Here is a 71,260-nt window from a genome sequence, read left to right on the forward strand (position 1 = left end):
GCTAAAATGCTTCTGACCTTTTCTGTGCTGCATGTCACCGGAAGGCAGCGGATCGCTCTGTGAAGGTAGAACAACTCTGCAGTATCGCTGCATATCACAAAAGTGAAAATGACGCATGAACAGAGAGAGCCGATCACGAGCGTCGGCTTTAAAAGGAGGAGGGAGGAATTTCCAAAAGCAACTAATTTAATTACACAGTTTCTCCCAGTAATCTAATGGCTATACATTTTGTAATTCAATTAAATAATCTCATTACATGTAATTAATTAGTCCCCAACACTGCACCAAACCAAAGGATAATCGCTCTGGATAATCTGTTTGAGACCAATTCGGTCCACTTATCGGTATGTGTGTAATTGTAACCCACTTCAGCAAACTCCAATGGCCACACAGTCATCAACACTGGCGACATGTTCAGCTCCCTGTGCACTCGGCTCCTAACTTGTCATTCTCTTTGAATCAAGCCGTGGTTAAACACTATGAAAGTGCCTTTGTAGCGAAGCAGGTGGTGCGTAGACAACGCTGGCAACTTCATTGGAAGCGAGCTAAGCAGTTCCCCGGGGGTTTGGTGGAGACTGAAAGTGAAGGGAAATAGACTTTTTGCGCTTGAACGCATTGAAAAACTGCACCAAATGTGTCCCTGTGTTGTCTTCTTGGATAACATTAGAGAACATGCTCGCCATATAAGTGTTGAACAGACTTGGAAGCAGCACAAAGTACTAAACTAGTAATTGCATCCCAAGGGGAACTAGGTATCTGTTTGAATGTCACGTGTTAAAATCGATGTCGATTTGATGATGATGTCATATGGTGACAAATTGAATCAATATGAGGAAAAGTACTGCTCCAGGCCTTTCGTATGAATGAGTCGATGTGGTTTATTGAAATTAGATTCTTTTTTTTTTTTTTTTTTTTTCTTGTTACCAGAGGACTTTGACCCTGCAGGCACCCACTCGAGGTCAATGGCCGACAACACTAACCTCGAGGTTAATAAGAGGAAGATTTGGGAGGTTTTTTTTGTTTGTTTGTTTTTTAATAAATGGTGGTGTCGACAAATAAAAGCATATTGGAAAAATTATAACATTTCTGAAAAGTCATTACCCGGGTCTTTGATAATGAGGTATAACTTGATCTGATTTGTTCCGTTTAGAATGTTTATCTTGTTATAGTAAAAAAACTAAATCAGCTCAGCTGCTCGTAATACCCAGGTTTTACCTATCAAGATATATGATGTCCAAAAAATAAAACTTTTTCTATAGTGCTTGTCCTCATGGTAAACTGGAGCCTATCCCTGCTCATTTTCAGCGAGAGGCGGGGTATACCCTGGACTAGTTGCCAGTCAATCGCAAAGCACATAGAGAAAAACAATACACTCACATTCACACACGTGGATAATTTAGAGTTTTCAATAAACCTCCTTTTGGAGAATTTGGGAGTAAAATGGAGAACCTGGAGAAACATGAAAATTCCACACAGGAGGTCCTGAGCCAGGATTCAAACCCGGACCTCTGGACTGTGATGCAGGCATGCTAACTACGCGTCCACCGTGTTGCTTTCCAAATAACCTTAATCGTGAAAAGCAAGCGTTTTGTGCTTATGTTTAAATAAGATGGTGGAGAATTGAGATTTCCAAGCAAAAAAAAAAAAAAGTGTTTAAAAAGAAGAATTCCTATCCGCTACGGATGCAGTGCATAGTGCTCTAAAAAAGTGTTGTTGTTTTTTTTTGTCAATGTCAAAATATAAGGTCATGATGAAAAAATGACTGCAGCAAAGACATGCAATAAGGTTGGAGGTGCCTACAGCATGTGAAAAGTTACTTGGAACAAAGTGTGCAAAATAAGCTTAGGTAATGGGCTACATACTGCTTCACAAAGACTCCATTATCTGACCACATGCAGTATTTGTAATGGTAAAAAAATAATAATAATAATAATAATTTATTGGCACAATATACTGTATTTCTTTCAAGTGTGGAGGTGAAAAAAATAAAGACAAAGCCACAAGCTAAAAGACCAGGCAACATCTCGCCGGCACATATAAAACAAGGTGAGGAAATACATGCAAGGGTTTGAGGGCCCCATTAAGAAGAAAAGCACTATGTTGTGCGTCTCTATAGCGATGCAAGGCAACGTGTCCCTCCGCGGAGGAAGCGTGAGCCGACGTGATTGAGTTCAAGGGGGCCGCGTCCGAAACTACAAACATTTGTGACTTGAATGTGATTGTTGCGCTAAAGGTAAGCCAACGAGAAAGTGTAATGTGACCCGGAGCTTGACTAGAATCCGAGTGTTGCTGCTGCGCCACCGCAGAAGAGCAACACATGCTTGCAATGCGTGTTTGAAGAAGAAGAATTCCTATCCGCTACGGATGCAGTGCATAGTGCTCTAAAGAGCGAGTTTGCCATTTTGTAGTGCTGTTCGAATACATATATGTTCTTTGAAGACTCGAAATGATCCATGTGTATGAGAGTGTTCAAATATGGAGAAGTGAGGGTTTCGAACGTACGCCTCTGCGAGGTCACTCAAAGTTAAAATGAAATATTTCACTCCCAATTCAAATCGTCTGGATCATTTAATACACAAACTAGCAGTCCTGGATTTGTCACGTCAATTTACTCGCATTTTTACTGTTAACAGCACTTATTTGTAGAATTGTTTTACATTAAACGTGCCAATTTAAAATTCGTACCTTTGTTTCTGCCTGTCTTTGCTTGCTTCACTTACTGTATGGTGCATAAGACCCTTTCAAACAATAAAAATAAGTGCTCTGATTTAGTTTTGTTTTGGTTTTGACATTTCGAGATGGCAGGAATCGGTAAAGAAACGAGGGAAGGAATAAAGAGGGGGAAAACAAAGAAAAGAAAGTTTAATTATGTGGCAAGCTCTTCCCGGAGAAGTCATTTTATTTATTTATGAGTGGAATTTGAAATCAAAATCAGTTCTCAATCAGCCTTAAAGTGTTAAGCAGCCAGGACAAAAGCACTCGTACCACTTCGAGCGCCGACACTACGTCACAGGAAGTTTAACTGCTGTTCGATGGTCGTTCCTCTTGCTTTGCATCACAAACCCAAACACACTTGTACCGTAAATCCGTGTGGGGGTCTTGCAAGATTTGATGCAATCTTACGTGACTTGTGACTTCAGTGGTGAAATCTTCCAAAAAGTTTCATTTTGACTCCTAACTGTGAGCCTGCCTACTTTGTAATTTAATACTGTTGTAATTGAAGAGGGGGGGGGGGGGGGGGGGGCACGGCCTTAGTCTCGTCCCAGCTTCCCATGTGTCAGCGTTATTGCTTAAGGCCTGACGCTGCCTCGGTATTCACGTCCACACGTTAGCCAACCATCAGGAGACAATGCACTAGAACAGACTGTTCTCGTTGTCAAAAATCAGATTAAGCATTGATTAAATCCGGGTGTGGCGGTTGAAATTAAGCATCCTTAGAGAGGACATATTCTGAGAAATTAATTTTTAAAGGCTTGTATACAAATATATCGGTCGCTGGAGTGCCTGCCCACCCATCAAGTGTGAAATTAAAGTAACTTGTACGTGCCTATTTTTGAAAGCAATATCCGCGAGCGAGCCATTCTGTATTCGGCCGACGAATGACAATTTTAATTGACGTAAGGGATAAAAAGGTTCATTACATTTGTTTTGGCTCCCTATTAAGCGCTATTCTAGTTTGTACTGCTGAACAGGAGATTAGTTGTTGATTGCAGAATGCGATGTGGGTGGCAGGTAATTGGTCACGCAAAAAAAAAAAAATATGCAAAAAAATACTGACTTGAGCATTTTTTCTAGATGTAACAAGAACTGCAGCGGAGCAGAACCACCAAGCCAGTTTGCTCAACATCAGTCATTGCTCAGCTCAGCCAAGCAGCAAAAAAATACCAACAGTCTTCCCAAAAAAGAAAAGAAAATGTCAAGGGGAGGGATTAACAGGTTTTGCAAGTGGTATGACTGTTGTGTACATGAAGGTCAGGGTTGGTGTGTGTGTGTGTGTGTGTGTGTGTGCGCGCGCGCTCGCGCATGGTCACAGGAGAAGTGCTGGCTGCTCGTTAGGGACTTCTTCAGTGCACGAGCCTCCTCACAGTTGGCAAATTAGGAGGCTGCACCCTGCATGCCAACCATGTTGGCCCATGCACCGGATGGGTGCCTCTTACTTAAAGTATACACACATACACATTAATAAAAGATGTGGGGGTTTGTCATGTTTGATATTCACAAGTTAATAAACATCACGCGGTGGCAGTTTTAGTCATTGGGGCAAAAGAAAGTTTGACTTGTGCATCAACATTGCCCCCTGGTGGTGATGGCGAACCGTACACGTTACCAGAGGAATGCGCTTTATATAACGGATCATCAAATAAAAGCTACAAAACTGCTTGCCAAACACTCATTGTAGGAATACTTTTAAATGTTCAAATTAACCATCCACGCACACTTAAAAAAAAAAAAAAAAAAAAAAGTATAAAACATTTTTGGTACAGTGTTGGTCAAACTTTTTTTTTCTTCTGCATGCCAGGTTTAAAGAAATTGTTTTTCAAAAGGGCACAAATTAACATTGATGCACTATTCTTGATACTTGTAGCATATTTCACCATCTCTCCCTATCACCTTTGATTTAAAGACAATTGGGGGAAAAGAACATTTACCTCCACACAGTGGTGGTATTTTGCACGTGTGATGTGTGCAATGATGTCCACCCAATTATAAAGCCTCATTTTACACTGCAGATTTTTTTTTTTTTTTTTTTATATATATATATATATCACTCGAATATGTCAACACTTCTGTGGTGTGTCAAATTTCCATTTATTTTCACCTCACAGGCACTTTTAAATCCTCCTCTTTGGACCGGGAAGTGGCCTACTAACATATGGCCAAATACAAACAGTTCAACTTTGGCAGAGATCTGCCGAGTGTCATCATTCTTCTTAACACGAACTCAGTGGAGAGTAACCAGGTACTCTGAAATCAGGGCAGAGGGAACAAGAAAGTCCCGGAAGTTTTCAGTGGCTGTTGTGAGAAATTCTCAATATAGAATTAACTGACAAATGACTTGAATTTAACCATCGATGCAAAAAGTTCACAGACAAATGTAGAGGAACATATTTGCCATTTTATTTTTTTTCTTCACATTATTGCTTTACAGTAAAATGCATTGGTTGGAGATGTCCAGTATAGCAAGACAATACATTCATATAAGTTATACAGTATTTTTTTTATTATAGTAACTAACTTTACATTAAATAGATTTTTGTTAATCAGTTATTGTTGACAACTCCCACATCACATTGAGCTCACAGTGCATCAGGTCGCATTCAATCAAATAAATACACACGAGTCCTTGTGTTCCCGTCACCTTTCCACACCGTCTGTGCATATTTTTTGTTGTTGTTGTTTTTTTTACACAGGACTTCCATCTGGTCTGCATCAAAGAATTCTTTTTTTCCTTCTTTCTCCAGGAGAAAGAAAAAAAAAAAAAAAAAAAGACTTGCTGACAAACGCAAGCTCAACAACAAGGAGGACAAAACTCCAACCTGGCAACCAAGATAGGACCACATAGAGCAGCCTTGACAAGAAAAAGAAAATGTGCATTTGGACTCAAAACGAGTAGAGTGCTGCTTCCAGACAAAAAAAGGTGTATGTACAGATGGTCACCTCCATCCAGCAGTGAAATGGAGAAGCATGTTAAGGGTGGGTCCAACTTTGTCCCCAAGTACTCTCCACCAGGTCCTCTTAAAGTGACAGTCCCAAAAAACAAAAAACAACAAAAAAAAAACATTGGTCCACCATGTTGCTTCTTTTGGCTCTTTGTGGGGAAAAAAGGACCATACAAGTGTCCATCATTTCAACAGCAATCATAAAAAACCTTTTTGAAAAAAGAAAAAAACAAAAAGCACACCTGTGAGCTCACATTTAGTACTAGACGGACAACAACATCATGAAACCTGGCAGGGGCCTCATGTCACGCACGCACGCACGCACACAAACACACAAAGTCATGACATTGAGATTGCATATACAAGTGCCTACCACCATGTGTGGCACAGGAATATCCCACCCACACCACTTTGTCGCAATTCTCTGTAGCTCGGCTCATCGCTTGCAATTTTGCAGTGTAGCTGCCGATTTTTTAAACTTATTTTTGTGTGTGTAAAACTGGACCAGGCAGTTGCCATGGAGACGCCTGACGGGAATAAGCAGCCTTTCCGCTGTGCTTCGAGGGAGGGAGGGGACGGACACCGCATTTAACATCCCAGCATGCACTGCGGACAAGAGACGGGTGTGCTCATTGGATTCACCGGGCTCCAGTCTGTTTACACACACACACACGCACACACACACCCCAAAGGAAGCACTAGTTGATTTAGAATGAGAGGATGGCTGTTAAAGTGCAGTATCTACATACAACTCACATCAACACGACAGCCCCCCCCCCCCAAAAAAAGCTGTCCCTGATAACTGTTGGCTGTGATTGGCACCCCCTACCTGCCAGGGGGTGGTCTAGCAGACAGTCAGTATGAAGAGAGCTGTCTAGTTCCTTTGTCTCAAAAGTTAATTGCAAAAATCAAATACAAATCCATCGCACGGTTCCTCTGAAGTTGTGCGTCGGGCAGAGCGGCGAGTCGCAGCTGAGAGAACGCGGCACCCCGGCGGCGGCCGTTCAAAATCTCCATCCAGCACAAGAAGCGGTCTCGCGTACAAAGTGAAAGATAGTTGCAAACTTGGTCTCCCTCCATTTTCCACAAAAGATGGAGGGGATTTTGGGAAAAAATAAATGCAAACTGAAAAAGAAAAAGAAAAAAAAGTGCATACACTTCAACGTTCAAGATTGCAGGTGGTTTTTAGTTCCTGGTGTCAAGTTGGAGGCTGGAGGAGGGGAGCTGCCAAACATGGCCCTCCCTCCAAAGGGAGGGGGCACAAAATAAAATAAAATAAAAAGAGTGTGCTTGTCTCTTTGGGTCCTGGAGTTCTCAGTAAACCTTGTGAGGATTCTGTCAATGTGAAATAGTGATATGGTGAAAAGGGGGGTGGGGGGAGCACTATTATTCTGGGCCCTCCCCACCTCAGACAGCTAAAGGCATGCTAATGGATGGACACAGTAGACAGGTGGACAGCAGTACTGCGGCAACGCTCCAAATGAGCATCAAGGACTGGCACTGTGTGAGCGAGGACGAGAGTCAGAACGGCTCAAGTGTGCCACCTCGTGGACAGACTCGGGGATAAACAGATTCAGAGTGACGGAAAGAGAGGGGTCCGGTATTTTTGAACGGGGGAGGGACTCTGGGCCTGTGAGGATTGTTTTGGTGTCCTTGCTGCCGCACGGCGAGAGTTACTCGTCAAAGCACATGGGCAGGTTAACAAAGGTGAACACGTTGTATTCGATCATGACTGAGATGCAGAGGAAGACCGCGTACAGGACCAGAACATAGATGCCCAGCTTCAGGTCCAAACGCCACTTGTTCAGGTGGATGCCCAGGACCTGTTCAGCGTGCAAAGCAAACATGAGTCAGCGACTACAGCGGGGAAACCGTGAACTGATAACTGGGCCGAATTTGAGCAAATATCAGATGTCAAAGATTATCCTGTGAGATTATCCATTTGTGTGGGGTGTTAAAAGTGATTTTCCCTCACCAATTTGCACTAAAAAAACACAAGCGCCAACAACCAAATCTTAAACTGATTTAATATTTACAATTGCAAACACAGTGTTCTGCTTTTGCTTCCAAATTGAGGACCTAATCTAGTAGATTTGTTCCAATTTCAGTAACGTGACCACAAATGTGAATTTTAATAGAATGACTTTGAAATTATTCCAGTGGCACACTGGCTTTTAACAAGGAGAATAGTCTGCTATTGCCATGGTAACCCCAGTGCTTCATAATAAGCGAACCAGCCAGGACGCCTACTGTATACTGTGTTAGCACATTCTTTGCTTTCTCACGAAACGGCTGCAGATTAGTGTAAAGTCTAAAGAGCTCACTGTGAGGGCCACAGATCCCAGCAGAAGCACCACCGAATACACAAGTCCTCGACTGTTGATCATCACCTACAACAGACGGAGCAATCGGTTAGTGAAATCATGTTTAGTAAGAAAGTACAGTAGTCACTCAGGGGGTACCTAATAAACAAAACAAGGAAGAATCACCTCTGATCCGTAGTTAACACACATGGTTTGGAGCGCCCAGGGGACGCCCAGTCCCACTAGAATGTCAAACACGTTACTTCCAATTGTGTTGGACACGGCCATGTCTCCCAAACCTGAAATACACAACACAGGTTGGACTCAAGCGATATGAGTGACACCATCATTTCCCCCCATTAAAATGATTGACTGATATTGTCATAAATGGGCAGATGGGGAGATGTATTCTTCACGAAGATGCAGAGTGACCGAATGACCTTGGCGAGCCACAATGAGACTGGCTATGCAGTCGGGGACGCTGGTGCCCGCTGCCAGGAAGGTGATTCCCATGATGACGTCAGGGATTCCCAGAGTGTAGCCAATTATAGTCACCTGCGAGAGGAAAGGACTTTCAGAAAGCGATTCTATAAGAAAATACACAACCTACACACAAAACATACAGCGTCTGTGTATGTTTTGTTTATTTTCAGGCTATGTGACATGGATAAATATACTAATTAATAATAACACTTTTGATCCAATACAAGGGGTGTACAAGTAGTCACAATGTCGCGGGCAGTCCGTGTCACTACTTACCATCCAGACCATCAGGTAGGAGAAGATTGCGATCCAGACAGTCGAGAGGATGAAGGAGACCATGAAGCATCTCTCCCAGCGTGGCTTGCCACAGTTTGGGACGGTGAGGAACAACAAGAGCAGCAGAGGCCATGAGATCAGCCACTTGATCTTGTTGCCGCATCCCTCTGCACAACACAAACAAATCATTCCAGTCTTCATTGCATTCAGTTGTTCATTAGAGCAAACTATGCCTCAGTCATTACTGTCTGTAGTGTCCACATACTAGGAATACCAAACGGGGAGATGCCGCTTTCTTCCTCCTCCTTGTCGGTTTTGTCCTCGGGCACGTTGCCGTTCTCGATGTCCGTCTTGCCATCCATCCCTTGTGTCTCCACGCCGTTGGCCGCCTGGACCAACTTCTGGCGCTTTCAGAAAAGAGACACTAAATCCCGAGCACGCACGCACACACGACGACGGCGACGTACGCTGCTACAACTCCCATGTGTACCTCTGTGATGATGAGGCGGCTCGCCATGCGCAGGCGGGTCTTGGGTCCAAAGTGGCTGGTGACCATGACCCGAAGGCCCGCTTCGGGAAAGCGGAACTTGGACGGGCTGGCGTTCATGATCTCGTCCACCATCACCACTGAGCCACGGCTGTAAGCTTTAGTGGGCTTCACTGGAGTCACGTGGTGGAGACGGCACAAAGACAACTTCAGCTGAAGGAAGTGGACTCACCACTATACACCCTTCCCTTTCCCGCCTATAGTTTATCTAATTACAACCTCACAACCTTTTCCCTTTCAATACACACTACATGTTCTGTATCCTCCTAGACACAAAGGACAACTCCTAGTATAGATTTAGACTGTATACAAGTCAACAGGGTCCCCATCCATGACAAAAATAAGGACAGGAATTATTTATTCTAATTTATATATGTTTTGCTCTGCAATATTTTCTCTGTTTTTGTATTGTGTCAGTATTTTGGTCTGTTGCAAAAATACATTACAAACCTGCACCTTCACATGAATAATGCAATATCATTATGTGTAAGTAGCTTGCCTTACAGTGCGTCAGCAGCACATTCTGTATTTGTGGATATGAGTTTCAGCGGAGCACTTATTGATTTCTTTTCAGAGGTGATTTAAATCTTATACCGAGAGGGCATCTCTCATGTACAGACACCTTTGCGTCAGCCTACATTGAGTTGTACAATAGAATTCAGTTCTTGCCATTCCAAAACCTTTACATTATTTTTTTTATGGTGAAGCCATTTATTTATTTTAATTTTATTTCTTCCTCAACTTCAGCTTTTCATCTTGTATTTTGAATGACTTGAAATTTATTTTTCATGAATCTAAGCCCAAAAAATGAAACCACCACAACGCTTCCCTGTGGATACCGTGTACTTTTGGTGATGTGCAATGTTTCTGCAACCTTGGTTTTAAGGTTTTTTGTTTTGTTTTTTATAAAAAAGGCTTCACAGTGTACTAACATTTTCTATTCACAGCACATACTGTCAAACCCGCAATTTAAAACCATATTATAATTCATGAATCATTTGCCAACTCTTCATAATTAAAGGTTGGTGTGCTATTGCATATTGTTGCACAGTCGCTCTCTCTCACACACACACACACACACACACGACTTCAGAGAACTGAACACCATTTTACTTCCTGAAATTGATTCATGCACCTTTGACGTTTGCTTGCAGAAGGAAATATTCACTACAATTGATTTGGAGAGTCACATTTGACATGGAGGTGTGAAATAAAGAATGACTCACACTTGTACATGACTCCCCTGACAACCAATAAAGAATTTATTTTTATTTTATTTTTTTTCAACTTTGCCCTTGTTAGTGTAATTTGGATTTAGGCATGCAAGAAGGCGCATATATTAGGTGTGTAAACAAACATTTCTTAAAGTCATTACCACTTCAGTAGGGAGCACGTCAAGAGAGCAGCAGCAGAAACAGTTATGTAACACAAACACATTGGCACGCAGCAGCACAACACTGTTGACAACAAGCAAGGTCAAGTTTAGTAAGGCTAAACAGACAGGCGGTGGGTTAGATCCATCAGTCAGTAATATCATTAGTGAGGAGTTAAGAGAAGTGGCTAGAAAGAATGACAAATGTGTTATTGAGAAAGGTTCCGTTCCCCCCCAGGTAGTTGGACAAAAAGACAACGCAGTCCCATGACACTGAACTATATTACACAAATACATTTACATACAAACCAAATTGAAACGTCTCCACTTATTGAGAAGCAACATATCCAGTAGGAAACGACAGCATTTGAAATAGTCCGCTCCAGGGGAAAAATCAAGAGTTAAAAGTTCACCTGTGTATATCCATTGAGTATACTCACCATTAACTCATTCACAGCCGTGGACATTTAACAAACTTTAATGCAATCGTTTCCTGCCATCAACGTATACATTTGTCAAATACGTTTTTCAACGGTTAGGCGTGGAAGAGTGTCTCGCTCACCTCGTCTGTGAAATTCAAGCTTCTAATAACTAATGACGAATAGACGGTTAGATGGCAGCGTTGCATCATCAGTTTGGATTGGAGATCAGCAGATCATTTGGGTTGAAGGTAAAGATAAGAGCATGAATCTCAAGGGAGAGAAATGGCAACAAGTCAGAAATCAAACAAGTTTAGGCACCTGACACTAAAAGACTATAAACAGGGTTTGTGTGGCAGTAGTTTGTAGAACGTGTGTGTCGCCATCATGAGAAAAGATGACCCAGTTCATGGAGTGAATGGCGAACGTCGTGTAAAAAAAAAAATCCACACTCAAGCAATGTGGTGACTTAGCGTTGCTCACTGCCTGTTTCTTGAATATCTGTAAATCAATTATTTTGCCAACATAAACCCTTTGCCAGTCTTGTTTTTGTTTTATAGTTTGAGGTGTCAAAAAAGCAAAAAAAAAAAAATAACTGTCTGAGTCACTGTTCCGCTTGACATCCTTTTTCACAAAAAACTTGTTTTCTCCGCTTTTTGTCAGAAACCAATCCATGTTCTATTGCTGATTACTAAAGGCCGAAAAAGCAACAAACTTTGTTTTTTTTCCCCCTGGTGAAAGTAGAGTCTTCTCTTTCGTTTGGTAGGTTCTGTGTGTTTATATTGTCGCAGAAAAATATTCCGTGGGTCTTTAAAGATCAGTGAAAAGACTCAAATGGCTGACAATGTAACTGCTTTGAGGACGGCCGGCAGTGAATGAGTTAACTGATGACACTGTGACAAATTGCGATTACAGTGTGTACCTGGGAGTTGAGTCGCTTCACAAAGGGTATACAGAGCATGATTGTGCTGTGGACTGGACATTCCATTGTGTCAAATTGTCAGTGTTGCTTTTCTGCACAAAGCATCCAGTACACCTGCATATGTTCCATTTCTGCTTCTAAGGTTGCCCTCACACTATTACCCATTCACCTTCACGGCACCCTTCTGTGGTGGGCGGAATGGCAAACAACGTCAAAACAAAAAGCAAATCAGGCTTGTCAAGTTAGTATTTTAGATGCTCACTGAGCCGAATTCTAAAGTGAGACAATGCATATTTCTCTTTTCCACACTAAAGGACTTAAGGCAATCCAATTTTGAGGATCCATTATTCTTCCGAGCTCCTCAAACAAACCTTAGCATCTACTCTAATTGAATAAAGGTTTAAGCACTGAGAAGAATAAAGGCCACGGGTCATTCATACGCAGTGTATTAATAATGATAAATGTAAAGCAGTTCAATTGAGATCACAGGACTGGAAGTTTGCCAATCTTTGGACAGAATCCCCCCCCCCCCCTCCCTCCCCCGCCCCCCTCGCAGAGAGAATGTATTAGATCGAGCAATTGTGAAGCAAGTTGAGCAGAACAGGAGGAGAGATTAAAAGCCACATGACCTCAAAGGAGGTTTTCCCAAACAAAGCCATATTTTCTACGATCTACATGTCATAGGCCAGACGGGCCACTTCCTGTTCCCCCAGCCTGTCTGATTAGCCTTACCTGATCCGAGTAAGGGCGCTGACGTGTTGTCATCCCAATAATAAGGTGCATTACCGTCCTCCATCTCACTGCTGGTCGCTGCGTTACCGTTGGCCACGTTCTTCTTGGAGCTTCCCATGAAGAAAGCCTGCATGCTGGAGTTGAACCTGGCCAGAAGACGTCCAAGGAGAGGTCAGTGGACCCATTAGAGAGAACTCAAACTCATTTGCATGGAGGATTGAAACAGAGAGATGAAAGACTTGTTTGAAATCCATTAATGAGCTAAAATCGCTTGCTTACTCTGCAAACATACATAGCATGAGGTGGCCTAGTTTCCACACAAAAAAATGCATTACAATGCACACAGAGCCTGAAATTAGCTTATAAGCATTTGGTCCAAATACTTTTTTCTCCTCCCAGTATGACAATTACAAGGCAATGTGAGTGCCATTAAAATGAAGTGTCTAAGAACATGGCGGTACAAAAGCTGCTGTGTTGTTAGTCCCTTCTGACTAAACAGAACAACGTCCTCCAAAAGGTTTGCTTTGGTTTCAGAAGATGACTCTATTTGCGCCTTTCGAGGCTCATTCTAATTCATTTCTGCTGTTCTTCCCTTTCACGAAGGACGTCCCAGCTCCCTGGAAATGGGAAGACTTGGGCTGTGTTTGAAATCACTCGCTCTTCACCATATAGTGCACAACGTAGTCACTTTGCCATTTTGTAGACCGGTTTGAATGTGAAGTGAACATACAGCAAGTCATTCCTAATGTTAAATACAATGCATCTTGAAACTGGAGGAATCCATCCAAGAGTGTCGCAGACAAGGCAGGGAACGCTCAATAGACCCCTGGGGCGTTACTTTGAAGGGGAAAACTTTAGATATGAAATGTGTCGTTTCTGACACACCCCGTACAAAACATGAGTAGGGCGCTAGTGAAAATAGGAGGCAGATTTTGTCAACTCCTACTCAGTGTGTCACAAGTAGCCAAAAATAAAAATGCAAAAAAAAATAAGCTCCAAAGCATTTCTTCTCCAAATTTCATTTAAAAATTAAGTGCAAATGGTGTGAATTATTCATGTAACGTCATTAGCAACATGCCACTAGCTTAGTTTCTAATTGTATAGTGTAATAGTTCATCTTCTTTGTGTGTGTGTAAACATGTTAAGGCAAAGAATGCAGTGTGTTTATTTAGAAAATTGCAGCCCAAAACAGATTTCTCTTGGTTAGATTTTTTTGCTGTACCATTTGTCTTCGTTTTGAGTTGAGAGCAAACACCTCAAAGCACACTCCATTTTGACAGGAACAACCTAAAATGGCCAGTGGGTATTTTAGAAGGGGGTTTGGGGAGGGGGGCATAATAATGCAGCAGCGTCCCCTCAGTAAGTTGTCTTGCCTGCAGAATGAGGAAGGAGAGAGGAGTGATCCGGTTAAGCCGGTGCTCTTTAGGGGCTGCGCGGGGGAGGAAGATTAAGCCGCCGGTGGCAGCGAGAGAGCAGGCTGCTGCTGAGAGTGCAACACACACACAGATTACCAGCTGCACAGAGACAGACGCACACACCGTGGACCATGACGTGCTGCTATGCGGTCCGTGTGCTAGGACCCCACACACACACACACGGCTCAGGGTTCGTGGAGCGAGAGTCGATATTTTAACATGACTTTCAATTGGAGGTGGGGGGGGGGGGGGGGGGGGGAAAGAATAACTCTTGATGCAATCATAATAATAGCATCATGCTAAAACAATTAATAGATATCAGAATGAAAACATGAGGTAAATCATAGTATCTCTACTAAAGGAAAAACAGTTCCATTGACAAAAAACAACAAATATGCTGCCCCCCCCCCCCCCCCATTATTATTACCATAATAATATCATCAGATTAAATGGTACCATTTTATTTATTTTACACTGTGAAGAAAACTTATCCAAGGATATCAGCACTTCAGTTTTATTGTTTATTATGGCACTTGTCTCGGGAGAGCTGTGATTCGTGGCGCAATCAATAGTTTAAAACACAACAAAAAGGTTGTTTTTATTCGTCATTTAAACAAGCAGCGTTGGCACCACATGGAGACAAAATCCTCATCAAACGCACATACGACAATCAATGGCTGATGTTGGCATATGGTTACCAAAATCAGTAAGGATGAATTGCAATAGATATTAAATACGGCTTGCAGTCAAAGGTGCAAATGTCGCATGAGAGCTTGCTGACTGACAAAGCAACCGATGAGCACTTACTTCATGACCAGAATGTATCCTGCATACATGACCACCAGCACTAAACTCTCCCACCTGAAAAAAGAAAAAAACAAAACTAAGATCAATCAAGGACAGAATAGAGAGAGGTTTTTGGTCTTAGAGTTTAAGCTGAAATAGGAAATTAGTAGACCAGCAACCACTATGGTAACCAAGGGCAAACCATTTTTAAGACAACCAAAAAGCCAGTTCGGTATACAACAAATTCAGGAATATGGCTAAAAGGACATTTTAAAACCAATTTCTATATTTAGCTATGCAGTAAATGTATTTACATATATTGTATTACATTGCTGTCTGGAGGCAGCAGTAGTACAGTCTGTGAGCACTTTGCACTGGGATTCTAAAGCTGAAATAAGCAATTATTGGGTAAAAGGGGTCTAAAGCCACTACGCTAACTAATTAAATGATTGGTTTTTAAAAGGTTGGCAGTGGGAATTCAGATATATCAAATAGCGCCTTGATTTGGCGATAAGAAAACTATTTGAGGTAGCACAAACTTTCAAGACAGTAGTTCTTTTGAAAAGTGAGGCTGAAATAAGAGATTAATAGATAATGAATCTGTAGACACTGTGCTAACCTTTATTCCGTCTCAAATAATGCTTCACCATATCAAAAAGCAAACTTTTTTTTTATGGGTTAGGCTGAATTTAGCATTTAAGAGATAAAACCAACTGAAAATTCACAATAAATGTGCATAAATCAGAATGTCAGTGTTGGACCCTTCACAGTTTCATTTGAAAAGATCAAACAAGAAACTATTTCGAACCACAAAAAATGGATGGAACATTTGACTTACCACACAATCTTCTCGTCATAGATGAACTAGAACGTGTAAATAAGTGGGGGGGAATATTAAAATTTGTCATGGAACGATAACATTCCCATTACGTTGAGCCCAACTTACTGCAATAAGAGCAATGACAGACAGAATGTAATAGAAGGAATCTCGGAAAACTGCCCACCAGGTCAGCATCACCACCTACAGGATGCAAAGAACAAACGAGCAATTTGTACATTCTGTCTTGGTCAGCACTTCTGTTCTGTTCTGTGTAAACCAGCCTGAGATGTTTTCATTAACAGTAAACCATCCACGAGAAAATGACAATAAGTGGGCATTTGTCCATGAACATTGAGGATCCAGCTGCAGCAGAAAGTTTGTTATGCACACACACACACAGACGCACGCACGCACGCACCTGTCCCGCAAAGATGCCGCAGACTCCGATGATGCAAAGGATGTTGAAGACGGCTGAGCCAACAATGGTTCCCACCCCCACGTCACCATGGGTGATGAAGACACCTGCACACAAGGAGGCGTCCAATCAGAATCGCTCGGGACACTGACCATCTGCGTGTTTGTGTTTGCGTGTGCACATTTTGCTACCGATGACTGAAGCAAAAAGCTCAGGCGCAGAGCTGCCAGCTGCCATGAAGGTGGCGCCGGCGACGTCTTCGCTAAGATGTAGTTTCTGCACGAATAGAGCAAACGTGGTTACGTGAACAAAAAAAAAAGAAACAAAAAAAAACTGTCAATATTAAAAATAAAACCCTAAATTCCCCCCCCAAGGTACCTCACATATATTCTCCAGTGACGTGACAAAATATTCGTCACACGTGATGGCGAGGGCCAGGAACATGTAGAGGGCCTGTGGTCACAGTCAGTGCAATTAAAATGAAGGACATGTAATATAGTAAAGGTTTCATGGAAAAAAAAAAATTATATATATATATAGTTCAATTAATTAAAACATTTACATTATGTTCCCGGAGGCCAAATCACATTTCAATGAAAGCAGAGGGGCAGGATGAGCAAATGCGACAGGCCGTGATTGTTGTGATAAGGTTAACTAATTGATTATTATTGATGATTATGAAGACAAACAGAAAATGACTCATGACAAATGCAAGACCCCGCATATTTGTATGTCGCTTGCAATGCCACCTCAAAAATAAATGGTAAGTAGGTTGCCACTAAATTAATTTTCACTTTCATATAAGGCTGTATGAAAGTATGGTAAAATGGATTTAGACGCAGTTAATAACATTTAAGCAGAAGCATCCCTTTATTGTAATGTGGCCACTTAAATTACATGTCATCGCTGTGTGACGAAAAGCATGACGGGCGCTGTATAAAGCGAAGGTGGAGGAGCGTCATGAACATGAAATTCAAGATTTGCATCCAATTGAAAATGTGTGCCCCCTTTAAAAAGTCAGGGCCCAAAGGGAGAGTTTGCATGCTCACGCTCCCATGGGGCTCGGGGCGGGTGGGACGAAGCAGGCGGCCTATTTTAGTAGCTGAGGTATAAGTTATAAATTATAGATCAGGTGTGTGAGGCGCGCCTGGCTTCTGCTGCGGTGCTCCATGCTATCCACAGGGGGCAGCGCAGGCACAGCAGAGCTCAGCTGACAGTGCATGTCAAGGTAAACAAGTTACTTCAGTGTTGGGAAGTGGAAGAAAAGTATGACGCACTGCAGCTCCGTCTTGAAATTCATCTTTTAATAATGAACATTCAGACACACGCTAGAAAAGGATGACACAATGCATCTAAATATTACATAGCTTTGAGTTTTGCCATTTTAAAGAGGGCCGTTTGCAATTTAAAAAAAAAAAATTTTTTGTTAAAACTGTCTGTCAATATGACTGGCAGTAGTACAAATCTTTAAAACATATCTGAAGAAAAAGCTAGACTTTCTGGGCCCATGTTGTACCTTTATTTTGATTATTTTAGAAACCACAGTGCCTGAGGAAAAACAACCAATGAGAACCAGAATGTGTGACTAGGTGAGCAGGCACACACCAGAAGCCTCACGTGGTTACCTGTAACGTTAGGCTTGAGGAGCTTTGCTGAAACTACAGGGTAAATTTCCACCTTCAGTTTGCAACAAAAGATAAAAAGAAAGAATTGGACAGATCCCGAGAAAAAACCATAGGCGATGCCTTTCAGAGGTGGCGTGGCCACAGGCAGGTGAAAGGACTCAGAACCGACCAACATTTCTGCTCAACAGAAACCACCTTTTTGATGTTTTATTGTTTGTACACTCCCAAAATAAACAAATAAATAAAACTTCATACCGATAACATTTACTGTTATGGTAACACTCAGAGAAATCGGTCATCCTACCGATGTAGCAGCCGTTCGAGATGTGAGACTACGTTCAAATCTTGACTGCTGTTTGAAAACTGCAAACTGCCTTTCAGAGCAACCTGCACATCTCAACTGTTCGCTTTGATTTGAACGTCATCAGAGCCCATCTACGTTTTCACAGTGTTGAGGGGACATTACACCTCCGCTTCTGTGGTTAAGTGCTAAAGCATGCAGTAAGAGCGAGGTAGCACACAATATTACACCACCACTGTGGCTTCTTATTGTAGTCAAGGTCGAGCGTATAAAGAATGTCAAAGGATTAAAGATGCCTATACAGTGATGCTATTTCTTATAAACCAGTAATTCCCCAATTACTGTGCTGCGGCAGAGGGTGCTTAATTGGTCCCAAAATGATTTCCAACAAATATCTTTTTTCATTTATCTTTGCTAGCAATGTATAGTGAAAGGCAGAACGTTTAAATGACAAGTTACCCTTGTTCCAATTCATACAACTGAATAATAGCTTTGGGTTGTATTATTATTATTTTACACTGCCTAAGTAAATTTGTTAGTAAATTGAGATTTTTGTATCCAGTCAATTTTGAGGACTTTTTTGATGGAGTGCCATGAGATTTTTCTAAAGTAAAATATGTGCCTTGTCTAAATAAAGGTTGGCAAACACTACTATAATGATTAGTCAAACAAAAAAATTACCCCTAAGCTTTGCTTTGAATCACTATTCTGTTCATTTAAAGTCATCTACATAAATGACAATCTTCCAGCCAAAATGCAATGTCATCATGTAATCAATTATGAATAAATCTAAAAAAGTGTTGTTCTAGTGTTCAGACTCTAAACATGGCAAATGACAAGTACTAAAAAAAATAAAAATAAAAATAAATAAAAATGCTTATTTGCAATCATGCTTATTTACAAGCGTGATCGTGATTCAAGCCAAAGTTGAAATCACAACTATAGTAGGTTGAGAATTACTTCAAACACCTAATGAATATTTAAGAGAACTTCGTTTCCAACACTACGCAATGTAAAAGTAATGTACAGTAGCTCTCGCTTGCACGCTGTACATTAGCAGCGCGTCCAAATTATGACCTGCATCAGTGGATTTGTTTAATACTGCAAGTACTGGTTTGCCTAAATGATAACACCCACCCCAAAGCAATTGAACAAATACCTGAAAACCACTCAAACACATTAACGCTGGCAAAAAGACAATTTGTCAATAAACGTGCTAGACCTTTAAAAAAAGTTTTTTTCCTCATGAGCTTAAAAAAAAATAAAAATTAAAAATTAAGAACGTCTCTCTTACCGCCACAATGTGCAGCAGGATGGCGCCGTTCTTTCGCTCGTTGTTGGTGAAAAGGTCATCGGGGAACTCATGTATTGCTGGAGAGAGAGGAAATGTCACGGTCAACACACGACACATCAGCGGCGTGACAGCGAGGCACGTGTCCACCGCTGCCACCATCGCCCTCATCCTCCTCTTCCTCCCTCCCCCCGCTGCACCTCAAACTAGTAGTATGACATTATGATTGGTCAGCAAGACTACAGAAATCTAAGAATATTTACTATTGAGAGGCTGAAATTCTGAGTATATTGGATAGTTGGAAGTTAATGTCTCTAAACAAATTAGCCAGTTATCAAAATAGTTTTTAAATAATTTGAAAATTGATTAGTTGTCAATTCATTGATTGCTGCACCTCTAGTAAGGTAAACTGTCTTCATCACCTAACTGGGAACTACAGTCAAAGAAATAAACGTCGATGATCCCATACGAAGTCAATTTGAAAAAGACAGGCAGTCATTTTCCCAATGGCACCTCAAAAGTCAAATTGGTTCTGAAAAGCTGGTCCACCTGCATGTGTTTGAATTTGGAGGCCATTTTTCTTCTGTCATTACAAGTGTAAAAGTGACTGTTATTGATAAGCGATGAGAGAAAATACTCGGTTTTACGCTCCATTGCTTTACAATTTACACAAATTTAAAAAGAAGCTAACCACTGGAACAGGTGACGTGTATGGTTGACTGCACACGCATGTGGATGCTGATCTCACCGATTGTGTGTGACAAACAGGCAAAATTGCCACGCAATATTGCTACAAGCAACGGCAAATTAAATTAACTCAACACGCCAACCAAGCCAGAGGGCAATTTGTTGGCGTGAACATGCAATTTAGTGCCCGCTTTTGGTGATCTTGGTAAGTAAGGCCATTAGTGTTTTGAGGTCACCTACTTCTCATAATTGCATACAGAATATCTGATGTATAATTTTGACACATTTGTGACTACTTGTTTTGAAACGTCTTTTAAAAAGAAAACAAAAAAAGTCCAAACACGCAGCCAGACAATTGTTTGATGCTTACTAAACCGAGGTCCTACGAGGTCTCGCACAATATGGCGATGTCACACACGACTGATGATTTTAAAAAGGCATATTTTTCTACAGTATTTGTTCGAATTACATGATGTCAGTGACCGTTAGAGGCTCTGCTGTATTTGTAAGCATATGGGAGTTGAAAAAAGCTCCCAGGGTGGGGACTCATCCATCATCTGAGCTCAACAGTTCACCTGGTGGCTGACAGATGTGGGCTGCTCTCTTTTGGGACCTGAGCAGTGTGCAGCATCTGTGAGGGTATTGGCCCAACTGGACACAGTCCAGTTTGGTCCGTCATGTACGCTCACGTATACATGCATAAAGTATCATTAGGGTCAATAGGCAAACGCCAGTTTATGTGACACCAATTACCTCGGTTTACCATAGGGTCAGGATGGACACGTTGTGATTACAGTATAATAATAAATAAAGGCCCGTTTTGGGCCGCGGTCACATATGGACTCATGAAGTGGAACAGGGCTCACCTGAGACTTCACACTGCATCTGTCCTAAACTCACTGTTGCGAGTGTGTGTGTATATATTTATATTATACACTCCATGATGTTTGCACACATGAATGAACCAACGCAGCATTTGGAACGCTGCAGCAAACATAGCATGTCGTCTGATCACACTTATTCTGTATGCCTCTTCAATTCCCTTTTTCCATACTGTATAGAAGTTTATAGTTACAATTTCTGCATAAAAGCCACGCTACATATCTATGACGGGAGAAAAAGCTGTGAACTATCATATGAACAGACAAAACTAAACCACTTCTGACACTCAAGAGACTTTCTGTATGGCAGTAAATGCAGTAGAGCCAGACTGATAAAATCGGTGGACCAGTTAGAGGGTATCATCAATAAATCGTCATCCGTCAATATGTAACTGATGTATTAACTTTTTGGAATGTGCGAAGATTCTGTCACGCTGCTCCTGTGTGTTACACTCCGAGTGCCTGGCCTGCCTCGCGCTCCCTCTCGTGCACACGTCTCACCCACTCACACACACACACACACACACACACTGCGCTCAAAGCTGTCGAACTACATTTTAGTGCCTCAAGACAATCATGTCGTCGCAGGAACACGCTCTTAATGGCTCTTAGGGCATGTCAAAATGAGAGTATTTTAGATTTTCCTACGCAAGTTTTAAAGGACTTCATTACAATGTTCTAGCATTGTTTAAGTTGCATCTTTGTGAAGCTACTGTTAATTCATGTCCACCATTATCCAATACAAGACTATTACACAGCATTTTAAAGTTTTGTAACTTTTCTTGGATAAGGATTTATGCAAGTGTTACTTCACAATTACTACTACTGTGTTTTGAAGTTATGTAAAATACCTTTGTGGGAAACATTTATGCAAGTGGTAAAGCACATGTTCACCATAATCTATTCAACTCTTATACAGCACTTTAAAGTTTTGTAAATTATCTGTTAGATAAAACATTTATTAAACTGTTACTTCACGTCCACCATTCCAGACAGGTTTAGGGGCTGAATGAAGACGGAATCCCAACTCAATCAATAAGCAAAGCAAAATTATCTATAAAGCACATTTCATACACAAGGTAATGCCATGTTCTTTACATGATTAAAAGCTTTAAAATAATATCATAAACATTTAAAACAAAGAAAAGTACAAAGTGGCATACAGTGCAAGAAAGCTCATTTAAAAGTGGAAATGCTCTGCAAAGCAGGAGAAACAAAATGTTTTTAACCTGGACTTAAAAATATTCACACTTAGTGCTGATGTCACTTCTGTTGCCAACTTATTCCATGTGTGTGCAGCATAACGGCTAAACACTGCTTTAGACTCTGTGCTCCACTATTTGACCTGAGTCTGTAGTCTTCAGAGCCCTACTGGGTCTATATTCCATTAGCATTTCATTCATGTATTCAGGACCTAAACCATTGAGGAGATTTATAGACCAGTAGCAGAAACTTCAAATCAATTTTAAAGCTGACTAGGAGCCAGTGAAGAGACTTTAGATTTGGAGTGATATTGTTCTGACCTCTTTGTTCTGGTCAGAACCTGAGCTGCAGCATTCTGAATGAGCTGCAGCTGCTTAATGCCCTTTTGGGGGAGTCCAGTCAGAAGACCATTACAATAGTCAAGTCTACTTGAGATAAATGCATGGATGAGCTTCTCCTGGTCTGCTTGGCACATGCAAGCCTTCACTCTGGATATGTTACCCAAGGGTAGCATATATAGCAGACAATTGGTTCGCACGTCTCCCTCAGAATTCTGAGGACCAAGGTTCAAATCCAGCCTCGCCTGTGTAGAGTTCTCCCCATGCCAACGTGGGTTTTCTCAGTGTACTCCGGTTTCCTCCCACATCCCAAAAACATGCATGGTAGGTTAGTTGAGAGCTCCAAAATACCCATAGGTGTGAATGTGAATGGTTGTCTATATGTGCCCTGCGATTCACTGGCGATCAGTCCAGGGTGTAGCCCGCCACTCGCCCAGAGTCAGCTGGGATAGGCTGACTAGTGAGGATATGGGTAGGCTGAACAGGAGGGGTCCAAGAACTGACACTTGAGAGACCCCATAGGTCATTGCCATTTGATGAGATTGAACAGATGTCAAATAAAAGACTGACACAGTGGCCTCAACAGTGAAAACGAAAAACAAATCCTGACTGAGACTTTATGGTCATGGAGGAAAATACTTCACATTTTTCCAGCAAACAAGTACTTTGTGAATTTTCAAAAACCGCAAGATGTCGAATCAATAATTCAACAGCGGAAGCATACAGTATGTTCTTTAGTTGCATGTCCAACCCCCTCCAACTGAATACAAATGGCTCAGGTTGAGTGACTGTACACAGTGTGCGACCACAAAGGTGTTTTAAGGTTAGCTGTGGTCAGCTCCCAGTCCTCTGTGACACCTGACCAAACAGCGTGCGCCTCTCGCTCGGACAAACGCCGCATTTCTTTGCCGCCCAAGGACGGGGACGACTTAAGTGACGCGTCTCATCTGAAGCCTTTAAATAGGCTCACAGTGACATCGGCGTTCACAAAGCAAAAGTGACTTTGCAAGGGAAAATAAGTAATTGACAAGATAAATTCATATTTCGAAGTCAAGCTATGAAGTAGCTCATAGGGGAAGAACGTGTAGATGTCTACTGAATTTGGAATAATACATTGCAATATCGTAAATAAAAATATGTTGAGAACCTGAATCAAATGTTTGTTACACCAGCAACTAATAAGTCATCGGTTAAAAATGTATATAAATTCTATTCATCACTTTCAAATTTTATCCATCACCCAATTTACATGTTCATAAAGGAGTGGAAAGAAATGAAAAAATATCTAAACAATTCATACCTTGTAATAGATAGATTTTAAAAGAACTATAAAACGATTGTATAAATTGAGAAATACTCTGCACGCACACACAGACAATAGGTGTAAATTAAAAATATTTTGCTGAGCTAATTAAATATTGTTGGTTATGATAATTAACAGTAAAAAGAAAGGAGGAAGATGAGAAATTAAAGACTATCCAGACCAGCATGAGGCCAGAAGGCCAAAATATATACAAGTCCTCTTGAGAAGCTAAGCTACAAATCTAAAAACCCTCAGATTCTCAGTTTGGACATCTTTCTGGGCTGCTTATGCAAGAAAATGTTTTTTTTTGTGGTTCTGCGCAAGCCAACCATCCACCCCTCCCATCCCCATCGTCTCCTTTTATCATCTCATTAGAAGACCACACAGACTGTTCACAAGTAGTTTGAGCTTTGCAGCACAACTATCCTAAGAAGGACGTTGTTCCTCACAGCCATCTAAGTTCCTTAAAATACCTGTTTCTCCTTGGTAAATGTAAGAAGAAGAAAAATGTTTCACAGTAGGTTGGTGATGTAAAATGTCACCACAATTTCCAAATTCGATCAAAATGCCAAACTTTGCCCTTAAAGACATCTTAAATCACACACTGAAATTTAACAATATGCTGAGATCTAATGAAAGAGTGCGAAGTATCAAATGTTATGCCTTTACAAAGATCAGTTTTAATTGAGACTTTCAGAGAAGCACTCATTTAGCAATGTTTATTACTGTAAATGTAATTTGCTCTACTGTATCAGACAGAGCTAATGTTGTGATTACCTAACTACAGAGGATGGCCAAAATCTTAAAAACAGCTCTCACTGTGATGTTGCAGCATTAAAGACAAAGCATACAGCGGTGTTCAAAATCTTACTGTATTGTAGACAATGGAGGCGTTGCATAATAGAGAGCTCGGCCTCTCATGATGTCTGTTCTACCACATGACTGTGCACACTGCGGTCCAGTCTTAAAAGATACACAACACAATGATATAAATTGTGTGCAATGTCTCTGACACTACCTCTGACCTACAGGAGGCGGCTGGATAGCCATACCAGAACACAGTATCGCGTTAGACTCAAGAGAACCGAACCATGTCGATTCCTCTGGGTTATTGTTGGCCAATTAGATAATTAGCCGCTGCTAGTGCGTAGCAAAATGCAATCTACACAGTCTTGTTGTCACACAGAGGACTACAAAGCATACACTCATACACATCATTATCCTCATCTCTTGGTCAGTCAATTAATCCACATGCTCATGAACAGTGCTCACATGTTCGTTTAAGCACCAAAATACATGCCATTCCGCACTAACACACACACGCACGCACATAGTGGCATGAAGTCCTGTTAGGTGGCGTACGTGTGTGATCGGGGAACAGGGGTTAAATTATTAGACCAGAAGGTTCGCTGTTGTGAGATGACGTATTCAAATGCGGGGTTGGATAAACAACAAGGTAAAGATTTGCAACAACAAAGTTTATTCCCCCCCCCCCCCTAAATGTGTTAAATACTGAATTTCCAAGGCTCAATTATTATCTTATAGAGCAATTTTGTTCAAATGTAGACAAAATGTCAGACCAATAGGTGGGGTTCAAGTGCATGCAGAATAAGCAGAAGCAGAATAATGCTGCCGCTCGCTGAGGTCATGTTGATGTTCTTAAAGGGCCTCCGTCTCTGGCCAGTCGACTAGTTGGCGACTAGTTGGTCGTCCCGGTGAAAGCGCAAGCAATATTTCGGTCTCTTGGATCACCCGACGTCTCCGCCAGTGAGCTAGGCCCTTTAGACCACAAATTAGTGAAACCAAATCAACAGTGCCTCTGCTGGTTGCCACCAAGTAATACTCTCAATGTTGCATCCATTGCTTTGGGGGGGGGGGAAAAAACAACAAAATGTAGAAATCTCAAAATTGTCACATTTAGCTAATCTGTCCAACAGGCTCCTCAAATTGAAATATGATGAACTGCATTTGTTTGAGTAGCTTTTTTGTATTCCTCTTTTTCTCCAGTTTTGTGTGCATCACATTTGGCAGAGGCCGTCTTCAGAAACAAGGTCACAAATCTGTCTGAACACCCAAATAAATCATTTAAAGGCATGGGGGGGATACTTCCGGACTGGACTTTACTCTAGAGCTTTACACTGGAAACTAAAATAAGGTATTGCATTCAAGCAAGAACATCAATGCAAAGGCACTTAAGATAAACGTCAAATCAGCAGCAGCCCCTCTCGAGGCTTCAACCAATAACGATAAAGAAAGGCAAGTCAAGTGCTATCCATGCAGCGCAGTTAAATGGAGCCTCAGCAGTTGCGCTCGCTCAGCATATAAACACCCGCCCACAGTGGTCCTCATCCTAACGAGCCTCCATCCATTTACACCTAGTGCTTCTCTCTCCAGGGAAATCCCATTTTGTCAGCACTTGTCCACAGTGGAGTCAACACAGGTCATAATATGCTTATTTGTAGTCCACCAGGATACATTGGATTTGTAGTGTTTGGCCACCGGGTTTTTACTTAGGGATAAAAAACACTAAGTTATTATAAACAGCACTTGTAGTTATAGCGCAGGACAAAAATGGTATCCTCAATTTAGACATATGTCTGCACTTTTATAAAGGTAGTTTGTTTACTTCTTCACTAGGAAGTGTTATTAGAAAATTTGTATCTGAAAATTTCCAGTGGGATACACTGGTCACCTGCAGCCCCATTTTTGTTCAGTTTTAATGAGTTTGGTTGGAGTTTTTTTTCAGAAAAAACTCATTTGATGAGGCACCCAAGATCCATCTACACAGAATGACAAATTGCAGGAACAATCAGAGCGAATCATGTGGCCCACAATTGGTCGGACCAAAGCAAATCGGTTTTGCAACAAAGCAATGAGTGTGCCCATAACAGGATTATTTGCGAGATGATAAGAGTCAGATGACTGACTCACGCTGACAAAGCAGAGCGGTGCGAGGGTGGCGAGTTTAGAAGTTAATGAGGGTATGCAGGATGTGAAGTTCAGTCGGGTACACGAGGGGACTTTTTTTTTTTTTTTTTGGAGTAATCTTTAAGGATTACGCTTCCGTTGAAGAAAACGTCCAGGATTTTAATCCAGTCATTCAATCAGCCCCTACTGTTATGCTGCAACAAAGAAAAGCCCCATGAACCTTTTCATTTTAAGTAGTGTAAAAACGGGTTAGGTTGTGTTTAATATTTGGTTAAAACACAGCTGATTTCAATCATTCCAGTGGGGGATGTGCCTGTTGTGAGTAGAATTGAAGTAACAGCATGTTAGGCCCCGCTGGGCAGTTTGTGACACTTTAAATGACATCCAAATTGTCTGCGCCCTGCTGGCCTCCGTACTGTATGATACACAAACAAACCAAGTCCTAAAATTCACTTGCACCCCATTTGGTTAAATAATGACTTATTGTTGCTTGAAATGACTCTAAAAATGATTAAGTCTGGAAGAATCGCCACAGGCCCCAGTGAATCACTGTGATGTCTTCTAAAATAGAACATTCACCGTCACGCACAAAACAGTTGTACCACTTTGTCATTTGAATGTCTTACACAAAACATTGAAGATAGCCTAATAAAATTAATATTTATAGCCACCAATAAATCCAAATACATCCTGGCTGCACTTCAATCAATATGAGATTTAATTACCTGTTAGTGTAGATCAAGACAGTCACAACAAAAGCAAAACTGAAATCCCTAATTTTTGTAAATCTTTCATAAAATGGATGAGCTGACCAAGCAGTGAGTTGTACACAAATATACCTCATTTGGATGCTACTGCATGGGTACAGTATGTACAAAACTTTTAAATCACCAAAACAGTTCATGTGCCACTTTGGGGAAACACAGTTTGCAGTCAAGACTTCTACATCTTAAAAATCCATCCACAGTACTAGAGTACAATTTTCAGATAGTCTACCCAGCTCTGGTGGGAGGAAGCCAGAAAACCCAGAGGGGGCAGGGGTGGGGGAGAACATGTACAGGGAGCATTATCAATTTTTAACACATTTTAGTTTTATCATCATGTGAATATTCATCTAATGTATTTGTCACTTCGGTTGAATTATTGATGACACTTTAAATTTGAGTTGCTTTTTTGAAGACAAAGCCATTCAGTGATCTTTGTCAACCTCTGAATTCTTCCAAAGCTTTTCCATAACTAATAAGGAAGGGTACTGACATAACCGTACAGAGTTGTCGGCGTTTATTGTGTAGACAATGTTTTGAGTAACAATTTAATGGCTCATGCTGCTTCTGAAATACATTTTGCAAAAAACAAAACAACAAGTCAAAGAAAAAGTTGAGCCCAATATTAATTCTTTGATGCTCACTGAACTGAGGCCTTGTGAGGTCCGCTGGTAAGTAATGACATGCATTAAATTTTTTCCAACAGTTTTGCATGACTCATGCATTTGTACTGATAATTTGTCAAATCCCAAACATTATGGTCTAAAGGACTTTCAGAACGAGTCAGACATTGTAGATTCTGTCTTGTTTCCATGAATGATCTCAGCTACAGTACATATACAGTAATTTATCAGTTCAAAGTATGCCCCATTGATACTTTTGGGGCTATTTAGAGGCAGCGGAACTAGCTGTAAACATGCATTACAGCCAGTCATCAGGCGGCACCATTAGTTTTCTTTTGAAGAGTTGTGTGCCTGCTCAGGCTAGAAGCAGCAATAATACGGGACTGAGTGTATAGGCTAGCATACCTGGTGCTGAACAGTTCTTGGGTTCAGTTTCATTTTCGGCCACTGATGCCATTAGCCGCCTCCCCCAGCGCTCCGGGTCGGGATGATCCTGCATTATCATGCCGTGGCCTGCGGAGCAAACATCAAAACCGATTCAGATTCAGAACTGCTTTTCAGACAGCTTTAATCACCCACAACCCTAAAGGTGGATTGCTAACAACATGCCTGAGGTAAGAGTGAACATACAGAGGGTTTGTTTTTCAGGAAACCTCCCAATTTGACATGCTTGGTCATCATTGAGAATGGTTGTCATTCTCTATCCCCTACCACTTTTTTTTCTCCTCGCAAGAGTGCATCAAAAATGAAGCTGCTGCACACTTTTTGTCTGCTCTTAAGCCTCTGTAATGAGGACAAGCGCTGCAGTCCTAAATATCTTATGTAAAAAGCATACCAGCCAGTCCAGATGTGTTTTGAATTAGCAGTTTTTTTAATTCATTTGTTCCTGCACAAATGACACAGGGCCTCAGGCAAGATGAGAAAACGGTTTGTTGTGTGCAAAACAATGAATCGGCCAGTGTGACGCAAAGGCCTAATTATTGTTGTACAAGCGCATGCAACATGGGCAACTAGTCAGCCCGACTTCTGCTTGTGATGTCACGCAGACTGCGCTTGTGAAGGTCCACTCACATGACACGGTCATAACCGTCTCCTTAACATGTGAAGAACTCCATGATGAGTCAGCAGGCAAAGCGCTCTTCTAGCCACAGCCAAGGAAGTAACGTGTAAACAAATGACAGTAAGTGTGACCCACCTGAAAAACTGACTTGAAATAACATCTGGACTTGTGAGAGCATTTTTGGAGATTGTAGTAGTAGTTTATGCAATTTAAAAATGAGATCTTTAGAGATGGGTTTTGATTGTTTTACTCAACTTGTGTTGGAACCTACACTGAGAAGTCCTTTGAATTTAATTGAAACGTACATCAAGCGCACTTGATTAAAATGTGTTAAACATATTGTTTGATTATTTTTTATGACAAGAGGGGGAAATTACACCACTTTACTACAGTTTAATATGTGCGACCAATAAGTAAGTACTTTTATTCAGTGTATGAATAAAATATATTAAAGAAAGGCCAAACAGAACTTAAGATCACAAGTTTACATGTTGATAATTGTGTTTGAAAAGTAAAAAAAAAAAATAGGAATGTGCATTGATTACAGATCTCACCAGGCATCCTTCAATTATAAACTGTATGATAGCATTTATATGTAGAGTCAAACACCAAAACTAGTCATAGCATGGCCAAAGTTTGAGGTTAATAATAGAAAAATAACACTTCAGTGTGTTATTTCCAGCCAGAATATGCCCATTCAACAAATAAGTAAGTTAAAAAGTGACAAGAGCTGAGAAAGCGATACTATTTTTGGCTTGTGTTGAGATCAAGTACTGTTACAAAATTTTCAGCATCATCAAATTTTAATTTCTGCAGTGGAGGAACAAGTTTGAATCCAATATACACTTACGCCTGATAGGATTCAAATGCTTTCAGCAAATCAGAATCATCTTTATTTGCCAAGTATGTCCAAAAAACACACAAGGAATTTGTCTCCGGTAATTGGAGCCGCTCTAGTACGACAGCAGACAGTCATTTGACAGAGAACACTTTTGAGACATAAAGACATGGAGAAAAGCAGTCACTGAGCAATAAAGGGTTGCTAGTTATCTGCTAATGCCGGTACATATTTATATATATTTTTTGGACAATTGTGCAAAAAGATGCAGAGTCCTCTGGCACTTAGAGCAGTTCGAATGACTAATATTACAATAGTCCGGTGCAATGACCGTTGTGCAAAGGGCGCCGAGACTTCAAGCGAGTGGTACGATAGTCTGGGACAATGTTGATTGTGCAAATGTTGCAGATACTTCTCAGGCAATGTGTAAATGGTGCAGATGCTACTCTGGCATGAGTGGCCAGCATTGGTCAACAACAGATATGCAAATAGTGCAGCGTAGTGAGAGGACGAGTAATATATAATTGGCCCGACAGAAATGTGACAACAAACCCAAGACAAAAAGACAAAAAATTGCTAGCATGTTGCAATGGAATTGTAGGTTAGGTGTTTAAGAAGTTGATCGCAAGAGGGAAGAAGCTGTTGGAATGTCTGCTAGTTCTAGTTTGCATTGATCGGTAGTGCCTACCTGAGGGAAGGAGCTGGAAGAGCCGGTGACCGGGATTGTAAACAACATGCAAGTACTGAATGCATGCCAAACTACTTGCTATAGAAACTGATCAAGCGCATATGGTGAAACATGTTTTACACTTTTGCATAACTAAAGCAAAGGTTATTTCCCTTAGAGAGACAAAAAAGGATTGTTATTGTCCTTCCACCTCATTGACATTTGAAGCAACTTTCATCATTTCACGGAGGTGAATGATTTTTTTATTTTTTATTTGGTGAGAGAGGTAAAGAAGAACCCAAAGATCACTGTGGCTGAGCTCCAGAGATGCAGTTGGGAGATTGGAGTAAGTTCTAGAAAGTCGACCATCACTGCAGCCCTCCACCGGTCAGGGCTTTATGGCAGAGTGGCCCGACAGAAGTCTCTCTTCAGTGTAAGACGCATGAAAGCCCGCATGGAGTTTCCTAAAAACAACACCTGCAGGACTCTAAGATGGTGAGAAATGTGATTCTTTGGTCTGATGAGACCAAGATAGTAATTGTTGGCCTTAATTCTAAGTGGCATGCATGGAGAAAGCCAGGCACTGCTCATCACCTATCCAATAAAGTCCAAACAGTGAAGCATGGTGGTGGCAGCATCATGCTGTGGGGGTGTTTTTCAGCTGCAGGGACAGGAGAACTGGTTGCAATCGAAGAAAAGATGAAGGCGGCCAAGTACAGGGATATCCTGGACGAAAACTTTCGCCAGAGTGCTCAGAACCTCAAACTGGGCCCAAGGTTCAATTTCAACAATTCCATTTTTTTGTCAATATGGGGTGCTGCGTGTACATTATTGTGGGAAAAAATGAACTTAAATGATTTTAGAAAATGGCTGCAATATAAAAAAAAGTGAAAAATTGAAGGGAGTCTGAATACTTCGCATACCCACTGTAGTTGTCGTGCAGCTGCAGACAAACAATTCACAAGCTTTTTTAAAAACTGTTCCGACATGGCTATGACTGCGTATGTCAGGCATACTTGATTAAAGCAAGCCGTTAGGGGCGCCTGTGTTCCAGGACAAACCCACTTTAGCCAGCAAAAATAAAGGCCAAAAATAAATACAAATTAAAAAAAAAAGTTGCCTTTGGAGATGAGAGCTTTGTATGTATGATATCATGTATGATATCATTCCAGAATAATCATTTAAGCCTCTTCTTGTTTTAATGTAATTAATAAAACTCCCAGTGTATCTCACTGGAGATCTACTGTACAGTGAGTCAACTTTACAGATGCTCTCTGCAGCCTCCATCGGAGCCTAAGTGGGTGCAGATGGACAGATCCCACGACAGGGTCAGAAAGAGCTTAATGTGAGAAGCACTGCGAGTGTGTGTGTGTGTGTGTGTGGACTGCATTAGCGATACACTGACAACAATTCGATACGTTTGAGATGAGCTCGCTGTCAGATGACACCAATGCGTCACATTTGTGGGAGGGGGCATTGTGGAGCAATTTTAAAAAAAAATAGAAAAATGTTTGACAGAAATGCATTTCATTTAAACAACTTTTATTAGACATAAGAACCAGAAATGTACTTTTTTTTTTTTTTTTTTTAAACACAGCCATTGATGTACACTGTACAAGTAAATGTTATTTTCAACGTCCTAATTCCTTCCTCTCATTGTGTCAGAAATCCAAATAATTTACACTCTATACTGTCTAGACATTGAAATCAGCGTAACTGGTAGTTTTGAGGACTTTGACCTGCCAACATAAATCACTCGGTTCAGTGAAAAGATTCCCGTGTCAGTAATCTGCTCAATACGTTCCATTCGTCATTGAAGGTTGTAGACACTTGGTTCATTAAAACAAAGTAACGGGAGTCGGGTTTCCTCTTGGGTGTCGTTTGGATGCGCTTCAGAGGACAGTGATTGGAGATCCAGTACTTGTTACGAACATCCTTGTTTGGCTACATATTTTTTTTACAGGGCATACAGAAGAAGGCAATTGTTTCATGTCAAAATGATTACCGAGAGATATATGAAAAACACTTCTCTGCCATAAATATAAAACAAACGATAAATGGTGAATACGGTGCTAACTGAGCGTGCCTTTTATGTCGTATGTTTGGACCAATGTGGTCTTTATGTCACAAAGTGAGGAACCACTGTAATTCAACAGCAACAAGGCACATTCTGCAAATGGATTCTTGTCCAAAATGCTTGTGTGGTGATGTGTCTTCCTTCCTTCTTGGATTATTTTCTTGGGTCCCCCTCAAATGCTGCTTTGTTACCAGTACTTTTTTTTTTTTCTTTTCGCTTTGATGATTGCTCCTTTTTGGGGGGGTGGAATTGTAATGTTTACTACTGTGACGATCTAAATTTCACTCACGGGATGGCTAAAGTATCCATCTATCTATAAATACAAACTGTAGCCGCACACTACTGGACTGGTTCAGTTCTTTGGGACATGGAGCTCCGCCACAGACATCTGTGCTCACCCTCACAATACGGATGTGGTTAGGGACCAAGACACACCGTGCTTAAAACTTTAATTAACACAATAGCTTAGATTTATAGTATATAGCACCAAGGATACTTAGCACCAACTTATAGGGGTGAATGAAATGTTGAGTATATGCGAGGGATCCCGTGTTAGCGGAGGTGATAAGACGGTTCCAGTCAAGGTCCAACAAGCAGGTTAGGCTCCTTTTAGCCAAAGCAAGGTGGTAAACGTCAAGAAGATGCAGGGAAATGCTCCGGATCACTATTGGCAACGGTGGAAATTTACACCTGAGCAGCTGCTAAGGTCGAAAAAGTGCCGACCGAACAAGACGTTTATTAGCGACACATTGAACCCGTGTATGTTTGTGGTGCGGCATTCGCCAGGTTGTGTACTTGTGGACATTGGGTGGGGGGGACATGTACGTGTATTTAGGCTCAGGTCAAAGCAGTAACATTGCTTGTCATTCGGTGACAGCTTGATGCTGTGAGTTGAGGAGCTTCATTTATTTTGACCAAAGTAGTCATTTGCTACCATCTTGTGGCATCTACTGAACAGAGAAGTGACAGTACAATATGAAGCCCGCGGGGGTCTTATTCAAAAACAAGTAGAGGCTCACTGTATATACACATTTTAAAAATGAGTAGCCCATGTATCACAGAGTTTTAAAAATGTAATAAAATGGCTGACAGTGAAGTAGTAATTACTTACTACTAGTATCTTTTCTATTTTACTGTCTTTTCAGGTTACGTGGAAAAATACACACCAGCGTCCACGCAGTATTTTTTTTTCTCCGAATGATCAATTATATATAATATACTTTACTTTAATTGTCACTAATGTGCCTTATCAATAGCAGTGCACAATTTGGGGGGAATCCACAGATCTGCATGAATAGGAGAGCAGTTGATGTTCTACAGAAAAATCTGCTACCTTAGAATCAGGGCATCTTAAAAAGAAAAAAAAAAGTGTGCATTGATGCATTTTGGTATTTTTTCCCCCAATCCCTGGCGTGACCACACAGGAAAATAAATCGCAAAATTAAAAGAAAATGTTATTTTCTGTGGCATTACTTTGTCAAGCCACATTGACACCCTTTCTCAGCACCTTGTCCACTAGTTGACCTCGGATGGCCGTTGTTTTTGGGGGACACTCAACCAAAATTGCAAGGTTGGCGGTTAGATTACATAACTGCGTGTGATGCTGCGTTTGGGATGCTGTGCATGTCAGTGTTTGCACGGGCCGAAAGGGAAGACTTTTGGCATGAGGTGGTCGCATCACACATGACCGCTCATCACAATTACACCGTGTGGGATCATTGCAAAAAAATAATAATCAACTCTCCATCACCATGTCTAGTGTGCGCGTTTGGGGGGGGGGGGTGCACATCTACAGTGGCTGGTGCTGCAAAAACCGACAAATCAAACCGATTCCCGGTCCGGTGGCAAGTGTGCGTGTGTGCATGTAAAAGCAGGAGGTGATTACGCGCTTGTGCCTCCTCTCCACATGAAAATGTGCAGCTGCCACGGCGCGCACACTGCGGCAATACGGTGCAACGTGATAAAAAGGCTTCCTCGGTGTACGGTGAAATATTTACGCATTCGTACATACGAGAGTTGGGTGGTTTTGGGACGATCAGAAGGAGATGATTAAAATGCACCGATGTTGCATTCACGTGCCATTGGTTCCGCCGACAGATCAGATTGTTGTGGTGCGCGATTATAATGCAGATATCGCGTGTGCTGTGTGTGTTTGTGTGTATCATACACGCACTCACCTGTTTTGGTCAACAGCGCCGACATAGTCCACGCCACGAAGAGGGCACTGCAGATGAAGCACACCTGTACAAAGAGCATCTCCCTCCTTTTGCGAACTTTGAACATCTTCGCCATGATGCTCTTCTTCTTCTTGGGCGCCTTCACGCTGTCGTCCCGCTCCATGCTTCCTTCCTCCTCCCGTCAGCCACTTTTATTTCCTTAATTAATTTTTTTTTCCCCCCTTGGCCGCCGTCCTTGAAATTAACCGAAGAGGGCGACCGGTTTACCTCTTTTTGTTCCTTTTTATTATTATTTTTTTTTTTTTAAATTGTGTTTTACAAAAAACCCAGCCGAGATGAGGTCGTCATTTCAGTAGCTCTACGATTCAATTGGCCGAGGGAAGAATAAGACAAGCGAGCAGGCTCCCACTCCGGCGTGCATGTTGTCCCGTGGAGATGAGTGGAGTGAAGGTAGGTGGAGGGGGCTTACACAAAAAACAAAAAAACGTTATCCTCTCTCCTCCTCGCTGTTGTTTTCGCCTCCAAAGGCGCCAACGTCCCGTCATCAACGGAGGGCTCGCTCAGCTGCGTGGGGAAGCGAGTCCACGCACCTGCGCCTGATGTCCTGTGCGTGCGTGTGCGTAGGTTAATTGTCACATTCGGGCAGCTTTCGTGCTCGTGCAGCAGAGTCAAACTCCTCCCTCCGCCCTCCCCTCCACACGGATTCCTCCCCCGTGGCACTGGCCTCCTCCTACCCGGCCGACCTTCATCCACTCCCACCCTCAATCTCAATGAGACAAGCGGGCTCCTCCGGCGTCCACTGTAGACACCGACTCGTCAATCAGCTGTCACGTTATTTTGCACCGAGTGATCAAAGCAAGGATTTTATTGAGCCTCCTATCATGCCACTCGTGCAAGCAGCAAAATCGTTCAGTGCTGTGTTATGAAACGTCAAGCCAATCAGTGAGTGTTATGTTGAGGGGAAACGGTATCCCGTGTAGAAATGCATATAAACTGCATAAACCAGTCGTTCTTAAACTGTCACAACTAAAATAAAAAAAAATAAAAAAAATAAAAATTACTTGGCTCTCCAAGGACCACCATTATGACCAACATTAACACATTCACTGCCATTGACGGCTTTAGAAGTCAAATACCCATGTTAACTGGGAAGGCTGGCAGTGAATGAGTTAAAATACTGTAGCATAGTAGGCCTATGGGTTCATCATAAAACAAGGCAGATGTTTTATTCCTAAAAAGTACATTAAATGTTATTGTAAGCAACTGTATCATTTTGCGCAGTTTAAACGTTACCACAATAAATATCGGAAAATGAAACATGACTTAAAATGATGATGCAATTAAAATGCATGGCACAAAAAAAGCTTAATGCAAATTGTACCGAAATAAATGTTTGTAATTTATCAGTTTAAAAAAAATTATAACTGGAAAAGTGTACACTCAATAAAGTAAAGGGTATACATAGTACCCAAATGGTTCATTGGCTTGTACACATCGGGTAACTTCTTTTCGGTATGCTAATTTTGTATTGGTTATGGGTGTTAAATAGTATAAGGTACTATTTAGCACCCATTCTTGGTGGTTATGGTGTTTGTGTGTGTGTGTAATCCTTTTTAGCATGAAAGTAAAAAAAATTTTAAAAATTCCCATCTAACACTGAAAAACACTCATCTGCATACCTCAATAAACTTAACCAAAGAATAGTTACTAATACTGTACTGTTTGTGAGTTAAATAAAGTAAGCAAATACACTATTGTGTATAATGAGATGTGTTAAGACACGCAGGGATTTCTTTACAAAATGTCATCGCATGCATGCATGCATAATGCCATTTGTAATGGACTCTCTCACCCGCTTGCTCCTAATTCACAGTTGCCGCTGCATGCGAGCAAGAAAATGTTCAATACTGTGTTATGAAACCAAAGCCCAAGGTCCTGAGTTCATCTACCAATACCTAATAAACGGCATTCAAGTCACCGGCCTTCCGCATTTCTTTGTATCAGGCTCAATAAGTGAGGTCAGAGATCCTCAGCCAACAAACAGAAGGTAATTTCTTCCTCCAGTGGCGTAGCACGAGTTGCCAGCGCCCTGGGCAAGGAAAGTATTACAGCCCCTCCTCAATCTACGACCAACCGACACCTAAGGACACTTTACAATAGTTCAAAAGACACCGTAAAGAAAAGAAATAAATGAAACAGCTTTGGTTAACAGATAGTGTTTGAAAAGTTTTTTTTGGGGGGGGGGTTCTTTATGTCTACAGAGCACTGACATTGCCTTGCAGATTTCAAGAGGGAGAGAGAGTTCTAAAGGGTGGGGATTGGAAACACTGACACTACTGTGTTGGGTTGGAGAGTAGACCAGTGGATGGACAATGGAAAGATCTGAAAGTGATTTTAGTAGATGTGGACTTTGATTGAGATGGATGTGAATATGGGTGACATGTTGCCAAGATTGGGCATTAGTGAGGAGCCTCATGGCAGAGCTTTCGATCTGTTCAAGGTATAACCAGAATACCCCAAACAACTCTTGTTTTTAGTGACCAGGGAAGGGGGTGAGTGAGGTCTGAAGTGAGATGATGTTTTAGGATTTGAAGACTGACTCAGTGTGGGAGTTAAAAGACCTGGGCTGTGGAACCCAAAGGATTGGGATAGCTTGATGAACAGTGCTGCCATAGAGCAACAATCTTGAACTCTGTCATGTAGCTGTTAAATTTGAGGAGGGTGGAAAGAATCCAAGTTTTCAGGTCAGACGGTCAATTGGTTAGTCACTGGGGGATGGTCGGGGATGGGGCAGGGTTGGAAAAGGAAGTGGTTTTGGTGGGGGCAGGGTGGATGTATGGGTGAGGGCTAAGGTACAGTTGGGTGTCACCAATTTAAGATTGAAAGTTAAAAGACTGATGGCAGAACGTACGACCAAAGAGAATGAAAATGGTGATGAAAAGGAGGCTAAGCACTAAACCTTGTGGCACAACTTAGTTAAAAGCAGCTAGCGAGGACAGCTGCATTAAAAATTTTGACTTTACAAAGAAAGATTGCTTAGTTTTGATTGACAGTAGCATTTTACGCAACTGTAGTACTCTACTGCCTCATACTAAGAGTTGTTTCTAATATTAAGTTCACCTTAATTAAATGAGTGATACTGTAGTATATATGTTGCTGACTGAACCTATGCAATGCATCACCACAACAAACATCGGTCCAATGTGTGAATGTTAATCTTGAATGGAGGCGGACAGCTACAGGACATCTAGTTTGATTTAATGTAATAGCTCGCTTGCATAAGAGCAAACACATTAGAGAGTATCAACCTTCGCATAAATCTGCACGGAAAAGCATGAACAAGAATTTACAAGCTCCAAATGTGGATGCGATGAATTGCATGTGGTTACCTTATAGTTGGGATGCATTTAATTTTGAGCTACCTTTAGAGCCTTGCAATTAGAGAACATTTTTGGGGACTTGGTGGTGTAGAGGCGGCACGGTAGACGACTGTCTGCCTCACAGGTCTGAGGACCCGGGTTCAATCCCCCGCCCCGCCTGTGTGGCGTTTGCATGTTCTCCCCGTGCCTGCGTGGGTTTTCGCCGGGCACTCCGGTTTCCTCCCACATCCCAAAGAACATGCATGGTAGGTTGTTTGAAGACTCTAAATTGCCCGTAGGTGTGAATGTGAGTACGAATGGTTGTTTGTTTGTATGTGCCCTGCGATTGGCGGGCAACCAGTTCAGGGTGTACCCCGCCTCCTGCCCGATGATAGCTGGGATAGGCTCCAGCACGCCCGCGACCCTAGTGAGGAGAAGCGACTCAGAAAATGGAAGGATGGATGGATGCTGGTGTAGAAGGAGGTCACACCTTAACTGCCAAGTTGAGAAACGGGAGATCTGCCTTTGCCCTGTTAGCCGTCTACACCGAGAGCTTGTCAAGCCTGAACCAATTTGTCAACTCTGCCACCTCCACTACTGCCCACTTAAAACAGAGCAGCAGGGAAGGTAAAAAGGCTGTGCAGTGCAATCTCCTCCGGACAAAAAGGTTACGTAAGCTCGAGACCGGCCCTATCAAGATGGTATCAGGGAGAGCTCTCGAAAAGAAAAAGAAAAAAAGAAAAAAAATCATTGCTCACAATATCTCCAAGAAGCATACAAGACATTGTGTGAAGGCTGCTATTAAGCATGGCTTCATATCAGGGATTTTTTTTTTTTTTTTTTTTTTTTTTCCTCCTCAGTAAGTCTTGCCTTTATCCTTCAGCCTCAGCATGCACATACTGTATAGACACACATGCCCATCAACATGTGTGACTCCATCCAAACCAAGGGATTAAGTCCCTTCCGGGCCCTTGCCCACACAGCAGGCAGGCAATTGGGGACCAACGCCAGGGCCTGCTTACAGAGATTTAGCCACGACTTTACACTCGCTGCTTTGGTCAAACATACACACGAGGCCTCCTTTGCCGCCATACAGCACCTTGTGAGTGGATGGTGATTTGGCGCTTTGGTCTGGCGGGGGTGTTTCAACGTGGGATGATGTGGAAAAGGAGTAGTAAGTCGGTGTAAATGTGTTGTTTGGTTTAAATGCCAAGCATTAGTCACATCTTCGCACTGCATGTCAACTAATGGCTTGATGTCAAGGGTGTTAACAACAAGCTGCGAGTTGTGCGCAACAATTCCCACTGGACTCCTAGTTGCTCATTTCAGATTCCAACTCCATAAACGAGGCGCTGATTCACCGCTTTGATCAAGAGTCAACCTTCAAAGGTGGCATCACAGAGCCATGAAACAATTATGGGCATATTTTAAGACATTTGACCCTCAAACAAGTGAATTATATATTTGCCTTATACCAGTAAGTTTACAGCCGATCATTGATTGTAATTATCATTATCAGTGATTGTAACTACTGTACTCAAATCGCAATCGAAGGACTATTTAGTAAATCTTGGAGTTATGTATTGGTATAAAATGTATATAATTTATTTACACTTCCACTTATCTAAGTTGAAGGGTGTTTGGTGTCTTTATCATTCTTGGACCATTTTTGTGTCTGCGTGTTGTACATACACACACACACACACACACACACACACACAGTAACTTATTAATTTTGAAAGTCGTGTTCGGATTTCGAAGAGCAATCCAAAGGGGGAAAGTAACTTAATAAATAATGTGATGAAAACAAGATGTTTTTAAGGATATGCAGACCTCAGCATGTTGGACCAGGGGGACCCCGGGTTAAGTTTGGGAATGGATGCATGTTGAGCCAGTATATTCTATATTGTGGAGATGCGGTAAATAAGACGAGGAGACTAGAACCAGTCATGTCACTTTACTTTCCACATTCAAACTGAGTGTTTTTACATCAATGAAGCCAACCACTCCTTTTGAAGCCAACAACTCCCTGTGACCCTTTCATCTCCTGCCCCTCCCTTGAAGATATACGTCCCTGGTGGATGTCTCCCTCGAGTGGGTCACCACTATATTACCTTAATAAACAGTGGGAAGCAATATCAACACCACTAATATTGTTTTTGTCATTTCATGCCATGCATAGAACAGGAGAGGTTGCAAACAGTAGTTTTTCCCAACCCAATGCATATATTTTTACATGAGCAAAAAAATCTCACCGGGCACCACAGTCATAAAAAGTGGATACGAAGGTTAATTACTCAATGGACTGTCCCTGGCATACCATTTGTTTACAGAGAGCACAAGGCACATCCTTTGGTAATGGGTAGACAAATACAAATATATTATTATCTGATTATATACCACAGTCTGTTCTGGTAAATTCCCATTACAATGTCGTAGGTACAAAATATCAATAGTAGTTGAGGTCATGGTTTTAAAAAGACTGAAAGTGTCCCCAAATTCCTACCATTTGAGGCTCTATGGCATCAATGGAACCATCTATAGTCATCCATTCCCCAGAATAATAATGGCAGTGCTGATCTGTTTGTCATACTCCTTTAACAACAAGGAACACATGGCAAAACTAACATAAAATATAATGGTCCACTTTTTTTTTCCATGTTTGTTTTTTTGTAACAAATTTTCTTCGGTGGAGGTCTGTGTGCTACTTACTGTAGTCACGTATTTGTCTGGTCACTATAAAAAAAATACATTCAAAAAATCATGTGACGGGCCATTGGACCTATAAAGCAGTGAAGGTAGATACCGTACGGAGCCTACGTCATATGAAACCAATACATTATATCCTTGACATGACTTCAGAGTGTCTTTGACTCAGCGTTTAGATTATACAAGGGGGAAAACGGGGCATCTGAAATATAGTATGTCCTCTAACCGTGTTGCATGATAGCTATATTATGCTGTGCTATCCCATATATAAGATGATTCTGCTGGAGTGTGTGCCTGATATGGATAACTGTCCAAATGTAGTATAACACCTTCCGTTATGCAGTATTGGCATTGCATTCAATACTTTACTAATGAATCTAGTAGACAGATGGAGGCACGACGATCCCTTTTTCCCCCCCACACAACCTGTCTACTTTTCATCAAGCCCCTCTCTGGCCAACCGGTTGTGCTGAAAGAACAATACAAGCTTGGCATTCTCCGGAGAGCTGAAGATTTTGCTCCTTGGAAAGGCTTCTCAGCTAACAGCAGGGGTGGGGTGGGGTGGGGGTGTGTGTGTGTGGGGGGGGGTTGGAATCATGAGTTTTGAGCATTCTGTGGCCGTCCCGTGGCTTTATTTGTATGCCTGCTCAGGTGTGAAGAGTAAACGAGAGGAGCGACCCATCTGACTATTCTTGAGGCTGGCAGCTGCTTTATGGGCTGCTGTCTTTATTTCTAGAACCTGAAAGCAGCTTCACGGAGCTTTCAACGTGCAAAACGTAAGACAGCCTCTGCACCAATGATTATGATTGTAGAAATGAAGCTTTGAGGAGGGGATACCAAGGAACAGGGGTTGCCTTGCCTCACCTGTCCAACTCTACTGTACATGAGAAAAGAGTGTGAGAGCTGGAGGGAGTGCGCCAGTGCGGTGTTACTCTACAACAATAGACATAGCTTATAATATTAAGTTAGCTGTTGAAAAATTAAATGGTACATTTATTAATAAACAAGTATACATTTGCATGTAAACATTTTGTTTTGACAAAAGGGAACGTTTTCTAAGAGGAAGCACTTATTTAAATAACATCTGCATTTTTTTCCTATTATTTCTGTGGAAGTTAACACTATGAAAACAAAAACTGGAAAAAAAAAAAGGTTTCAAAACTTGGTGTCAGGAGAAAAAAGAGAAAATCCCACAAGGGGGTCGGGGGGGAGCAATACCTCTTTTGAATAATGTAATTTGCTTTAAGTGAAGGTGGAAAATTTTATTTAAATTGTAAATTGGATTTTTATGAAAAGAAATTTGTAGATTATAGTTTAAAGCCATATCGCGTAGCACCTTGAAGAATACATTAAATGTGTTACTACTCCAATTCAAAATGTTCTCTGTTTCATTATGAGATAACATGCCCGAAGAGTTTGTAAATTGGTCTCATTTTAGGATATTTCAAAATCTTGACATTTGAACAGGAGTGTATCGACTTTTTATGGCTGACGACATACTGACCAACAAACAAACACGAACACGGTGCTCTGCAATTATTTCCTACTTTTGTTTTTAAGTTAACAACAAGAAACCCAGATCAAAACTCGTCTCGTTTTATTACTATTTATTTGTCCCTTTCCCTTGAAATTGTCCTTAAATTGTATCTATTGAAGAATCCATGCAAATCTACTAAGCCTACATAGTGGTATTTCTGTTGAGAAGATTGGCCTGATTATGACAATACTAAGAGTGACTGTGCAAAAATGTAGGGCTCTTCCTTTGTGATGCCGCCATCACGACTGCATGCAACTAGATCAAAGTTTGACTGATCTAAATGGGAGCTGAGAATCCTTTTTGTAATGAGCCGTACATAAATAACTTTATCATTTTGTTTGATTTCAGATTGCAAAGGAATGACTGGCAAAGCCTTGCAAAGAACACTCACACAACCAGACTGACCACAGAAACCAGCAGGAACATTTTGTCCATTAATTCTGGGAAGATAGCATCAGACGAGAGTATTAACACGGCCGGAGGACACGTGAGACAAAAGACAAGTGAGGCGAAGTTATTGCATTTGCGCATAATGGGCAGTGGAAGGGATCGCAGTAAAGCCAATGAGCCAACAGAATTCCCTGCTTTGCGATTTGAGAGCCCTGCATACCTCCATGCTTGAGTAGGAGTGGATAATGTCATAATATCACTCATAAGAAAGCCTTGAAAGGGACTTTTAAAACTTTTTTTTTTTTTTTTTTAAAGGGCGCAGATGACCTTTTTGAATTGAATTATCTCATTAGGTGCAAGTTTGTTTGTCTTTTTTTTGTTGCCAGTAGATACTTAGCAGTTACACAATCGGGAGATTGTTGTTTCATTAAAGGGAACTAAACACAAAATAATTTGAAGTAGGAATATATTGGACATGACACCACTAGTTGAAATACAGTACCTCTGATTAATATTGCATTTGTGCAATAAAAATTAAACAGGACAATTAATTAACATTTTAGGGCATATTGGGTGAAATCATTATTGGCTGCAGACCGGAAGTGACGTCGATGTGCTAGCAGAGATTTAATTGTGTCGGCTGACAGAGTGCAGAGAGCGATGGATTTTGCAGGTGCTCTGTACTGGACTGTCCCCACGTCGTCTGTTATTTTTATAAATTATTAACCGCTTTCAAGTATTGAAAATAGGCTGAGAACATATCTATTTTACACTCTTGTATGCTCCACTGTGTCAGGGTCTTCCCTAACTCTGCAGAGCCTTACAACATAATTGTCACCTCAAGATTGAGAGACTGGATAATGTTTGGCAATAACGAGTGAAAAGATTTATATATTTATATTTCGATACATTGGATCAAGCCTGCTTTGCTAAAAATAGATAGTTGTAATCCATCGGTGCACTCAACTGTGTCAGCCACAAAGGTAAAGAGTAATTTTCTTCTATTAAACTGCTTACACAGCTCAATGTTTTACTCATTCAATTTTTATCAATGACATCCTAATAAATTAGGGATTGAACATGATTTTGGGATGGCGCTGTGTTGATGCTGGTGCACAACTGTATATGATGGCTATTTAAGGGACAGTATAATACCAACTTGAATGATGCGGTGTTTAGTAACTCAAGCAAGATGGGATTTTTTTTTTTTTTTTTTTTATTTCCTGAAAAATAGTGATTTTGGAGATGCCAGGATCCCGCCGACAGCGATGATATGTAGCTTGTCGTTGTTGACTATTTACTAACTCTGAATGGTTTTCTTAGTGGATAAACTGGCAAATACACATCACATTCTCGCAAATTGCCCACATAAGAGAGTAAAAGAAGCAGATGCAATATTTAAAAAAAATTTTTTCAAATAAATACGTCATAGATTTAAGTCAACAGCAGCTGACAAAGAAGATACGCACATTTCAAATATAACAATGTTTTGTCATATTGGGTCTAGGTCCCCTTTAATATGTTCTACTATTGTATGTAAAACAAATTCAGAGGAAGTAGAGCTGTTACTGTTACATACGTACCATGACAGCTCCTCTGCCTAACATTCAACAGCTTCAGCTGCTCTGAGAGCTCTGACTACATTAACCCTTCTACGTATTGATCCCCGTCTATTTACGAAAGAGTCCACGTGTTTATGTAAAACGAGATTCCTCAGATGTCCACTCTCTAAAATGGCAGGTGAAATTTGTTTTTCAAGGCATCAAGACTGCAGCATTATGTTTATTACCAGGCCTGAGTTGCCATAAAAAGATAAGATAAATAAATAAATAAGTTCAAGCTTGTTGCCTCATATCAAATACTGAAAAGCCACAACATTAGGTACACCTGCACAATTCACCCATTCATTTTCTACACCAATTATTATGTACAGCGTCACGGGTAGGTGTAGTTTATTCCAGCTGACCTCAGGTGAAAGACAACAGAAACACAATGAGACTACACCCTGGACTGGTCGCCAGTTGATCACAGGGCACAAATTGAGACAGAAAACTATTCATACTCACACTGTCACACGCTAATAAAATAAAAGCGCTCTTTAAAAAAAATCTGTCTTGACAAAGAACTAGCACAAGGAGAGCGTTGACCTCCACCAACAGTTGACTGACCTGTTGATACATGTAAAAGACAAAAATTGTGGCTCGCGGTTAATTAGTTTTTGTTTGCATGACTACACTGTGGCAGGGGTCTGATTGTGCAATATGAAGCATGCGCTCTGACCAGAAAGAGGCAATACATCGAAATGAACGATGTTCATTGTGAAAACGACTTAGCACAACATTATGCACTGTGGAGAATGACAAGGGGCGCACCACTTTTGAATGAACATGCCAAAATGACTACCGTACACCTTGGCTTTCCATGAGACCGATGACAAAAAAATTAGTTTCGTACTGTCAGGTTTGATCAGGTTACTTCTGCCGACTAAGTTTCTCATAAAAACTGTGACTGCCGTAGACGAATGCTGACCTGGTGTGGTCGTGCTTACTCAATACAGACAAATGAAGACATCACTGGTAGCTCTTGTTTAAGATCATGAAATAGCATTGTAAATATGACTAAATTGTAAATAATGTCTTTCTGTGTATTTCAGAAAGAGCACAAAAATCATGATTAGTTTTTCAGCAAATAGGTGGTATGTCCCATAGGTGGGGGGGGGGGAACACGACAAGGTGAATATGTGAATCACAAATATGTGGGGGATTACTGTATTGCACACTCCATAAACATAGGCTGCAGCTGGGATTTGAACTCTGAACCTCAGAAATGTGAGGCAGGCGGCCAAACACTCCCATGCTACCCGAGTATGATGTAATTGGTTTGGAACAGACAGACGGCACAATTTTAAGTCAAGGGGATCTGAATTTACTATGATTCCACATTGGTCCAATCTGGAAACATCAAGTGATTGTCGCTGCGCAAGTATACCTAAAGTTGTGTCCTTAAAATGAGATTCAGGCCTGCTGACCAGAGCACGCATTCAAACGCTGACGAGCCGGTATGGATTAACACTCCTCTGTTTGGGCTCCTGTCATTCTCACACAGACATCGTTCAGCAGCAATGATTCAGCTCTCCAACACGGCCTTGTGTCATGCAACAATGGCCTGCGAGTGTAAGCACACACAACTTATCCTCGTCGCGCTCTACGGCTTTGAATTAATCATCGGCAGGGTCTCCTCGCTTCTGTCAAGGTTGCGTCAGTCGCGTCACATCCCATACGGTCGGGCCGATGTGATGTGTTGAGCGCAAAGAGCAGGGGCCCCGGACAGGTTGTGTTCTGCTGACTGTCCGGAAGCATGTGTGTGTTTCCCAAAGGTAGGAGTAAGTCACCTATAGTGTGTGCAAGTCACAAGTACCTTCAAGTTTCAAGCAAGTCTCAAGTTACTGTGGTAGAAATAAAGCCAGTCAAGTCAAGTCCTCACTGAATTTAAGTCGAGTCAAGTCATTACTTGGGTTAAGCAAGTCATATTTTATTAGTCAAGGCATAGTTTTTCTCGTCGCATTTTTGTTCATGTTTGTTTTAAAGGATCTGCGAAAAAAGATTTTTGAGTGACCATCCCGCTTGAGGAAAAATAAACCAATCAAAGACAGAAGGTGTGACCGATGAGGTGTCAATCATTAGCCGTGCACTCACGGGCACACTCATAGCAGGTGCACCCCCTGCAACCTCACGCTTAACTGCTAACTTGGGTTTCAGGAGCTTTGCTGAAACTAGAGGAATGGAGGAAAATCCACCTCCTGAAATGAAAAATGTAATTTTCTCATTACCTAAATGGGCATAAAACTAGCCAACATACGCAGAGCAAGAGACCTTAGGCAAGCTGAGGATTCCGAATTGTACATTCAAAAAAATATATATATATCAAACTTCAGCCCGATAACATTTAGTAATACAGTGCCAGTCCATTACAAATAAATCAAATCATGTCGTTCAAGTCTAATGAATACCAAGTCAAAGTTAAAGTCGAGTCTTTCACAAGTTTTAGCCAAGCAAGTCTGAAGCCTAAATTGTCTTGACCTCTGCTCTTTGCATGGTGACCTTGGCAAAGTGTTTCCTCATTGCCTTGAATTTTGGAACAAGGAGCTGCTTAAGTTTGTTTAGGTCAGAGAGGGAGAAGAATGTCCTGAAGCCACGCGAAACTGTTTCACATGATCCGTCACCACTCACACACCCATGATCGTGCGCATGGCCCCGCCCCCCAGAGCGGCCCGGCCGGGATGACGCTCTGCTGCGAGCTCACCAAAAGAATTGATGACAAATAAATAAAAAGTGCCATCGTTGCTGCAGTATTGTGGACAATCTATAGAGTGGCGTCATGAATTTATGTCCGTGAGCTTTGCCGCTTTGTAAAAGGTTGTGAGGAGCAGGTTGGATAAGAGGATCACCCTTTTGTCATGGCTCAAAAAAGCAGCCTTTTCCTGTCTACCTGGTCTAAAGTATAGAAGTGGATCCTCAAAGGGGAATGAGAATTATCACAGCGCCACAGAGCCTAAGAAGGGACCAAGGATTATGAAAGTGTGAACCGGAGGAAGATGAGAAGATTTACCAACCCCCCTTCCATCCATTGTCAGGGGCAGTTTTCATTGGGTTGCCTCTTGTCTGAGTAAAACTATGTATCTGCAATGTTATTGATCACCAATCAAAACTCTGCATTGTATATAGCAAAATGGCTTTTGAATTCATGTTTCCTGTAATTAATGTCTGTCGTGTTCTTTAATATTACTATTTGTGTAGGTTTCGTTTTGTAATTTGTGATATGGAAAAATTTGGAAGACCCTGACCAAGTGATTTCCAGCGCTTTGATGTGCCTTGAGAGATCATCATATCACTTAAAATTGGTCTGAATAATTTTGTATTTTTTTTTTACAAATAATGTATATTTGTTCGTCTATTTTTGCCAGTGTCATATAGTGACAGGCAGAAAAATTAAATGCTTTTCCACTAGATAGCGGATGCTACAATTAACCTGCGTGCTGTGAGATTTTTTTCAGTGTAATGGGAAACTGACTTGACATCCCTGTACATATAGTAATTACATAAAAAGATGTATATGTATGATAGAAATATACAGTACTGTCATCCAAAATGTATTTATAAATTGAACAAAGAAAGACCTTCGTCATTCTGTTTGCGTCAAGTTGGAACCACAGATCGTATGGATTATGTCTGTACTGTTTCGTGTCATTTGGGGCAGCACCGTTCTGAGGTTCTGGATTTAAATCTCAACTCCGGCCATGTCAATGTGAGCATGAAATATTGTTTGTCTATATCAGTGATTGGTTTGTGACCAGTTTAGGTTGTACCCTGCCTAAATCAGCTGGGATGGATGGATGGATGGACAGACAGACCCTAACAACATATTACATCTTAAAAATTGTTTGTTGGTCCTCCAATTTTATTGTTTGAGATGAAGACAATTATATCACATTGTGCAGCTAAACTATATTGTTTTTGTTTTTTTGTTTGGTGGGGGCGGCATAAAAGGCATTGGCTGAGGGATAACGAAACATGAGAACTTTCCACACGATTAACATTTGCATTTGGGAAGATTTACGAGCTGTGCTCCTATTATTACAGCAGGATTTTTGTGCCTTATGTTATGTTTGAATGTTTTGTGACTTCATAAAACGCATCCACTTTCACATGATTATGCCAGCACCATAAAGTGGTCTGCTTAGTGAGTAGAAAAGGGATTATACTCCATCCATCCTCCGCACACAAGGAATGGCTATTCGGTATTCACTAGTTTAAAAACGGTCTCTAGGGGGCAGAGTGAGCCCTCGGGCTTCTGTGGCCTGCTCGCCGGTTTAGCTGCTCGTTACATTAAAACGGGGGACTTCTGTGACAGAGTCAGCATGATGAAAACTAAGAGGATTAGCTGATGGACATTTCTGGCGTGGCTGGTCAATTATCGAAATGAAAAGCAGTGACGGCATTGGCAGAGGGCTGGCATGCTCTCTGACAATGAAGAGATGCTGTTTTTACTGGATTCCCACTCTGGCCTCTTCGTATTGCTCAGCCCCTCACAGCGGGGAGGATAAATAAATAACTAAAAGGCATAATTGGTGTGTTTCTGCGTGAGTTTGTATGTGTGTGTGTGCGTGTGTGTTTGTGTGTGAGCCACGGATTAAAACAGAGCATTTAAATTTTAATGTGTCTAAAGTGCAAAACTGTATGTTATGCAACTGCGCAAAAACACGCTTGCACGACAGCCAGTCATCCGTGCTGGAGTCTAACTCCTCCAACCATGTGCATGACCACACTCTCTCTTTCTCTCCTTCCCTCCCTCCCTAACACTGCTCACTCTCCTTGCCCTGTTTGAGCATCTCCCTTATCATTAGACTCTAGGCACGTGCAAGGTTAGTGAGACTTGGCAGGGATGAAGAGGAGTGGTGGGGGGCAGAAAGTGGGCATGAGTTTGATTGGGTATACTGTATAGAATGAAACCCCGCTATATCGTGCTTCATTATTCTCACATGTAATAGAAAAAAACAAGACTATGTTTTTGTAACTAAAAAAGTGAAGAATACAACATCTCTGCAACCCCCCCCCCCCCCCCCCCCCCCCCCCGCCTGCCCCCCTGCTCCAAGCGCTTTCCCGGTCTTGGTGATCCGGTAATCCCTTGACTTCTGTGTCTGAGGGACTTGCCTAGCTCGGGGGGGGATGGGTTTAGCACCTTGCTGCACTGGCGAGAGATCGGCTGTGTGATTTTAGCCCAATACATCATCAGCAACCACTGCAACCCAATCTTCAGCACTGGTCATGTATGTAGTGCAAATTTGTCTACTGCTCAAATGCTTGCCTTTATGTTTCTACCTGATTTTTCGCTGATCTGTTTTGCTTTACATATGGTGTACCATGCCCTCAAGTTTTCAGCTTCACATACTGCCAACTTTCATGTGTCGGGGTGTCACAACATCACAGGTCCCAGGGCACATACAAACTAACAACCAACCATTCGCACTCACATTCACACCTACGGGCAATTTAGAGTTGTCAATTAACCTACCAGGCATGTTTTTGGGATGTGGGAGGAAACCTAACCAGTCGCCCACCGTGCCCCCCATGCAGGAATGTATGGGTGTAAAAGGTCAGAGAGGTAGGATAGAGTCCATTCAGATTTAAAGGGAAACAATAATATTTACAATTTTAATTGCAAAATGTATTGGGCGCCAAATGGAGAGACACCAGTACAGGTGAAATGTGCTCCCGCCTGTGTGCTCCAGTTTAAAGTCAAGTAGCAGCATTCTGGACCAATTGGAACCGCAAGAGGGAAGCCTGGTTACCACCAACACAGAAGCTATTACAATAAACAAGTCAGGTAAGGAGAAAGGCATAAATGTTAGTACCCTGTACTAACTTCACAAGTTAGTTTCATTGACAGATTTATATGTCAGCCACTTTTTTCTCAGTGACAGATGACAACTTGACAATGTCAACTTTATACTGGAATGGAGAATATGACACCCGGTGTTCCGGCTCCTTTCCACGTCATTACTCTGCGCAGGCAGCTGAACTTGTTGTAGTCACTGACCTGTCGACCTGTCACCATTTACACCGTCTCCAGCCAATTACGCATTTGGTGTAGTCCATAATTTTGGGGCACTCTGGCGTCATCAAGATTTCCTCAAATCACATGGCAAACCTATCTTGCATCATTAGTTTGTTTTCAGCCCTATTAGAAGTGCTGCCATCCGCCATCGCGATGTGCAAATGTGCAGCAAGAGCAAATTCTGTCGCTAAACACGGAGCCTGTAGGGCCCGTCTTTGAGCTTCTATCTGCCATACCTCCTAACACTTCACTTGATCACACGTCTGTTGACTTCAAGGCTATACAGCAGATTTTTACAAGATTGCTTTTTCTTTTTTACGTTTTTTTTTTTTTTTAGTTTACAGGAAAGCCCAAATTTAGAGTTGCATGCCTTCCGTGTAGTACCACATTGTATCACAACAAGCCTGGCAGCACTGAGCTGCTGACATGCAGCGTGCAGAACACACTGCATAAAATCCACTCATAACAAACGTCGTAAAAATTTAAATGTATGTATTAAAGTTGCCTATGGTGTTTTAGAAGCAAAACTCCAATTTCAACCTTGTCTTCACATTACACTTCCACAAGTCCACATCATTCAAGTTAGGGCCAGGGTACAATGCACCAGCACTTAATGTCTTCTCTCTTGTATTCGGTCCTACAAATAAACACAGGGCCGAATAAAACGGCACCGAAAAGGTAAATATTTGTAAAAGAGTTCTTGTATTCGGTCCAAAAAATAAAAACAAGGTTGAATAAAATGGCACCAAAATGTAAACATTTGTAAAAAAGAAGTAAAGAAATCATTTAGTCTGCCACACTTGACAAAAACATGTTCATTCAAATCACAGAATGAACACCTTTGGATTAATGACAGATGAAAATGTATTTGCTGCAACAGCATTCTATATGGTCTTTTTTTTTATTATTATTTTTTTTTAAGAGGCGTCTTGTACAAAGTCCTCTCATTTCTGTTCCACAGGTTATCTCGATAGTAGATATAGTTTTGACACACTTCGTGTACAGTGTCCTTTTTCTTTGCTTTGCACTGTTGAAGAAAACGAAGGTCACCAACTGTCCAGTAAAAGTCCTTGTTCCCACAGAGACAGTATGTATGTTTCATGTTGCTTGTACTATATGTGATGCTGATGTGTTAAAGTAGCAGTTGTTTGAAGGTTTATAATTACCGTAACTTCTACACTCATTTCCATTAGCCCGTCTACGACTTTTTGCATTGTGTTAGCATTAAGCTAGCTCACTTTCGTTAGACGATATAAGCTGGTCTCCCATTTCTTTACATCAAGAGAACAGGCACTAATGAATAGCCTATTTTACATTTTGAGTGTTTTTAATAAGTGTAGGTGTGTTTTAATTAGTCTAAATGTGTTATAAGCATGGGGAAGGGGAAAACAAAAATGTGTTTTTTATATGGTCTCTGGACATTGCAGATTCTCACTTATCGCTGGTTGGTCTGGAATGTATCACCCGCAATAAACGGTAGTTCAAAAGCGCCATTCCATAGCTTCCTTTTGCTACAGACCTATACTGGGGATTCACACAGCACCGTGGATCTAATCAACCGAGTCAATGTGCCACCACGGCTGCCAGCTGACGAGTCAGGCTTCCTGTCCTCACGCCACCAACGCTGGCTCTTATCGCCCATTTTTTAATACACCACTGTGTCCAAAAATAGATGAGGAAAGCGAGCTCAAATCTGTTTGGCTGCAGCGATCCCAAAATGATAAACGAGAGGGCTAATCCAAGCTTACGCACGACAACGGCCGCAGGTTTTTGTTTTTCCCAGCCCACTTATCACTTCAGGGGACAATTTTATATAGCCACAAGTGTTTAACATGAACCTACTACATGAGCACGCCTAACACGGTTAGTCTGGGACTGCAAGAAACAGCCGGATATTCCTGCATCTGATGTTACTGCAGTAGGTAGAGGATGTGTTTTAGTGCATCTTTGGGTCCTAACACAGTGTACACTGAACCCCGGCTATATTGCAGTCAATGGTCTCATTAAAAGGAAACCACTGGTAGTGTTGAGTAACTAAGTCAGTGCCTCAGTCACTCACTACAAGAAAAAGAGTGAATCACTGCGTGTTTTTTTTTTTTTTTTACCAATCAGTTGGATTTGTTTTTGTGCGCCATTTCCCCCGGTCCGTTCTGGCGTTTTCCTGGTCGTCCTCCTTGTTCTACCCCGTTGTTTAGTCTTAAATTTGTCGCTATTTTACCTCCTTTATTAGTCTTTTATTGTTGTACTCAGTTCCAATCATTAGTTTGAAAGCACAATCTTGTTACCAGATAAGCTAATAGTTAGCCTAGCTTCTAATTCTTCTTCTTCTACTACTACTACCACCACCATTACCACTTTGTGTTCTTTTTTATTTACGACAGTCGGAATGCGTTGTGGGACCATGCTGCCTCTCACAGTTCAGTCTTGGTACTAGGACAGATGTGGTTTAGGGGAGGAGATTCTCGATTGTCAGTGATGTCATTGTGTGGTGTGGTGTGTTGTGTTAGTCATCTTGAGTACAGCACACTAGAAGAGCAGTAAGAACATGCCAGTGTACTGAATAGACCTGCTTTGAATTGTAAAGAGAAGCAATGAAGGCCCTAACTGTTTGCTAACATATGAAGCCAAAAACTGAGATTGGTGAATTTGTTTTGAGTTAAATGCCACTTTAACGCCATTTTTCCACTGCCCCGTATTGGCACAGCTTGGTATGTTTTCCACTTCAAAGTTGTACCACAGGAAACATGGAAAACCATACTGCATGAAACGCATCAGATGTGCTGGCAAACTGCAGTGGAGAATAGGGTTGTCCTTTATTTACTTCTCAGCATGTGGTTGATGGCCATGGTAAGGAGACAATTCGATTAGCTGCATCAAAGTATAGTCTGGGAAGTACAAGGCTGCGGTAGCGCAATACAGGCAAGCCATCAATCCATCTATCCATTTTTATACAGGCCTTGTCATCATACGGGTCACGGGTGAGCTGGAGCCGATGTCAGCTGATTGTGGGTGAAATTTAAAGTCACATTCACACCCATACACAACTTAAAAATATTCAATTAACCTAACATGCGTGTTTTTGGAATGTGGGAGTCCCCGGCGATAACCTGTGAAAGAAAGTGGAGAACATTCAAATCCCAGCTGTTTTTCTATCCATGCATCCTCAAATGTTAAAATGTTAAATCTGCTCGACTAATGATGAGCAACCAGCAGAGGTTTCCATCACCCATATGGTATCAACTCGGCACACTTAGAATCCCGTCTAGTGCAATTTACTTTAGTCTATAGAATATAGGGGGTCCTTGGTTTAGGGCAGAGTTCCATTCCTACGGTGAGGACATAACCTACATTTGTATGTTAAACCAGCGCGCCTAAGTGCACCATAGTTTATCACTAACCTATGCTAACGCAGTACTAAAATCCTAATTACAGTAAATATTTGTATGAAAAAACACTTGTAGGGCCATAAATATATAACAATCAAAATAAAAGGTTCAGAATCTCAAACCTGGGTAAATGTTGGTAAAACAAGGACTCCATGTACCTGGTTTGCCCAATGGAAAATCAACAATAAAAAAATAGTAAAAAAGAAAAGCATCAAGAAAGGGTCGAGTCAAGAAATTACCGTGCAGTTAAAAGAGGCATAAATCTCCATATAGCAGGGATGGGAAAATTGTGGCCTGCGGGCCACTTATGGTCCACTCCATTCTTAAATCAAGCTCACCGAGCATTTACATTATCGAAAATCCTGTCGTATTTTGTTACTTTAATTTCCCTAAAATTGGTTAATTCAAATGAATGCACAGCATATTCACAGTCCAGCTTTCGCACTCACCTACTTACTGCTAATTTTTTTCCGGGGGGACTATCCCCCATTATTTGCGGAAATCCGCTCTTATTCACTGGTTTGTTTTCCCAATTTCGCGCTTATTTGCGGTTTTTTGAGCAATTATGAGTATCAATTATGAGCCAGATTTTTGCATTTTCTGTCAGGCCTGGTCCCTATTTATTAATTATTATTAATTAAATGAACTATAAATAATACAGTTTTATAATTCAACATGTATTGTTTATTTGACTAAATAATCAGTTAATCAATTATGATTACATTATTTATACAGTAAATAACACAATTCAAAATTGAGACTGGATTACAACTTGATCAAATGTTTTTTTTATTTTTTTTTTTTAACTAATTTATAAATGACCGGGCCAATCTGACCATTTTAAACGTGGTCCTTGAGGTCAAAACTTCCCCAACCCCTGGTATATAGAGTACTTGTGATGTGTCTTTTACTGGCAAACTATTGTTTGTGCATCTAACACAACTACAGAATGTCAGATTAGGAAAAAATTATTGTATGTTTAATGTCAAAATGAAGTGGGAACGTATCGCTTATCATATACAGAGGTCAATCTGAGCATAAAAGAAAAAACAGCCAATTCCCAAGGTCACCTAGCAGTAGAGAATGGTATAAAAAAGTGAAACTGTACAATAAATGTAGTGGGGACACAGCTGGAGGTACCCGAGGGTGTGGGGGACAGACATGTCCACCGGGTAAAGTCCTCATAAGAACGGTCTCTGTGGTGTCTGCTGCTGCTATACTACAGCATACTGCTGATACAGCAGCTCCCGGATCTTATAGTAGTCGTCGCACAGGCAGCCTTCCAGGCCGATGCGTCCTGCCTCCGTCTGGACAAAGAACAGAGACGCGAGACCTCGATTTCACCTTTTAAAACACAGATGCAGTCTTACGCGGCACAAAACCTCAAGAAATGATCGCTGGTTTGACATCAATGCAGCAGACGCTTGAAGTTCTCCCCACTTTCATTGCACTGACGCTTACTGCTCCAAGTGTCTTTTTGACTCTGGGTTGCATCTATTTTAAGTTCTTGTCAATTATAAATTTTCATGTTGATGCCCTGGTTTACTCCTGCGTTTCCTTTTATTTGACTTGTTAAGTTTCACTTGCGGTTGTTTCTTTTTTTTATTTTCCTGAGGCAAGACTCTTCATAAGCCTCTGTGTTTTCTGCCCTACTTTGGCAAGCCGTGTGTGTTTTGTTTGGGTTTAATGTTATGTTGTGTTTTGTTAATAAACACTTTTTTTTCTTTCAACTGTAACTTGTGAACACTATCAATTTTTTAAAATCAGACACTAAAAACGTCACTGTATGAGTATTGTATTTTTTTTTTTTTTTAAATAAACGGCTTGTATGCATGTCTCCTGAAATAGAATCGTGAGAGAAAACGAATTACTCACCCTGCGGACAGCCACCAGGTTGTTGCAGACCAGCACTCCACCCACAAACTCAGCCTGGATGCCCTCCCTGAGAAGGACCTGCTTAAAGTCGGACAGGCGGGGCTCGTTGATGAACACCGACTGATGTCCGGGTGCCTGGACGGAGCACAGAACCACAGTGTAGGGGGTGGACACGAACTCCAAGGACAGGCTGAATTGGTTTTGTGCTCTTGTGAATGTATTACCTTAATAATAATAAAACCCCATCTCAAGTCAACGCTAAAATTTATAGCACCTAAACCTCTGGGATGCCCCAATTTAATGATATCCCATACATGCACTGTATCAAATAGTCTGTCTTTACAAAGACAATCATGTTCAGTTTAAGGGTTAAGGTTAATTTGCATGAAAAGCAATGTTCATTGAAATGTGGTCTAATCTGAGAGGGAAAGTAGACGACACCAAGAGACGATAAACATATGTGGCGGCTTGGACAAAATTATTGGTACCCCTCTGTTAACAAAAGAAAAAGTCACAATGCTCACTGAAATTAACTTGAAACTGACAAAGGTAATAATACATTTAGTGCAAATTAACGAATGAAAACCAGACATTGCTTTTGAATTGTGCTTCAGCAGAATTATAAAAAATAATAATAATAATGGCATGGACAAAAATGATGGCTTAATATTTTGTTGCACAAACCTTTTGAGGCAATTATTGCAAACAAACAATTTATGTCAACAGGTTTCGTGACCCACTCCTCATGAGTAAACTGAGGGTGCCTTCTCCAGATGACATGTTTCAGCTCCTTCCACAGATATTCACTCAGATTTAGATCAGGGCTCAAACTATAGAAGGCCACTTCAGAAGAGTAATGTTTTGCTCTTACCCATGCTTGTGTTTTTAGCTGTATATTTTGGGTCAAATTCAGCTTCAATTTTCCATCCAATTCGTCGTGCAGGATCGGCTGGCTACAGTCCCCTGGACATTAAACGTTTGAATAATATGGCCAACTGTAGTCACAGGAACATCAAGCTGCTTGAAGATACTCTTATTATAGCCTTGACCTTTAACATGGTTGTCTATAATTTTCTTTTTTATCTCCTGAGACAACTCTATCCCTCACTTCACGTTTAGTGTGGTACACACACTGCCACCAAACAGCACAGTGACTACTTGTCCTTGAAATAGACAGACTGACTACAATTTTGAACATACCTGTGATACTAACTAGAGGACACTCCTTAGTTTAACAAGTCCTTATGGTCAAATTATTTTCAATCTTTACTTGGGGTACGATCGTTTTTGTCCAGGCCTGTTTCATTGATTCATTTTTAAAAAATATTTCTGTTGAACCAGAATTCAAAAGCAATGTTTGATTTTCATTGCTTATTTTACAGTACATTTTTATTTATAACAACTAAAATATCCAAATAATGTTGCAAAACAAACTATCTGGGTGGAAAATGAGAATTGTGATTCCAAAAGCTGTAAAAAATAAAATAAAAAAACAAAAACAAATTCAGCTCTCTCACCTCATGTGAGGGCAGCGGCTCCAGCGTGGGAATGACATCGCTCTCCTCAGACAGCTCCTTCTCGTCCTCTCCAAACAGGTTCTTCATAGCCCGCTGAGCCGCCACCATTGCAGCACTGTGATCAATGCCGAGGTCAGGAGCGGGGGCTGTGTCCATGGCCAGCTCGCCGTCTTCGAGTTCCTCCTTGGCGCCCTCCTCCAGCATCACGCCCGTGTCAACCTTTACCACGCGCATGTCCAGCACGCCGTCGATCCATGCCAACTCTGTGTCTTTGGCCTTGCAGAACTGCAGTGAGCTCACCAGGAAGTCTTTCAACCGCACCTTATTTTTATGGCAGAAAATAAGACATTTCTTAAGTATTTTACAGTATTTCTTTCTCTGCTCATCTTTCTCTTCAGGCCATTTGGTGCTCACCTAGTTGCAACGCTCCAAGTCATCATGGTAAAGAAAGCCCATTGGGATGAACTGTGGCTCATTTGCATGATACAGAACATCACCCCCCTCCTCAAATAATTGTAATTGTAATAATGTAATTTCAAGTGGAGTCTAACAAGTGGCTGCTAAATGTGCTGTGATTCTCTATATTTTTTTGTATTTTGACCGAGAATACTTTATTTAGACACCTAGAAACTGTTTTCAATGGTAAATAAAATGCACAGTGTCTGCTTTATAAATCAATCATTGCCCAAACATTTCTTGTTTAAACATGCTTCTTGTTTTTACTTCTATTTTATATTTATTCCACAGACATTTAGGTAGTAATTTAATTACTAGTGTCCTCTGCTGGTTGCTAGGAGTAAAATTTGTTATGTCCCAGTTACATGTCATTATGCAAAATAACCAATGTGAGATCAATGAAGTTACAGGCGACTGGCAAAATTCTTATTGATCAAGAATTAAGTAATTTATCAGGTCCATCACTAATTGGACAACCTAATTAACTGTGTGTGTGTATGTGTGTGTGTGTGTGGGGGGGGGGGGGGGGGGGGGGCTGACCTGATAGATGTGCGTCTCGCTGGTGGCATCCACAGTCTCCTGCAGTTTGGGTGTATAAACTTTGAGATCCTTGCTGAAAGCCTTGCAGGACTCAGCCAGGTCCAGACTGGCCTCCGGAGGCCCGTGGACAATCACCAGCTGCCTGGGCTTCATCTGGTTGATGATCTTCTTGATGGAATCGCCGTCTGAGCGACCTTCATAATCTATGTATGTTATTCTGGCTCTACGATGGGGTGGAAGAAAAGTGTGTCTCAATTATTATGCTTCTTGAACTATACCCTGTAGACTTTTAAGTTAGTGGTCACTCACTTGATTTCAAGATTCTCAATACTAGAAACACATTTGGTGGGAACAACAGAGAGGTCCTGGTCCATTGGCTCATCACCGTTGGTCAAGCCGGATTCTAGTTTGCTTTTCTCTTCTTCCGTAGCTTGCAGCTCAGGAACCAGAAAATCTTCAATCCTGCAACCAAACAGTATTATTTACGGGTAATAGTTCAACCTAACCTTTTTTCACTGTTTTCCTAACTTTTCAAACGTTTGCATCAATCTCTCATACGGGATACCTGATGATCTCTCCGTACTCGTCCCATTTGATCCTTTCTTCATGTGTTGGGAACATAGGGTAGGACTTCTTGGCTTGTTTGAAGAAACTTCCTTTACGGTTCCCCTCGCCCTTCATCATCAAGTCGTGGTGTTTGGTTTTCATCACAGCTGGCTGATCGAGGTCGTCGTCCAAGTCACTCTCATCGCTGGAGTCCACATCTACCCTGCAAGGGTGCCAACATAAAATGTTCACTTCATAATTTCACACTGTTTTATAATACATTGATAGTTTATCTTTTGATATACCGCAAAGATGCGGCTTATTTGCTGATTTTCCAATCCAGGGAGTTTACCGTTCATAAATTTAACGGCTCAAGCGCACACCCTCATCATGTCAAAAACGCGATGTCTACAATTCAGCCTTCAAGTTAACACTCACTTGAAGAAATAAATGTAACTATCCTAATATTCTGTATCTTATTCTTTACTGTGCATAATTTATTGTGGCACTTGCAGTATTTTTGCTTCTGTGTTACTGTGTGCTGTTTCCGCTTGTTTTTATTTCCTTCAGCAAAGTTGGCTGTAATTGTTTTTTCTTGTATTTGTATTGTGTTTTCTATGTGCGGCATATAAACCAAAGCATGTGAAAAAAGTTCAGATTTTTATAGAGGATGCGTCTTATATGCTTGCGAGCTCAAGAGATCGAATGTTAATCTTAAGGAAAAGGTCTAATTTTTCCGATTATAAAATCACTTTACTGTCAACTTGACTTACTCTTTTGCTTGTTCCAGTTTCTTTGCCGCTTCTTTCTTTATTTTGTCATTTTCAAGGTATTCTTCCAGCTCCTTGCCTTCAAGCTTTACTCTTTTTCTCACCTGTCACGACAAACAACAGAGCAACAAATTTAATTGTTTTACAGTTCTAAACGTGATTCACCCCCCCCCCTTTACACTGCAAACTAATATTGTGGCAAAACCTAGTACTACTACCATGTACTGGGTGAAAAACCGGAAACTCATTGGTAGTGCAGATTGGTCATTGCCTTGTCATCTAACATAAGAGGATAGATGACTTGAAATGACAAAGTTAAACACATGCTTAATGAGTCTCCTCACTGTGGCCAACAGTTGCATGTCAAACACTAAATAGAGGAGAACCTCCTTCTCCTCTATTGTTGTTGTCTGTTAACATGCCCCACTCCCATAGATGCATTCAATGTGGCGTGGTTTTTGCAGCTGCCGGCATTAATATTTTGAATTGCAAAACTGACCGATGTAGAGCTGAACATACCCACTACTATGCATATTAAAACCAGCAACAGAAACTCTTTAAGGACAAAGTGAAATCTCCTCTTAAAATATTTGTCATGTTCCTTCTTACTTCCAGGTCCAGCATCTTTTCTCCCGGGTGGTCAATGAGGTAGCGGGCCAGTGTTCCAGGAGTGGTGCGGTAAGTCAGGATGACTGAGTGCTTGCTGTCTTGGCACCACTTGATAAAGAGTTCTCGTGAAAAGCCAGACTCGAGGTCCGGCTGGCTGCACAGCACCACTTTAGGGTTGGGAACCCGAGCCAGGTCAGCCAAACTGTGGCAGAGGGTCAAATGGCGGAACTGGAAGGGGTTGTTTCTCTTGTCATCGAAACACTTCATGAGCTTGTCGCTCAGCCACTCCACCTAAGGAAAAATTGTGCGTAAACTAGTACTGTTGCATTTAAACTAACATGCAGAAAATGAAGGGAAAACTGATACCTGGGACTTTGAGAACTCCACAACATTGTAGCTGACATTGTTAAGCAGGGCGAGCGGGTAAGCTCCGAGCCCGGCATCTTTTGTCCTCCAAATCTGGTCCAGGAGCTGAGCCAGCTCCAACACCCGCCCAGCTGTATCCACGGCGATAAGCACGTTACCATCCCCACGGAGTGTCTCCATTATATTGGCTTTGCAGAGAGGTAATAAAAAGGACAGAGATGAGGAAAACACATATAACACCTTGTTTAAAATTTTACCATTTTTGTAGTATCTCACGTATTAGCCAGTTCATTAAGTTCAAATTTAGGACATGATAGTCTATAATAGAACTATTTTCAATAACGCTTGTCCTCATTAGGCCTGTGGGGGACCTGGACCCTACCCTGGACTGGACGCAAGCCAATCGCAGCGCACATAAAGACAAACAAGCATTCACACTTACGAAAAACTTAGTCTTGAATTAATCCTAACATGCATGTGTGAAGAAGCTGGAGTACCCAGAGAAAACCTATGCAAGCACAGGGAGAATATACAAACTATACACAGAAAGGCCAGAGCCGAGATTCAATACCAGAACACTTAAATGTGCTTCCACTAGATGGCTGTACTTTCATAATTAACCAATGTAACCGCTTATTGTGCCATTTGTGTTTGGTGGTGTGCCTGAGATTTTTTCGAAAATATCAGCCTTGGCTCAATAAAGGTTGAGAAACACTGGACTAAATTATGCAGACATGAAGAGGACGGTATACAATTTAACGGTTGTTACTTGTCACGATTCACTTACTGAGTAGCTGTTCATCTCTTTGTTTACGGCGCGGTTGTACATATGCTGCGTTGAAGGAGTCAGTAATCAGCAAGGAAGGTCGGCTGATGCTCTCCATCGTGCAGCCATTCAGGTGGCTAGAATAGAAAAGCAATCACAACAAATAAAAAATAAAAAAAATCTGTATCATAAGAGAATAACTGTCCAACCAACTACACATTTTCAATAGCACTTGTCGTCATTCGGGTCGCTGGTGTACTGGGGCCTATGCTAGCTGACACTCGGAGAAAACTAGTCGCCAATTCAACCCCAAGGCACATATAGACATCCATCCACATTCCCATCTGTGGACATTTTAGTGTCTTCAATTAACAATTTATGTATGGGGATTTTTAGAACGTGGGAGGAAGCCGAGTACCCGAAGACTCATGCTGCCATGAGAATAAATATATAAGGCAAGTTTAATTGACATGCAATGTTTATCTGTTCTTACATTTCTCTCTTGTGGTTGAAGTCCACAGCATAAACAATCTCCTCCTCCCCATCTTTCACAATCTTCCAAATAGTCCCACCAATCATGTGACCGGCAGGAAGTGGTTTAATTGAAAGTCCGTGTCCTTTTCCTATCAGAAAGGATTGTATAAGGATCATGTTATATACAGTGGGTATAAAATGTCTACACACCCCTGTTCAAATGCCAGATTTTTGTGATATAAAACAATGACACTTTTTTCACCATTAATGTTGCCTATAACCTTTACAACTCAATTACATGGAAATGTAATCTTTTCGAGAGGGAAAGTAAAAAAAAAAAAAAATATATATATATATATATATATATATATATATATAGCTCAATTAAGGTCAAATTAATGGTGGGGAAAATTCTGAAATCTTGGTCTCATTTTTATCGTATCACAAAAACCTGGAATTTGAACAGTTTAAAAAAAAAAAAAAACGTTTTCTATCTGCTGTAGTTAGGCCAACACATATTTAGAAGACATTTGAAGTCACCTTTTAGATTGACAATTTGTGAATGCTTCAACTGCTGAATTTTATCAAAAGCACTGTCCACGTCATCAAGGGTGAACAGAGTGAAATCTTCACTGTTGTTTCTGGACTAAATAGGAAAACATGAGAGTGATGTATTGTTACTGTATGGAAAACTGAACTTTTACGATACACGCACCCACGACTCTTTCTTACCTGATAAAGATCATACATGAACATTTGACCCATCTTATAGACCGGTATCGTTGCATATATGGTACAATTCAAACCCAATTTCCCCACAGCATAAGGCAAAGCTCCAAGGTGTATAGGATCAGGATGGGAGAGAAGCACGGCGTCAATCTGATGAACATGCCTGCAAGCACAAATATAAACATCACACACTTTACATCATGGTAAAGGATGTCACACTACTTTGCTTCCTACCTGGTGGCTCCATTTCCAGCATCTTTCTACCAATATATCTAGTGTCACTCCTATGCACATGCCCAAACCATCTCAATCTGGCCTAACTAGTTTGTCTCCAAACCTTCCAGTCTGCGTTGTCCCTCTGATGACTTCATTCCTAATCCTGTCCATCCTCGTTACAGACAAAGAAAATCTCAGCATCTTCAACTCTTTCAACCACCAGTTCTCTCCCCTGGTCATTGCTACACGGCCCAAACCATACAACATTGGTCTCTATACCATTTTATAAGCCAGTGACTCGATCCAAAGAACAGAATTTCCAACTGTCGCAACCCAGTTTTATAGACATTAAGAACAATACAGAAAATGTATTGTTAAAATTACCCTTTAAAAACACATGTATCATATTTTTAGACATAACTAAACATGCCGGTCAGAGCACCTTTTAGGAACCTGAGGTTGAACATGACCACTACCCATATATAAAATTAATAGAGAAAATTTTAAACCACAACTGAACAAATACAGCCACAAAAGTGGTACAAAAAATGGATGGATGGATAGGTGGAATTTGACTTCTATCGAAGCAATAATGTCTTCTTTTTAGGAAGATGCAGCATCAATTGTTCATCTTTCAGGGCAATGAAGGATGCAGACAAGTGCAACCGTTAAAGTTTGAATTATTATGTTATATAAAAAAAAAACAATTTAAATGTAAAATTTAAAAATCTGGGATTTGTTATCTGAGAGGCTGTTAAAATGCTGCGGAAAGTTGCCTTTGCACTGATATTCAAATGAGTTTGATGAAGTGCCAAAAGCATGTCGCTAGCTAGTTTATTTACAGAGTTGTCATGTGCAAAGAGCGCGAAACACTTATACGTCCTGTCCTTTACCTAATGTGTTCTGTGTAGGAACTTTTACATGCACCAAACCCTCAAGTAATAATGTTGCTGATGCATGCCTGTCAATTTTTTTTACAGAATTTGTACACCTGCATGAGTCAGAACATGTTGTAGTCCACAGGTGTCAAACTGGTGGCCCGGGGGCCAGATCCAGCCCGCAACATAATTTTATGTGGCCCACGAAAGCAAATCATGTGTGTCGACTTCATGTTTCTTGTGAAAATACCAAAATTGGTGTCTTTACTTGTATAATGTTGAGATATTGCAAGCATTTTATGTTACCAATCCCCTTTTTGAAATAAATGTAATAATTGTTGAAATGTTTTTATTGGCTTCTGATTTTAAAACTCCATCAAAAAAAAAAAACTCCATCAATTTGTTGTGTATATGTCATTATATGAGACAATATTTTATATGGGTTCACAGTCACAACGGCCCTCCGAGGGCCACACGCTCCATCTCTCTAAACAGTTGATCCCAAAGTACTTGAACGCTTGCACCTTCCACATCTCTACTCCTTGTAACCCCCTCCTAAATAGAAGACAGATTTCCTAATTACCGCTTTATGGCATCGATAATGTCCATTGAGAAGTTCTCGTCCCAGCCACAGTCCAAAAGGAAGCGGAATTCGTCCACCTGGAGAAGGTAGCAGAGGGCAGACTCCTCCTGAACTCCTGACAAAGCTGTCAGCTTGATAATGGACGTCATTGTGGCTCATTTACTTGTCTTCACGCTGTAAGAAAAGTCAGGTTACAAACCAACCTCAGAAACAGAACCTTACATGCTACATTGGCTTAATGGGTGTCTCGAAAGCTATCGTTATCTCAAACTGTATCGGTCGACGTGGTAATTTTAATACATGCAACTTTATCTGCTAATTTATTAGCAAACAGGATTAATATATATATAGATATAAACTCACGCAATAACGGATCATGCTTGAACAACTACCCGGCAAGTCTACTAGCTAGCTACATTTTAGCTTCTGCGCGCACTAATTTAAATAACTTTGGGATTGTAAACGTACCATTCATTTAGATAACGTTGAAATATTTAATAGGGGCAGTTCTATAAAACAATTATTTGTTAAATTTCGCTTTTAGGACATTTTGGTTAGCGTCGTAGCATCGCCGCGAGCAGCCATGTTTGCCGCTGCATCATGTGGGTCAAAGTGCACGGGCGCCTGCTAACTCGCTATCAAATACACACTAATATAACCAATAATTTATTGCTTTCGTTAACATGAAATTATTCGACGTAAATTAAAGAAATGAAATTCTTAAACTGAAACTCTAGAGGTACTTGGAAACATTTAATTCATTATTTTGATGCCTGTTTATTGCTTTAACGACCCTCCCTTGCCGGCACAGATGGTATATTCCAATGTCCTCTGTCTAGTGAGTGGATAGCAGAAGGCCGTACGTAGCTTTCTGTAAACAAAAGGTAATATTTTGTTGTTGTTAAACTGTGTTTACTCCGTGATTATTAACCTCTTTAAATGCTGTCCGCTCTAACTGCGCACAATTATTTCCATATTCAGAATAAATGTAAACTAAGTGTGCCATTCAGTGCTAATGATAGCTAGGTGATCAGCTAGTGTGATGCTTTCAGTGAAGTAGTAAATTGGTTGTAAAAGAAACACTTTTGAATGGTAGTATTGCCATTGTAGAATGTCCTCTAAATGAGCGTCGGTTTACTCTTCAGTCTCTCTTAAATCGCTTTCTGTGGTTGTCTCAAGTTGGAAATGACCATCGGTCGTGTAGAAGTGATTGCTACAATGCCATTCATTATAAGTACAGTACTTTTCAGTTTGTTTAGGATATCACATAAATCAACAGCAGTCGCCGGTTTAAGTAACCATACTTCAGTCAGCACGGTCACTATAGCAAACTTGCAGCTTCATATTTACTGATGAATGTTTGAAATTTTTAAATGGGGACATATGAAAATTTAACTCTTAATAGTTAATAGATCAGTCTCTTGAGGGCCTCCATAGCCATCTTTTTTTTTTGGATAAACAAAAAAAATAAACATTATTTACAAATGTGACGGAAGAACCACCCCTCAAAATGGTGCGATTTGAACTTAACTGTTACAAGTGGATATTAATTGTACTATAATATAGGGCTGCAACTAACAATAAATTTATTAATCAGTTAACCTATCGATTGCATTTTCAATGAATTGGATTTTTTTTTTAAAATAAATGTCAATCCCTTTATTAAAATATGGAACATTATTTCAAATTGACAGTGCAGAAAATGCACAAACAAATTGAGCAGTTACTGGTTTGGTCTGTCATGTCAGAAAATGGGCAAAAATTTCTTATTTTGATGAAACACAAAGGTAATCTGTCTGCTTTCATAGAGGACTACAGAAATCTGAATATTTACTGATAAAAGGCTGAAATTCCATGGATTTGGAAAATTTTTAACCGTATTTCCCAATAATCTATTAAAAGTTGTTGATTTATCAATCGTTGCACTAATTCGAAAATCATTTATGTATTTTAACTGGAGAATGTCCAGAGAACTTTTATGAAGATGCAAGGAACTGCTTTAAAATGTGGAAAAAAAAAAAAAAAGGTGTGCAGGGAACTGCTTTAAATTGTGAACAAGTTGTGTGTATCTCCTTTTAACTCTGACTGCTGCTGTTAATATGCAGCAAGCATGGTCAACTTTGCTGCATTCGCCCGTGAGCACTGGATGAACTTACTGGTGCCCATGGGTTTCGTGATTGGATGGTACCTCGACAAACAACAGGACCAGAAACTGACCGCTTTCAGGAACAAAAGTGTTTTATACAGCAGGTTTGAAATAGTGTTGGATTCTACAATATATACTAGGATTGACTCTCAAAGTAAATGTGTGGATACATTTCTGTATTCCACTTCTCTGCAGGGAGCTGAAGCCTGGTGAGGAGGTGACTTGGAAGTAGACTTCTTAATCCCGAGTGTGTGTCCACTATGTCTGCGGTGTGAATGGCTGATGGGTGGCCCTCAAATAAGAATATTTAAGAAGACTCGTGCGTCTTTATTTTTTAGTTGTATCAACCAACAATAAATGTTCTTTCCCATCAAACTCATGTTTTCTTTTTATTTAAAAAAAAAAAATCTGATACTGGACAAGACACAGTTGCTCAGTTTCAACATTTATGATGCGCTTCAGATGTGCAGATGAGTTCACAAATTTGGAGAATAAGGTCACATTTAGTGTTCATACATGATCTACATTGTCATTCTGCCAGGAAGAAGCCATTAGTCAAAATTCAACATTTTTAAAAAGCAAGATTACATTTTGCAAATACAGACAGGGACAAAGACCTTAATATTTAGACATGTCCTGTGGTCTGACAAACCTCAAATTTAACTGTGAGGCCACAATGAGCATTGTTACGTTTGGAGGAAAAAGGGAAGCTTGCAAGCTTGAGAACACCAACTCAAATTTGAAATATGGGGATGGCGGCATTATGTTGTGGGGTTGCTTAACCTTCGGAGGGACTGGTGCACTTCACAAAATAGATGGCATCATAAAGAACAGTACGTGGAAATAATGAAGCAACATCTCAAGATATCCTCAGAGTTTGTGGAATGGTATCCAAACTGCTTGACCCAAGTCATACAGTTTAAAGGCAATGGTACCAAACACTAAACGCAACACAAAATTATTGCAAACTTCTGACTTTAAAGAAAGCAAAGAAAATTTGTCTTTCAAAATTCCTATTACGCTGGTATTTAGAAAAAGGAATTTTTTTAATACTAATTTGACATAAAATGAAAAGTTTTGTCTGATTTCATCTTAGTGAGGGGAAAAACATTTATAAAGTGTATGTAAATATCTGGTTTCAATTGTAGGAAAATTAGGAAAAATTGTTTTTAAAAAAAAAATAGCCATCAGCTATACGAAAGGGATGATAGAAACAATGAAAATCCATTTATTTTTTTGTAAAACACTGTCAGTTTAACGTGACTAATTGTTTGTCTGTTCCTGAGAAAGAACTACACAAACTGAAATGGCCTCTTGGTGGGTTCAATTATCAACCAGAAATGTTTTTAACACGTTAAAAACAATGTTATTACCTAATCAATGTACTGTATGTCAGTTCTTTAGAGATGGACAGCAGCTGCTGGTCTCAAACTTGTTTGGGAAATTTAGCATCCGCACATTTAAATTACAACTTAATTCCTGTAATATTATGACTTGTTTTTCAGTGTGGCCGTAATACTGCTTCATAGTTTGGGGAAACCAAAATTAAGTTAGGTGGTTGTGTACACGAGACCATTTTTGAGTTCTCCAAATTCTGTTTTCTGAAAAATGTGTTGCCACTACTGAAGTAATTCCCTCTGGATGACCCCCTTCTTAAAAAGCAGCTTGGCCAAAGAGATCTGGTGAGGAAAAGAAGCATCTGAATTATGATCAAGACTTCATACAAAAATTCTGTACTATAGTCACAAGAAAAACATGCACCTTCTCCTGGAGAGAATCACATGGGAAACTTCCCACACTCACAAACTTGGGATATGAATGGATCACAAACTCTACTGCATCTGTGTGCTGGAGAAGGGATAGATTTTGAGAAGACTTAAAACAAGTCAAAAAGACAAGTGAGAATAGTCCAAACTTATCTACCTCAGGTTTTATTTCAAAGCTTTTCAGCTCCTCTTTGTGATAAACTCTTGAGTTTTCGGTGGTGTAGAAAAGATGGACAGCGTCTCCATCGCTGCATAGGCTTAGGGGAAAAAAAGAAATAAATCATAAACTGTAAGTTAAAATAACTCGTAAATACATTATGTTGCATAAATCAAAATTACCGAGCACATCCTGCTCGAAGGAGTCCGACTCCAGTCTGGCTTGTGATGTGTGCGCCTGCAGCCCTTACACTCCCTCCTTCCCACCTAGCAGGTGCTCCATGCACACTGCTGGCTGCTTCCTCTGCAGGGGGGCAAGTTCAAACAGAGCCGGATCAGTAAATGCTCAGAAAGTACAGTAATTAAAGCATAAAATGCATCAATGCGAGAACAAATTTGCATTTTAACTGGGGCTTGACAACGAAATAACAGTGTCTCACCTGCAGTGAGCTTTGGAGGTAAGCAGTCATGAAGGAAATCTCTGGCTTTAATATCCACAGTTGCATCAACCGGAGCGAAATTCTTAAGCTTGTTCATTAGGTGGTCAATTTTGGAGAAGAATGTTGTCCTACGTGGATCATCCTACACAAGAGAAAACGAGGGTAAGTAGGGATAAAAGCACAGGGAAATGTTGATGTTGGATAAAGACAGACCTTGTCAGAGTTTTGAACGCCCATGTATGAGAGGTAGTCCAGGGGTAAACCCTGTCTGAACTCGACATCCTCCTCCATTGCGATTTCAAGAGCGGTTGGGACCATCTGTAAAGGAAAAGGTAAAATGTTACTCAAACTCTATTAGGCGGTAGTCAAGTTTTCTTTTTTTTTTAATTCAGATCTGAAACAACAATAAATGAAGTTGACACTTCTTTCCTCGAATTCAATCGGAATCATGAATAAAAATTTACTCTCTGAGATTGTCTGCCGGATTGAGCTGGAATAGACTCTAAATTGTCCATAGTGTGAATGTGACTGGTCGGTCTATTTATGCCCTGAAACTGGCTGGAGACCAATGCAGGGTTTATATTTCCATACATTTTCATTTCTATGTTATGAACAAGGAATTCTTGTTCTTGTTTTTTTCTTCGATATTTTGGATTTACTGTATTTTGTAGCCTTTATTTCTCTCAGCAGAGATGAGAGTACATTACCTTCTGCAGCAAATCTCCCCAGCTGTTCTTCTGGTAGGAGGAGACGGTGATGTGCAGGGAGTGCGCGTCTGGGAGGCAGTCGCCCTGGTGAATGAACCCTCGGGGAAAGTAAAGCAGATCTCCTGCCTCCAGCACCACTTCCAGAATGGGTTTCCCAATCTCTGACTGGTCAAAGTTTGCTGGAAATGCAAAACACTGGAGTGTTAGAAATATAACCAGTAACACAAATAGCTTCTGTCATATTTTTTGTTATTCTTGTACTCACGGCTTGAAAGCACGGGCAGGACTTCATCATCTGACCTAAATGAAATTTAAAACAGAACATTTACGAAACTTTTAAAGCGCTTGTGCGGGTGAGCTGGAGCCTATCTCAATCTAGGCAAGCATGGGCACAATATGCCAACTTTAGCAACTGTTGACTCATACCAAGAAACTATTGCACCTCTTTCAACACATAGTCTGAATTTATTTTTATTTATTAAGATTCCTTATGTCATCTCACCTTGGGTTGTAGACCCTCCAGTGCTTCTTTCCTTCCAGCTGAATCACAAATGCCTCGATGTCATCATAATGTGGGGCGAATCCTTGCGTTCCGGGCGGCGTCAAGTAGCTAAATTGATAAAACATGACGAGAACTAAAAGCTAATCTTCCGTCGTGCCCCGAGTAGAAGTCGTACTCACACATTGGCGCCTGCCATGCTGCCAAAATACTCCTGCAGGATGGACAGCACATTCCACAAAGTGGAGGAGAACGCCTGAGGATTCAGCATACGGAGAGAGCAGCCATTCTGGGAAATAGGAATATTTTAACATTTGAAATTAAGATGCAACATTTTCTACAACTTTCAACAGCAATGGCATTTATTATCATACCTCATAGAAGTCCCACACAGTAAATGGCAGAGCTCTTCCGGGGGGGTTGTGTGTTTCCCTCTTGCTGTCTGTGTAACTTGTGACATCTAGATTCACTCCATACTGAACATCCTCCTTTATTTTAAATAAAAAGGAAAATAGCAGCACCGCAACCATGTGGTTAAAGGTTTCTGTCCTGGCAATTAAAAACTGAAACACTGAGCGTGATTCTTACCTCTCGAAGAATGCGATCAAACTCTTCAGTGGAGAATAATCCCTTGTAGTAATCTGGATTTTTACGCTGGACAAGAACAGGTTTCTTCTCCCATGTTTCCCTTGAGATGAAAACAATTATAATCAAGAATATACATGAAAAAGGCAGCGAATGATAACACTGCAATTTACTTTTCTCTATATTGGTTTTTAGTAACAATATTACAAAGCAATGATGGGCAATTAATGAGTTTATTCCTCAGGACATTTGCATTGCTTCCACTAACAATGTGGCTGCAAACAATGTGGAGCTAGTTTACAAAAGCTCAGAGTTGCCACTTTTCAAAACAAGCCACGAGCGTTTAATTCCTGCTAAGAAACAGACAACTTGAGCAGATTAATTTTCATCTTGTGTTGGGTAAAACGCGCTGAGTTTATACAGTGCAAAGGATGGTTTCTTATTGTCAAACCCTTTTATCTAGCTACCTGAAGAAGGCCTTGGCGGGAAGAGGGTTGATCAGCCACTGGAAAAGCTTGCTGGCACGCTCCTTGCTGTTGTTGATTTTTGCCAGCTCAGCCAGTAACACAGTCAGTGCCTCCTCTCCGCCGTTTACACACTCCAGCTGTATTTGGAACACACTTTTAACACTTAACCACAAACTACCGAGGGCACAATAAGTCCTGATAAATTTGCATCAATATAGGTATGAGTTATTTAAAAAGAAGACACAAGCTTACTTCATTCAG

General features: G+C 40.9%; 4 protein-coding genes across 7 annotated transcripts in view; 1 reads left to right on the forward strand and 3 right to left on the reverse strand.

The window, feature by feature from the left end:
- Positions 1-5,096: 5,096 nt before the first annotated feature.
- slc24a4b (solute carrier family 24 member 4b) lies at positions 5,097-35,581 on the reverse strand. Of its 2 annotated transcripts, none has more exons than XM_061704701.1 (17): positions 34,914-35,581; positions 28,500-28,607; positions 19,371-19,447; positions 16,529-16,603; positions 16,342-16,426; positions 16,154-16,257; positions 15,862-15,936; positions 15,754-15,779; positions 14,937-14,990; positions 12,769-12,860; positions 9,213-9,382; positions 8,988-9,123; positions 8,723-8,889; positions 8,404-8,518; positions 8,150-8,262; positions 7,985-8,050; positions 5,097-7,483 (listed from the first exon to the last, which is right to left on the reverse strand). In XM_061704701.1, exons 1-17 carry the CDS (start codon positions 35,074-35,076, stop codon positions 7,334-7,336), a joined length of 1,776 nt encoding a protein of 591 aa, XP_061560685.1. In that variant the 5' UTR covers positions 35,077-35,581; the 3' UTR covers positions 5,097-7,333. The 2 variants fall into 2 exon arrangements, with proteins under 2 accessions (XP_061560685.1, XP_061560684.1); XM_061704700.1 differs by having other exon boundaries at positions 8,988-9,129.
- Positions 35,582-52,635: 17,054 nt separating this feature from the next.
- On the reverse strand, positions 52,636-64,832 carry cpsf2 (cleavage and polyadenylation specific factor 2). Its single transcript, XM_061704851.1, has 15 exons — positions 64,702-64,832; positions 64,234-64,407; positions 62,560-62,719; positions 62,368-62,473; positions 61,847-61,976; positions 61,375-61,490; positions 60,588-60,775; positions 60,222-60,512; positions 59,616-59,716; positions 58,862-59,065; positions 58,606-58,758; positions 58,297-58,519; positions 57,301-57,621; positions 55,784-55,918; positions 52,636-55,215 (listed from the first exon to the last, which is right to left on the reverse strand). The coding sequence occupies exons 2-15, from the start codon at positions 64,380-64,382 to the stop codon at positions 55,123-55,125; spliced, it is 2,370 nt and encodes a 789-aa protein (XP_061560835.1). The 5' UTR covers positions 64,383-64,407; positions 64,702-64,832; the 3' UTR covers positions 52,636-55,122.
- A 186-nt stretch (positions 64,833-65,018) lies between these two features.
- On the forward strand, positions 65,019-66,748 carry LOC133416640 (NADH dehydrogenase [ubiquinone] 1 beta subcomplex subunit 1-like). Its single transcript, XM_061703584.1, has 3 exons — positions 65,019-65,117; positions 66,339-66,483; positions 66,575-66,748. Exons 2-3 carry the CDS (start codon positions 66,344-66,346, stop codon positions 66,609-66,611), a joined length of 177 nt encoding a protein of 58 aa, XP_061559568.1. The 5' UTR covers positions 65,019-65,117; positions 66,339-66,343; the 3' UTR covers positions 66,612-66,748.
- A 33-nt stretch (positions 66,749-66,781) lies between these two features.
- The window catches only part of riox1 (ribosomal oxygenase 1), a 5,610-nt gene continuing 1,131 nt past the window's right edge, over positions 66,782-71,260 (reverse strand). For 2 of the 3 annotated variants that reach the window (XM_061703580.1, XM_061703581.1), the window contains exons 2-14: positions 71,252-71,260; positions 71,000-71,136; positions 70,536-70,635; positions 70,322-70,435; positions 70,130-70,236; positions 69,951-70,058; positions 69,714-69,748; positions 69,449-69,627; positions 68,955-69,059; positions 68,742-68,883; positions 68,485-68,605; positions 68,141-68,402; positions 66,782-68,058 (exon numbers count right to left, since the gene is read on the reverse strand). The exon at positions 71,252-71,260 is cut by the window's right edge. In XM_061703580.1, coding sequence (XP_061559564.1) covers positions 67,999-68,058; positions 68,141-68,402; positions 68,485-68,605; positions 68,742-68,883; positions 68,955-69,059; positions 69,449-69,627; positions 69,714-69,748; positions 69,951-70,058; positions 70,130-70,236; positions 70,322-70,435; positions 70,536-70,635; positions 71,000-71,136; positions 71,252-71,260 — 1,479 coding nt within the window. In that variant the 3' untranslated portion in view covers positions 66,782-67,998. The remainder of the gene's footprint in view (positions 68,059-68,140; positions 68,403-68,484; positions 68,606-68,741; positions 68,884-68,954; positions 69,060-69,448; positions 69,628-69,713; positions 69,749-69,950; positions 70,059-70,129; positions 70,237-70,321; positions 70,436-70,535; positions 70,636-70,999; positions 71,137-71,251) is intronic. The other variant, XM_061703582.1, reaches the window with a different exon arrangement.

This window comes from Phycodurus eques, chromosome 18, assembly GCF_024500275.1.
Source record: "Phycodurus eques isolate BA_2022a chromosome 18, UOR_Pequ_1.1, whole genome shotgun sequence".
Classification (NCBI taxonomy): domain Eukaryota; kingdom Metazoa; phylum Chordata; class Actinopteri; order Syngnathiformes; family Syngnathidae; genus Phycodurus; species Phycodurus eques.

What these genes read in the sequence shown, in the direction of transcription:
- LOC133416640 (XM_061703584.1), top strand. Translation starts at nt 66,344, where the DNA reads ATGGTCAACTTTGCTGCATTCGCCCGTGAGCACTGGATGAACTTACTG. An exon ending in AAAAGTGTTTTATACAGCAG is followed by an intron (nt 66,484 to 66,574) that starts GTTTGAAATAGT and finishes ACTTCTCTGCAG; the next exon opens with GGAGCTGAAGCCTGGTGAGG.
- slc24a4b (XM_061704700.1), bottom strand. Translation starts at nt 35,076, where the DNA reads ATGGAGCGGGACGACAGCGTGAAGGCGCCCAAGAAGAAGAAGAGCATC. An exon ending in CTGTCATTGCTCTTATTGCA is followed by an intron (nt 15,780 to 15,861) that starts GTAAGTTGGGCT and finishes TACACGTTCTAG; the next exon opens with TTCATCTATGACGAGAAGAT. An exon ending in GTGTTAACTACGGATCAGAG is followed by an intron (nt 8,051 to 8,149) that starts GTGATTCTTCCT and finishes CGTCTGTTGTAG; the next exon opens with GTGATGATCAACAGTCGAGG.
- cpsf2 (XM_061704851.1), bottom strand. Translation starts at nt 64,382, where the DNA reads ATGACGTCCATTATCAAGCTGACAGCTTTGTCAGGAGTTCAGGAGGAG. An exon ending in ATTATCGATGCCATAAAGCG is followed by an intron (nt 62,720 to 64,233) that starts GTAATTAGGAAA and finishes TTGTGCTTGCAG; the next exon opens with GCATGTTCATCAGATTGACG. An exon ending in AAGAGATGAACAGCTACTCA is followed by an intron (nt 60,776 to 61,374) that starts GTAAGTGAATCG and finishes CTCTCTGCAAAG; the next exon opens with CCAATATAATGGAGACACTC.